At 37.9% G+C, this 72,089-nt stretch overlaps 1 long non-coding RNA gene and 3 pseudogenes across 4 annotated transcripts; all 4 read right to left on the bottom strand.

Moving 5' to 3' along the window:
• Positions 1 to 13,857: 13,857 nt before the first annotated feature.
• LOC148239994 (5S ribosomal RNA) lies at positions 13,858 to 13,976 on the bottom strand (annotated as a pseudogene).
• Positions 13,977 to 14,775: 799 nt separating this feature from the next.
• On the bottom strand, positions 14,776 to 14,894 carry LOC148239993 (5S ribosomal RNA; annotated as a pseudogene).
• A 4,979-nt stretch (positions 14,895 to 19,873) lies between these two features.
• LOC148239992 (5S ribosomal RNA) lies at positions 19,874 to 19,992 on the bottom strand (annotated as a pseudogene).
• A 16,360-nt stretch (positions 19,993 to 36,352) lies between these two features.
• LOC110825376 (uncharacterized) lies at positions 36,353 to 70,337 on the bottom strand. 4 transcript variants are annotated; one of them, XR_015816084.1, is made up of 5 exons: positions 70,201 to 70,337; positions 70,073 to 70,121; positions 44,047 to 44,442; positions 39,364 to 43,981; positions 36,353 to 36,631 (listed from the first exon to the last, which is right to left on the bottom strand). It is a non-coding gene; the product is annotated as an uncharacterized LOC110825376 (long non-coding RNA). The 4 variants fall into 4 exon arrangements; XR_015816082.1 differs by having other exon boundaries at positions 39,364 to 44,442; XR_015816083.1 differs by having other exon boundaries at positions 43,698 to 44,442.
• Between the last annotated feature and the right edge of the window lie 1,752 nt (positions 70,338 to 72,089).

Here is a 72,089-nt window from a genome sequence, read left to right as displayed (position 1 = left end):
TTTTTTCTTTAATAATCAATTCAACTAGCTTATTTTCCATTGGAAGAGAATTTAAAAGTTTCATGCTATTCTTAAATGCAAACTAGGAGTGCATACAGTTTGTTCCAGTGAAGGGTCTCCAACACTTCAGACAAGTGTACTGCATGTTCCTCAAAGCTCTTAGAGTATACTAAGATGTCATCAATAAATACGATGACGTACTAATCTAGTGCATGCCATAAAACTCTGTTCATGAGGTCCATGAAAGTTGCAGGGCATTGGTTAATCCAAATAACATTACCATGAACTCGTATAAATTATACCTACATCTGAAAGCAATCTTTGAAATATCTTCTTATTTAACTCTCATTTGGTAATATCTCGTCCTAAGGTCAATCTTGGAGAAGACCGTAGCTCTTTGCAATTGGTCAAAGAGGTCGTCGATCCGAGGTAATGGGTACTTGCTTTTAACCATTACTCGATTAAGTTCCTGGTAATCCGTGCAGAGTATGAGGAAACCATCCTTCTTTTTCACGAGCAACACTAGAGTGCCCCAAAGAGAATTACTAAGGTGGATAAACTTCTAGGTAATCAGTTCAGAAAGCTGATTTTCTCACTTTGCTAGCTCAGCACAACTCATATGATAGGCGGACTTCGAGATTGGTTGGGTTCTAGGTAGTAGTTCAATTAAAAATTCTTCCTCTCATAGAGGAGGCAAACTAGGAAGTTTGATGGGAAGGACATCTGAAGAGTTTCAAATAATCGGTATAGAACACACAGCAGGATCAGCGCCCATATTCCAAGTTATTCAATTATTAGGAAAAATAATAACAATAGATTTTATTTCTTTTTTGGGAATCGCAAAGTTACAATTTTACTTTCACAATCAATTATTACTCTATATTTTTCTAACCAGTCCATTCCTAATATCACATCAAATCTTAAAAAATCTAACAATATTAGGTTCACAAATACTTATATCCCTTAAGCCTTTATCTTACAATCTTATGTACACTGTGAGCTTCTAATAATCCCCTAGAGGGAGTTTCTATTATTAATATTTTTGTTAAAGGTTCTAGACTAATATCAAGATTACAAGAAAATGCATAAAAAATAAAAGAGTGAGTAGCACCTGTATCGATCAAAGCCTTGACATAAGTATTATGAATAAAAAGCATACCCTGAATAGAACAGGAGTAGGGAGAGCATCAAGTTCATCTAGATGGTACACACGAATCTGTGCTACAAGCTTCACCACGTCCTTCGGTCGCTGGGGGTAGTCCTTTTTAAGATGTTGGGTGCTTCCGCACTGGTAGCAGGCATGATTGATACGTCGACAAGGTAGGTCACCATATGAGTGACCACAATGCAGACAGGGTTGGGTAGGTCGGGCAGGCTGACCCGTAGGTGGAGGGAAGGCAGGGGAAAATGAAACTCTGGTTCGTTTATTAGGTTGGCTACTTACTAGTTCGAATAATCTTCTTCTAGGTTTTTAGGGTTATTGTTGTTCGGTACGAACTTAGCAATGCACTGGTGCCTGGCTGAGATGAGGTATTTGGCCAACTGGACATGTTCTAACACCTTCGCATACGAGCTGGGTCTCAATATTGCAACCCGATCATAGATGTCGGCCTAAAGGCCTTTTAAAAAATTCTTAGCTTTACGACTTTCAAGGGTGACCATTAGAGGGGCAAACCTAAATAATTGGACAAAACGGGCTGCATACTGGGTAACCATCAGATTTCCTTAGTGGAGATCCTGAAACTCCTTCTCCTTCTTTTCTCAGATATAGGTAGGGAAAAGTTTGTCAAAGAATATATCTATGAATACTTTCCAGATGGTGGGAGTTGGTAGGACTTCCTTCTTAAGTTGCTATCAGTGTTCTGCTTCACCATTTAACATAAAGGCTGCTAGCGGAACCTTCTGTTCCTCAGTCAGGTGTAGGACAAAAAAAACCTTCTCTATCTGTAGGATCCAGGCTTCAGCTACTAAGGGGTCAGGCTCACCTTCAAAATGTGGTGGGTTAAGCTTCCTAAATTCTTCTATATCATGAGAAATAGACCTCTCGACTGTTTAGTATTTTAGGGTAGGAGGTGGACAAGGGTTGACTTGATTTTATCCTTCAGCTGCAGTCGATCCTTGGATGGCTCAGAAGAGTTTAGCAAATTCAACCTTAGTTAGATGATCTGGTACTTCAGATCACTCGGTACAATCTACGGATGGTCTTCCTACTGTCATTCCTACAAAAGAAAGGAAGACACGAGTTGGTGGTCTAATTTTTGAAAAAAGGACTTATTTTTCCTAGGTACTCTAAGGTTCTTTCTACCTAAGGCCTCAGTTATAAGGGATTTGATCTGCGTAATCTGCTCTGATACCATCTGTGACATCCCAAATGCATGTGGATGTCAGATACAGAAACAGAATTACGAGTGCATGATAAAAATTATATGCAGTAAAGCAAATTAATACAAATCCCTTACAAATATATGAGTTCCAATTACATATATATAACTGAGGCTAGAAGTGGCTACAAAATACAATGTCAAACTACAAAAAGGCCTACTTCTTTTACTATGCTATTGGACTCATCAAAGTGTGGGAACGATCATGCACTCAAGTTTTACGGATCCACAGGATCCTCATAAACTTCAATGGGTAGATCAGCTGGTGGTTCCTCATTCTCCTCTTCATATGAGGGGCATGGAAAGAGTGAGTTTCATATTTTCATTAAGAAAAATAGTATTTAAATAACATCGTAAGGTTTTAAAGGTGAATCTTTCTAACATAAATACTTACTATTTAGTTACATTGTAGATCTATCTTACCTTATAAAAATAATTTATTTATTAGAGAAAAATATCATGTTAATATAATGAAGACAAACATACAACATACCAGATATTAGAAAAAATTAAATAAATCATAAAATGCTTAGATTTTCACGTCATGCTTTGTAAAGTTGTTATGACTTCCATCTCTAAAGGCAGATATAGATTTTTGACAACCCATGTGAAATGACCAAATCAGATACAAATAACGACAATTTACTCAAGCACATTTCAGACTTACCAAACTACGATACGATCTATGACCACAGTCGTATCCACCATTGTAGTCCTATAAGTTATTCTATGGTCACGATAATACTTAACCAAAGGTGAACCCTAACAGATATTCACGTCACCATTCTCGTCAGATGGTATGTCGTCATCCATAAGGAGCAGTTCTCTTATGTTTTTCTAGACCAGATGGGAGAGGGGAAAAGCAGATACCCCGGATGGGGTTAGGGGAACAGATATCCCTCAGAGATAAAAAGCCTAACGAGACACTTGATGCGTTATGCATGTCAATACAGATACATACTTTGGACCATTCATGCTTCATTCAACTTTTCTTTTCTTTTTTTTATTTTTTTATTTTTTATTTTTTAGATATCCTTACCGGTTTCATATTATAATAATTACATGCAAATCATCAAGTGTCTATTACTCACATAGCATGCTTGAAATCAAGAATAATTCAACTTATCAACCCTACAAACACAAAGCATACAAAACAGGAAAAATTACAAAATTATCAATTTAATCTTTTCTTTTTATCAAAAAATATCCCTTAAGACGTTTAAAGAAATACTAAATTATTTACAGAAACCTTGATAATTTCTTCTATACCATTATTCTTTTCTTCCTCTCCTTCTCTCTCTAGATCACCCTCTTTCTCTCTAATTTTTGAAAGGTGAAAAAATGGAGGTGTGGAGAAAATGGGAAGGAAGGGCCTCCACTGTGCGCACGTCGTGCTGCACGCGCACGGGCGTCCGCGCGAGCAGCCCTTTCTCGTCGGATTTTCCTGCGAAATTTTCTCCCATTTTCTGTTTTTCTTAAATTTGTTTATAAAAAAAAATTAGATTAAAATAAAATTAATTGAAATTCAATAAAATTTAATAAAATCAAAATAAATAAAAATCAGCATAATTTATGAATTACGGTAATAAGCTGTAGAATAAAATAAATGAGTTCAGTATGGCCTTACGGTATGAATAATCAGGGTTTTTCAAATACAAATTAAGCACAGTGATGACCGGGGTGTTACAGGCCCTATAAATGTAATTAGTGCATAATGATAAATTTGAAAAAATAATTATTATTTTTTCATTGAAAAATAAATATTTATTTAAAATTTCTAATATGTGATAAGTTTAATAAGTAGAAAGTAAAGAGATAATTAGCACACAAATCAAATATAAAAGTTAGACTGTTTTATTTACCACATGTATAAATCCTGAAACTCCTTTAAATAGAGGTGATATATAAAACAAATGAGATTGAATGCATTTTAAAACACTAAACATTACAAGGTTGATCTTGATTGGATTTTTAATAACTCCATAAGTGTTTCTTTAAACCTCATGATAAATGTCTAAGGCAATAGTTCAGTTAATAAACTCATACCCCATGTATGTGTTTCATTTATCTAACAAAGTGAAAATTTAATTTTATGTGCTTTATTTATCATGGAACACGATATTATGGGACAAATATATTGTGTTGTTAATGGTATCATGTCATACGATGAGTGGTTTAGAAATATTAACTTTGAAATCTCATGAGGTTATTTTACTTTCTCTAATGAATAATAGTTTCTACATATGGTTTTCTCAATGTTAACCAACATGCATGAATATTTTTTTTTTCTATTTTAGAAATTTAAATATATATTTTTATTAATAAGGGAACCAACAATACTTATTAATATACACTAAAGAGACTAGAGAACTAGGTAAATACATACATATTTTTTATTTATTTGTTTACATATGTGTATATATTCAAATTTTTTCTAAAAAAATGGTAATAAAAATGCTAAATATGTATAGAGATTATCTTTATAATAAATAAAATATAAAGTTATTATTTTAGTTGTGATTAAGATGATAGAAGGGTATTTTTTTAATTATCACTATACGTATAATATTGTACTATTATAAAAATATATAAATACACAAATTATAAGGCTTAGTGGATCTAAATAAAATTATAATTAAATTACAACACTGGTGATTATTAGATAATTGTAGATTTTTATACTTTAAAATGGTTAGGTTTATTGTAGAAATGTAGAACTAGGTTATTAATTTTATTAGTGGGCAAGGGGAATGGATTGAAAGAGGGAAAAGAAAAAAGAGATATAAATGGGACGGAAAAAAATAAAAGTCAATAATTTTTTAGATTGAGACAAAAAGGATAAAATGTAATAAAATATCTTCACCTCTTTATGAAGAATCCATATAAGGTCGCCACCCTCAATTTACATTACCATTTACTACTTGATTCATCTCCAGATATATATTTTTCTCTCTCTCTCTCTCTTTTTTTCTCTGTATGTGTGTAACACATGTTGCATATGAAAATTAAGAGCCCAAAACTCATTGGTTGCGAGATACAGTGATGTACTAATCTAGGTGAAAAAGAAGGTGGGGAAAATCAAAACTCAATTAGTAAAGGAAGATAAATATCCAACATTGTCGATCAAGTACAAGCGATAATTGGAGTAAGTTTCAAAATATACAAATATGCGAAGGATTTGATGGTTTTTTTTCTTTGGAACTTATTAAAATGCTCCATCTTGAAACAAAAAAAGGTAAGGGAATTGAGAGCAAAGGTTCAAGAAGAAGAAAATGAGAAGAAAGCACGTGAAGTAGTAAAGGGGATAGATATTGCATCCGAGGCCGAAGAAGCAGTCCCTATTTTCTATAGAAGACCTTCAAAAGAAATTATCCATCCTTTTGAACACACTAAAGTGGTGTTTCCATAGTCTGCATATATATTTAAATGTATATCAAATTTTTTATCGAGTTTATTAGGTCATAGAGTACTTAATGTGTATAGGGGGATCAGCAGCCACCTAAGAAATAAAACAAGTGTCCAATAGCTAGAAGAGCCACAGTTTTGTTTACCCTTCCCAAGGATCTTCTCCAAATGGTTAATAATATTGAACTAGTTAGTAAATTCTTTATCACGTAAATTTATTAGGTCATATAGGTGTTCTAGAAAACTTTTAAATGGTTAATTTTCTTGGTGATAGTACACTCCTGAAGATATATTTCACTAAAAAATAATCATTATTACACAATTCGACAAAAAACTGAAAGGTAGATGATCAAAAGATGCTAGCGTGCAACTAGAAGATATGAGTTAAAGTGAACAAATTGGTTTCTTAGAGCATGCATCTATAGTTACCCGAAAACCTTGGCAACATTTACTTGATGTGGTACTACGGTATTTTATGCATAAAGAGTCACGAGGATTATTTTGATCAGTGGTGGAAGTTGCTAACTTTATACTTTATGAGATCTACCTAGACAAGCCAACTCCCCAACCAAGGAAGCAAAAAAGTAGAAGAAAAGAGTAGTTCTTAAGTGCCAACTGGAGAAGGGAGAAGTTCTGCAATACCAATAGGAGAAGAGAATACTCCAATGAGGAAGAAGGTAGGCAGGCTACGGAAAACTAAGGTGGATGAAGAATAATGGAGTACCCCAAAACAAATGAAGGTTGGCAGGCCAAGGAAACTAGTGGATGTGGAAAAAAAGATGACTTTTGTATATTTTTTTTGAGTGTATATATATATATTGGAAATGTTAAAGTCATCATTAATTTTCTAATACTAAAATTTTAGAAATGCATATAAAGTTCCTCAATGTGAAAGATTTTGATTAAAATATACTTGGTTAGCCCGTTAATTTACAAATATCAACCAAGGAGGAAAACCAAAAGGGGTTGGCAAGAGAGATGCCTTTTGTCATTTATGAAATAGTTAATTAACATATAAGATTGAAATTGATATTTTTTTCATGCATAGATTAAAAGATACAACTTGGTTTTGTGCCATTGTATAGATAATGAAGCCTACAGAGACAGGATTCACGAATTCCAAACTGAAGAAGATAGCAAATTAAAAGGATTCCTCAAGTAACTCACTTAACCTAATTACATCATATGTAGTTATTAATACGTGCATATAAAAGAAAATCAAATTGACAATAAATATACATTAACTTTATTTTTAGTATTTATAGATGAAAGAGAAAGCAATGAGGAAAGGAAAGAGAAAAAGGGCAAAAGAAGAGTTTAATCCCATTGTAATTGGATTAACTTTTACACGCTATACATTTATAAATTTTATGAGTGAGATAACTTCGTTTCTTATTTTTATATATTACAAATTTTTATTTGGTGGGTATATTTTGATAAATATTTAAGTTGTTATATGATTATGCTACAAATGATATATTTTTTGTGCATAAAGTAAAAAAAAGTTATTCTTTATGAGGCAGAAGAAAATATGGACAAGTGTAACTCAAACAATAAGTTAAGACATGCATTGAAGAGTTATGTTCAAAAAATAAAACAGAAGATTCTAGAGTCTACTGAGAATTCTTTAGAAGAGTTATTTATTCATGAGGATGAGCTTACATTCAAATAAAGGTGTTTCGATTAATGAAAAAGATAACAAGAGAAATAATGATGAGGAGTGAAAGATATATATTGGTGGTCTTTATGAAAGGACCATAAAGGATCTCAAATACTTCTTTCAATCTAAATCTAGAACCATCTGTAAGTCTCTCTTAACTCAACAAATGCGTACTGGTATAATATTTCAATCAAAACCTAAAACAACTAAGACTCATATTTTGGCAATTACGTATTGTGTATATATTGCTTTTATTTTAGCTTAAGATGTTATATATATATATATGAACAACAGTTAAGTGTTTGTTTAGAATGTAATCTTACATTTAGGATGTAATCTCACATTAACTAACTATAATAACCTATAGTAATCATATATTTTCTGACTAGCTACTCTTCTAATATCATAACATTTTGGGTCTAAATCTAATATGATTTTAAAACTAATTAAGTATTATATGACCTATCTTTTGTTAATATTATTTTATCTATACATTATCTCTTCATAATAAACTCTTTATATGATGATCATATTATGTAAGAATCTAACGGTAATATTAATAGCATTGATTCGATTATTGCAGCTGCAACTGATGAAGAGGCAGCTGTTAGAGGGAGAAGTTATGAACACTAATGATCTACGAATAATGCTCTAAATATCTAAAACAATTGAAAAAGTCAAGAAACAAGTCTTAAAGTAATTTTTTCAAATAGGTAGAGAGCACAAAAAAGTGTTGGAATTATAAGGCAAACTATATTTCTTCATGAACCAGAGCATGCCTATAAATAGGCTTACAAAGCTAGAAACTTAAAATAGAAAATCACACTACAATTAAGATCATGCAGCAACCACAATCCAGAAATTTAAGGAATAACAAAAACAAATAAGGCTTAGTCAAATAATAGTAAAACTAAAACAAATCAATTTAAATCAATTTACTCAACACTCACCCTTGATTAAAAATTGCAAACTTTAAGCTAATTCCTGAAGTAGATGTGCTTACTACATGGCAAGGATTTTACATAAATATCAGCTACTTGGTCATTTATGTTGCAATACTATAATTTAATTAACCCATCTGCCTTAAGATCATGGATGAAGTGAACTTGAATATCAACATGCTTTGTTCTCCCATGATAAACTAGATTCTTGGACATAGCAATTGCTACTTTATTGTCACAATAAAGAGTAGTTGCTCTATTTTGCTCTTGACAGATATCTGCCAAAATTCTTCTTAACCATACTACTTGACAAGTTAATGTTGCTGCAGCTACATATTCTTCTTTTGATGAAGATAAAGCTGTTATAGCTTATTTCTTTGAGCTCCATGTGATAACAGTTAATATGAGATTGAATATGTAACTTGAAGTGTTTTTTTTCTATCCTTCAAGAAACTAGCCGAATCACTATCAGTGAACCCAACCAGCCTAAAATTTGATACTTTCTCATACCACAACCGATAATCAAGTGTTCTTGCTACATAACACAATACTCATTTAGTTGCCTCGCCTCGATTCAGGCCCAGATGAACGGACCACCTGCCACACATTTTTTTTTGTTTTTCTACTATTTAAGATGCTGGTAATGGCACTTTTATCATGTGGTTGACTATAAATGAATGCACGAAAAATATTAAGTAAAATGCCCCAGCACCATGACTCATGCCAGCGAATGAACCGGTAGACTGTGGCTCTGATCGCATGTAACATTTAATGCCCCGTTGACAACAAGCCACATGCAACACAAGGACTTCTTAGGAGGCCACCCATAGTACTACTCTCGCCCAAGCACGCTTAGCTGCGAGTTCTGATGGGATCCAGTGCATTATTGCTGGCATGATCGCACCTATCCCATCTCACACTGCAAATGCATATACTCATTCTCCTTCCCTCCCCATCCCGTCATTTGTTTTGCTGTGCGCATGCACCTCACCTCTGCTTCTAGTTTTAATATCAAATGAAATGCCCCGGCAACTCGACTAAAGTCTAGATAAATGGACTGCCCACCGCACCTCTATTTTCGTTGTTCTACTAATTAAGATAATCGTAATAACACTCTTATCACGTGATGGGTTTTAATTGAATGCATGAAAAATATTAAGTAAAATGTCCCAGCACCATGACTCACGTTTACAAATGAACCAATGGATTATCGTTCTAGTCCCGCGTCACGTTTAACACCCCGTCTGTAAAAAGAAGGGTGCCATATGAGGACTTCCAAGGAGATCACCCATCCTAGTTCTACTCTCGATGAAACACATTTAACTGCAGAGATCTGATGGAATCTGGTGAATTAAAGCTTGTATGATCGCACCCAATCTAGTTCGCGCTGCAAATACATATACCCCTTCTCCTTCCCTCCCCCCTCCCTTCATTTGTTTCGCTTTACGCGCACACCTTACCTCTGGTTCTTGTTCTAATATCAAACGAAATGTCCCGACGCCTCGACTCATGCCCATATGAACGGATCACGATGCCGCACCTCTGTTTTCGTTGTTCTACTATATAAGATACTCCTGATAACACTTTTATCACGTAATGGGCTTTAATTGAATGCACGAAAAATATTAAACAAAATGTTGCAATGCCGTGACTTTCGTTTGCGATTGAACCGGTGGACCGTTGCTCCGGTCCCGCATAATGTTTAATGCCTCGTCTGCAAAAAGAAGGGAGCAAGATGAAAACTTCTCAAGAGGTAACTCATCCTATTACTACTCTCAACCAAGGACACTTAACTGCAGAGTTCTTATGGGATTGGGTGCATTAGTGCTAATCTGATCGCACCGGTCCTATTCTGCGCCATAAATGCATGTGCCCCTTCTCCTTCCCTCCCACCTCCCATCATCTGCTTCGCTGTGCACACACACCTCACCTCTTATTCTAGTTCATATATCAAGCCAAATGCCGCGATGCCTCGACCCATGCCCATATGAGCAGATTGCCTGCTGCACCTCTGTTTTCATTGTTCTATTATGTAAGATACTCGTAATAACACTCTTATCACGTGATGGGTTTTAATTGAATGCACGAAAAATATTAAGTAAAATGTCCCGACACCATGACTCACGTTTGCAAGTGAACCAGCGGATTATTGCTCCAATCCCGCGTAACATTTAACACCCTGTCTGTAAAAAGAAGGGTGCAACATGAGAACTTCCAAGGGGATCACCCATCCTAGTACTACTCTCGATGAAACACACTTAACTGCAGAGATCTGATGGAGTCTGGTGAATTAAAGCTTGTATGATCACACTCGATCCAATTCGTGCTGCAAATACATGTACCCCTTCTCCTTCCCTCCCACCTTCCTTAATTTATTTCGTTGTGCGTGCATACCTCACCTCTGGTTCTAGTTCTAATATCAAGTGAAATGCCCCGATGCCTCGACTCATGCCAATATGAATGGATCGCGACGCCGCACCTCTGTTTTCATTGTTCTACTATGTAAGATACTCGTGATAACACTCTTATCATGTAATGGGCTTTAATTGAATGCACGAAAAATATTAAGCAGAATGTCGCAGTGCTGTGACTCTCGTTTGTGATTAAACTGGCAGACCGTCGCTCCGGTCTCGCATAACGTTTAAGGCCCCGTCTGCAAAAAGAATGGTGCAACACAAAAACTTTCAGAAGGTAACTCATCCTTGTACTAATCTGTCCCAAGCACACTTAACTGCGGAGTTCTTATGGGATCCAATGAATTAGTACTAGTTTGATCCCATTTGTTTGAGTTTGTGCCACAAATACATATATCCCTTCTCCTTCCCTCCCCCTCCCGTCATTTGTTTCGCTGTGCGCACACACCTCACCTCTGCTTCTAATTCTAATATCAAGTGAAATGCTTCGGTGCCTCAACTCATGCCCATATGAACGGATCGCCCGCCGCACCTCTGTTTTTGTTGTTATACTATGTAACATACTTGTAATTACACTCCTATCACTTGATTGGCTTTAATTGAATGCACGAAAAATATTAAGCAAATTGTCCTGGTGCCATGACTCACGTTTAAAATGAACCGGTAGACAGTTTCTCCGGTCTCATGTAATGTTTAATGCCTCGTCTGCAAAAAGAAGGGTGTATCACAAGGACTTCCCAAGAGATCACCCATCCTAGTACGACTCTCGCCCAAGCACGTTTAACTATAGAATTCTGATGGAATCCGGTGGATTAGTGCTGCTATGATCACACTCGTTCTTGTTCGCGCCACAAATACATATATCCCTTCTCCTTCCCTCCCCCTCCCGTCATTTGTTTCGTTGTGCGCGTACACCTCACCTCTACTTCTAGTTTTAATATTAAACAAAATTCCCCAGTGCCTCGACTCATGCCCATATGAACGGATCACACCGCCGCACCTCTGTTTTTGTTGTTTTACTATATAAGATACTCGTGATAACACTCTTATCACTTGATGGGCTTTAATTAACTGCACGAAAAATATTTAGCAAAATATCGCGGTGCTGTGACTCTCGTTTGCAATTGAACCAGCAGATCGTTGCTTCGGTCCCACGTAATGTTTAATGCCTCGTCTGCAAAAAAAAGGGTCCACCACGAAGACTTCTTAGGAGGTCACCCATCCTAGTACTACTCTCGCCCAAAAAGGCTTAACTGTGGAGTTCTAATGGGATCCGCTGAGTTAGTGCTAGTATGATCGCATCCATTCCATTTCGCGCTGTAGATACATATACTCCTTCTTCCCTCGTCACTCCCATCATTTTTTTCACTGTGCGTGCACCCCGCACCTATGCTTATAATTCTAATATCGAAGAAAATATCCCCGTGGGTCCACTCATGCCAAGATGAACGGCCCACCGCACCTCATTTTTCATTGTTTTATTATGTAAGATGCTCATATTAACACTCTTATCACGTGGTGTACTATAAATGAATACACAAAAAATATTAAACAAAATACTTTAATGCCGCGACTCACATTTGTTAAGGAACCGACAGACCGTGATTCCTGTCGCGCGTAATGTTTATTGCCTCGTGTGAAAAAAAAATAGGTGCAATATGAGAACTTTTCAAGAGGTCAACCATATTAGTACTACTCTCACCCAAGGACTCTTAACTGCAGAGTTCTTATGGAATTTGGTGCATTATTGATGGTCTGATCGCACCCGTCCCATTCTGTACTACAAATGCATGTGCCCCTTCTTCTTCCCTTCCCCCTCACATCATTAACTCTGCTGTGCGCACACACCTCACCTCTGCTTCTAGTTCTAATATTAAGTAAAATGCCCCGACGCTTCGACTCATGCCTATATGAACGGATCATGCCGCCGCACCTCTGTTTTCATTGTTCTACTATGTAAGATACTCGTAATAACACTCTTATTACTTGATTGGCTTCTATTAAATGTATAAAAAATATTAAGCAAAATGCCCCGGCGCCGTGACTCACGTTTGCGAATGAACCAGCAGACCGTCACCCCAGTCCCGCGTAATGTTTAACGCTCTGTCTGTAAAAATAAGGGTGCAATATGAGGACTTCCCAAAAGGTCACCCATCCTAGTACTACTCTCCCCCAAAAATTCTTAACTGCAGAGTTCTGATGGATCCGGTGAATTAGTGCTGATATGATCACACATGTTCTATTTTGCGCTGCAAATACATTTACCCTTTCTCTTTCGCCCCCCCCCCCCCCCTCCCATCAGTTTTTTCACTATGAGTGCACCCTGCACCTCTGCTTCTAATTCTAATATCAAGCGAAATGCCCCGGCGACTCGACTCACGCCAAGATGAATGGATCGCCCGCCGCACGTCATTTTTTATTGTTCTACTATGTAAGATGCTCGTAATGACACTCTTATCACGTGGTGGAATATAAATGAATGCAAAAAAGATATTGAGTAAAAAGCCCTGACGCTGCAACTCACGTTGTCGAAGGAACCGACGAATCGTGGTTCTAGTTGCACGTAACGTTTATTGCCTCATGTGTAAAAAACCAGGTGCAACATGAGAACTTTCTAAGATGTCAACCATCTTAATACTACTCTCACCCAAGGACAGTTAAATGCAGAGTTCTTATGGGATTCGGTTCATTAGTGCAGGTATGATCGCACCCCTCCCATTCCGTGCTACAGATGCATGTGCCCCTTCTTCTTCCCTCCCCCCTCCCATCATTTACTTTGTTGTGCGCACACCCACCTCTACTTTTAGTTCTAATATTAAGCGAAATGCCTCGGTGCCTCGACTCATGTCCGTATGAATAGATCGTTTGCCACACTTCTATTTTTGTTGTTATAATATTAAGATACTCATAATAACACTCTTATCACTTGATGGGGTTTAATTGAATTCATAAAAAATATTAAGCAAAATGCTCTGGTGCCGTGACTTACGATTGTGAATGAACCGGGGGACCATCGCCCCTGTCCCCGGTAACGTATAATGCCTCGTTTGCAAAAAAAAGTGCAATAAGAGGACTTCCCAAGAGGTCACCCATCCTAGTACAACTCTCACCCAAGCACGCTTTACTACGAAGTTCTGATGGGATCCGGTGAATTAGTGCTAATATGATTGCATCCGTTCAATTTTGCACTGCAAATACATATACCCCTTCTCCTTTCCTCCCCCCTCCTGTTATTTGTTTCGTTGTGCGTGCACACCGCACCTCTGCTTCTAGTTCTAATATCAAGTGAAATGCCTCGGTGTCTCGACTCATGCCCATATGAACAGATCGCCCGCCACACCTCTGCTTTCGTTTTTCTACTATGTAAGATACTCGTAATAACACTCTTATTACTTGATGGGTTTTACTTAAATGCACAAAAAGTATTTAGCAAAATGCTCTGGCATCGTGACTCACGTTTGTAAATGAACCGGCGGACCGTCGCTTTGGTCCTATGTAACGTTTAATGCTCCGTCTGCGAAAAGAAGGGTGCAACATGAGGAATCCCTAGGAGGTAACCCATCCTAGTACTACTCTCGTCCAAGCATACTTAACTGTAGAGTTCTGATGCGATCTGGTGCATTAATGTTGGTACAATCAAACATGTCTCACTTCGCGCTGCAATGCATATGCCCATTCTCCTTCCCTCCTCCTTCCATCATTTGTTTCACTGTATGCTCACACATCACCTCTACTTCTTATTTTAATATTAAGCGAATTACCCCGGTGCCTCGACTCACGTCCAGATGAACGGACTGCCTGCCGCACCTCTATTTTCATTGTTCTAATATGTAAGATACTCGTAATGACACTCTTACCTAGCGATGGAGTATAAATTAATGCACAAAAAGTATTAAATAAAATATCCCAGTGAATGAACCAACGTATCATGTCTCAAGTCACCCATAATCTTTAATGTCCCATCCGAAAAAAGACAGGTGCAACACGAGGACTTCTCAGGAGGTCACCCATCTTAGTACTACTCTCGCCCAAACATGCACAGCTACGAAGTTTTGATGGAATCTGGTGCATTAGTTCTGGTATAATCGCACCCGTATCATTCCACGCTGCGAATGCATGTGCCCCTTCTACTTCCCTCCCTCGTCCTATCATTTGTTTCGTTGTGGACGTGTACCTCACTTCTCTTTCTAGTTCTAATATTGAGCAAAATACCCTAGTGCCTCGATTCAGGCCCAGATGAATGGACCGCCTGTGTCACCTTTGTTTTTGTTTTTATACTATTTAAGATGCTAGTAATAACACTTTTATTATGTGGTTGATTATAAATGAATGCATTAAAAAAATTAAAGAAAATGCCCCAACACCACGACTCATGCCAGCGAATGAATCAGTGGACCGTGCCTCCAATTGCGTGTAACGTTTAATACCCCATTCACAACAAGCTAGATGCAACACAAGGACATCCCAGGAGGTCACCCATAATACTAATATCATGAGAAATATTGTGATAACTCGACTCACGCCCAGATGAACGGACCACCCGCCACACCTCATTTTTTGTTGTTCTATTATGTAAGATACTCGTAATGACACTCTTATCACGTGGTGGACTATAAATAAATGCTCAAAAAAATATTAAGCAAAATGCCCGGGCTCTGTGACTTACATTTACGATTGAATCGACAGAACGTGGTTTCGGTCGCGAATAATGTTTAACGCAACGTCCGCAAAAGGACAGGTGCAATACGAGGTCTTCCCAGGAGGTCACCAGTCCTAGTACTACTCTCACCGAAGCATGCTTGGCTGTAGAGTTCATATGAGATCCGGTGGATTAGTGCTGATGTGATTGCACCCACCCTGTTTTGCGCTGCAACCCGTTCTCCTACCCTCCCCACTCCCATCATTTGTTTTGTTGTGTGCACACACCGCACCTCTACTTGTATTTCTAAAATCACGTGAAATGCCCCGGTGGCTAGACTCACGCCCAGATGAATAGACCGTCTGCTGCATCTCGTTTTTCGTTGTTCTATTATGTAAGATGATCATAATAACACTCTTATCACATAGAGGACTATAAATGAATGCCCAAAAAATATTAAACAAATTGCCCCAGCGCTGCGACTCAGATTTGCGAATGAACAGGGGACCGTGGCTCTGGTCCCGTGTAACGTCAACGCCCTGGTGCCTTGACTCACATCTCAATGAACGGACCACCCGCCACATCTCTGTTTTCGTTGTTCTATTATGTAAGATACTCGTAATGACACTCTTATCATGTGGTGAGATATAATTGAATGCACGAAAAATATTAAGCAAAATGCCCTAGCATCATGACTCACCTTTGCGAATGAATTGGAGGACTGTTGCTCTGGTCCCGCGTAATGTTTAACACCCCACTTGCAAAAAAAACAGTGCAACACAACGACTTATTAGGAGGTCACCCATCTTAGTACTACTCTTGCCCAAGCATGCTTAATTGCAAAATACTGATGGGATTCAGTGAATTGGTGCTTGTATGATCGCACCCGTTCCATTTAGCTCTGTAAATACATATGGCCCATCTCCTTCCCTCCCCCCCTCCGTCTTTTGTTTCGATGTGCGCACAAACCACACCTCTGATTCTAATTCTAATATCAAGAAAAATGCTCCGACAGATCGACTCACGCCCGATGAACGGACCACCCGCCGCACCTTGTTTTTCGTTGTTTTACTATGTAAGATGCTCGTAATGACACTCTTATCACGTGGTGGGCTATAAATGAATGCACAAATAATATTAAGAAAAATGCCCTGGCACCGCGACTAACGTTTATGAATGAACCAGCAGACCGTGGTTCCAGTTGCGCATAACGTTAAATGCCTCGTGTCCAAAAAAATAGGTGCAACATGAGGACTTCTAAGGAGGTCAACCATCTTAATACTACTCTAACTCAAGGACACTTAACTGCAAAGTTCTTATGGGATTCGGTGCATTAGCACTGGTCTCATCTCACCTGTCCCATTCCGCAATACAAATGCATGTGCCCCTTCCCCTTCCCTTCCCCCTCCCACCATTTGTATCACTGTACACGCACACTGAACCTCTGCTTCTAGTTCTAATATTAAGTAAAATGTCAAGGCACCTCTGTTTTCGTCGTTTTACTATATAAGATACTCATAATGACACTCTTATCACATGGTGGCTTATAATTGAATGCAGAATAATATTAAGCAAAATGCCCCAACGCCGTGACTCACGTTTGCAAACGAACCGCTGAACCATGGCTCTGGTAGAGCTTAATGTCTAACACTCCAGCGCCTCGACTCATGTCTCGATGAACGGACCGCCCACCACATCTCTGTTTTCGTTGTTCTACTATGTAAGATACTCGTAATGACACTCTTATCACGTGGTGGGATATAATTGAATGCATGAAAAATATTGAGCAAAATACCCTAGTGCTATGACTCACCTCTGCGAATGAATCGGAGGACCGTCGCTCTGGTCCCGCGTAATGTTTAACGCCCCGTTTACAAAAAGAACGGTGCAACAAGAGTATTTCCCAGGAGGTCACCCATCCTAGTACTACTCTCGTCCAAGCACGCTTAACTACAAAATACTGATCGGATCCAGTGAATTAGTGCTGGTATGGTCTCACCCATTCCATTTAGCGCTGCAAATACATATACTCCTTCTCCTTCCCTCCCCCCTCCCATCATTTGTTTCGTTATGCGCGCACACCACACCTCTACTTCTAATTCTAATATAAAGGGAAATGCTCTGGTAGATTGGCTCACGCCCGATGAATGGATGTCCTTTTGCACCTTATTTTTTCGTTTTTTTACTATGTAAAATACTCGTAATGACACTCTTATCACGTGGTGGACATAAATGAATGCATGAAAAATATTAAGCAAAACGTTCTGGCGTTGTGACTCACGTTTGTGAATGAACGAACGGACTGTGGTTCTTGTCGCGTGTAACGTTTAATGCCTCGTGTTCAAAAAAACAGGTGCAACACGAGGACTTCCCAGGAGGTTAACCATCTTAGTACTACTCTCACTCAAGGACACTTAACTGCAGAGTTCTTATTGGATTCAGTGCATTTGTGCTGGTCTCATCTCACCCGTCCCTTTCCACACTACAAATGCATGTGTCCTTTCTCCTTCCCTTCCCCCTCTAATCATTTGTATCACTGTACACGTACACCTCACCTCTGCTTCTAGTTCTAATATCGAGGAAAATGTCAAGGTGCTTCGACTCACGCCCAGATGAACAGATCACCCGCCGCACCTCTATTTTCGTTGTTTTATTATATAAGATACTCGTAATGACACTCTTATCATGTGGTGGGCTATAATTGAATGCACGAATAATATTAAGCAAAATGCTACAGCGCCGCGACTCACATTTGCGAATGAACCAGTGGATCGTGGCTCCAATCGCCCGTAACATCTAATGCCTCGGTGCCTCAACTCACGCCTCGATGAACGAACCGCCCGCCGCATCACTTTTTTCCTTGTTCTACTATGTAAGATACTCTTAATGACACTCTTATCACTTGATGGGATCTAATTGATACACAAAAAATATTAAGCAAAGTGCCCTGGCGCTATGACACCTTTTCGAATGTATCGGAGGACCTTCGCTCCGGTCCTGCATAACGTTTAATGCCTCATCTGCAAAAAGAATGGTGCAACACGAGGACTTCCTAGGAAGTCACCCATCCTAGTACTACTCTCGCCCAAGCACGTTTAACTGTAAAATACTGATGGGATCCGGTGAATTAATGTTGGTATGATCGCGAACATTCTATTTAGCGCTGCAAATATATATGCCCCTTTTCCTTCCCTCCCCCCTCCCGTCATTTATTTTGTTGTGTGCGTACATCGCACCTCTGCTTCTCATTCTAATATCAAGCGAAATGATTCAGGAGATTGACTGACTCCCGATGAACGGACCACCCGCCGCACGTTATTTTTTGTTGTTTTACTACGTAAGATGGTTATAATGACACTCTTATCACGTGGTGGACTATAAATGAATGGACGAAAATATTAAGCAAAATGTCTTGGCACCACGACTCATGTTTACGAATGAACCAGTGGACCATGATTTCGGTCGCATGTAACGTTTAATGCCTCATTTTTAAAAAAATAGGTGCAACACGAGGACTTCCTAGGAGATCAACCATCTTAGTACAAATACATGTGCCCCTTCTCCTTCCTTTCCACCTCTCATCATTTGTATCATTTTACAATCACACCTTACCTCTGCTTCTAGTTCTAATATCAAACAAAATGTCAAGGCACCTCGACTCACGCCCAGATGAATGGATCGCCTGTCACACCTCATTTTTCGTTGTTTTATTTTGTAAGATACTCGTAATTACACTCTTATCACATGGTGGGTTATAATTGAATGCACAAATAATATTAAGTAAAATGTTTCAACGCCGTGACTGACGTTTACAAATGAACCAGCAGACCGTCACTCCAGTCTTGCGTAACGTTTAATGCCCGTCTGCAAAAAGAAGGGTGCAACACGAGGACTTCCCAAGAGGTGACCCATCCTTGCACTACTATTATCCAAGCACGCTTACATTCGGAGTTCTAATGGGATCCAATGAATTAGTGTTGGTATGATCGTACCCGTTCTAATTCGCGCTACAAATACATATACCCATTCTCCTTCTCTCCCCCCTCCTGTCATTTGTTTCGTTGTGCGCGCACACCACACCTCTGCTTCTAGTTCTAATATGAAGCGAAATGCCCTGGTGCCTCGTCTCATGCCCATATGAATGGATCGCCCGTTGTACCTCTGTTTTTGTTGTTTTACTACGTAAGATACTCATAATAATACTCTTATCACGTAATGGGCTTTAATTGAATGCACAAAAAATATTAAGCAAAATGCCCCGTCGCTGTGACTCATGTTTGCGAATGAACCGACAGACCATCGCTACAATCTTGCATAACGTTTAATGCCCCGTCTGCAAAAAGAAGGGTGCAGCTGTGACTCATGTTTGCGAATGAACCGACAGACCATCGCTACAATCTTGCATAACGTTTAATGCCCCGTCTGTAAAAAGAAGGGTGCAACACGAGGACTTCCAAGAAGGTCACCCATTCAAGTACTACTCTCATCCAAGCACGCTTAACTGTGGAGTTCTAATGGGATCCGGTGAATTAGTGCTAGTATGATCACACCCATTCAATTTTGCACTTCAAATACATATACCCCTTCTCCTTCCCTCCCCCCTCCTGTCATTTATTTCGCTGTGCACACATACCTCACCTCTACTTCTAATTCAAATATCAAGCGAAATGCCCCGACGACTCAACTCATGCCCCGACGCCTCAACTCATGCCCATATGAACAGATCACTCGTCGCACCTCTTTTTTCATTGTTCTACCATATAAGATACTCGTAATAACACTCTTATCACGTGATGGGTTTTAATTGAATACACGAAAAATATTAAGCAAAATGCTCCGGCGCTGTGACTCACATTTGCGAATGAACTGGCGGACCGTCGCTCTAATCCCACATAAAGTTTAATGCCCTATCTGCAAAAAGAAGGATGCAATCGAGGACTTCCAAGGTGGTCACCCATCCTAGTTCTACTCTCACCCAAGAACACTTAACTTCGGAGTTTTGATGGGATTTGTTGAATTAGTGCTGGTATGATTACACCCGTTCTATTTCGCGTTGCAAATACGTATACCCCTTCTTCTTCCCTCTCCCCTCCCATCATTTATTTCACTCTGATCCCGCATAACGTTTAACGCCCTATCTAAAAAAAGAAGGGTGTAACACGAGGACATTCTTGGAGGTCACCCATCCTAGTACTACTTTCGCCTAAGCACGCTCAACTGTGGAGTTCTAATGGGATCCGGTGAATTAATGCTGATATGATCGCACGTGTTCAAGTTCGCAACGCAAATACATATACCCCTTCCCCTTCTCCTTCTCTCCCCCCTCCCATCATTTGTTTCGCTGTGCGCGCACACCTCACCTCTACTTCAAGTTCAAATATCAAGCGAAATGCCCCGGTGCCTCGACTCATGCCCATATGAACATATCACTTGCCGCACCTCTATTTTCATTGTTCTACTATGTAAGATACTCGAAATAACACTCTTATCACGTCATGGGCTTTAATTGGATACACGAACAATATTAAGCAAAATGCTCCAGCGCCGTGACTCACATTTGCGAATGAACCGGCGAACCATCGCTCTGGTCCAACGTAACATTTAACGCCCTTTTCTACAAAAAGAAGGGAGCAACACGAGGACTTTTCAAGAGGTCAACTATCCTAGTATTACACTTGCCCAAGCACGCTCAACTGCGGAGTTCTAATGGGATTCGGTGAATTAGTGCTGGTATGATCGCACATGTTCTAGTTCACACCGCAAATACATATACCCCTTCTTTTTCCCTCCCCCCTCCGGTCATTTGTTTCATTGTGCGTCCACACCTCACCTCTTCTTCTAGTTCTAATATCAAGCGAAATGCCCCAGCGCATCGACTCATGCCCATATGAACGGATCGCGTCGCCGCACCTTTGTCTTCATTATTTTATTATATAAGATACTCATGATAACACTCTTATCACATAATGGGCTTTAATTAAATGCACAAAAAATATTAAGCAAAATGCCATGGCGCTGTGACTCTCGTTTGCGATTGAACCGGTGGACCGTCGCTCCGATCCCGCGTAACGTTTAATGCCTTGTCTGCAAAAAGAATGGTGGAATACGAGGACTTCCCAGGAGGTCACCCATCCTAGTACTACTCTTGTCTAAGAACGTTTAACTGCGGAGTTCTGTGGGATTCGATAAACTAGTGCTGATATGATCGCACCCATTCTAGTTTCCGCTGTAAATACATATACCCCTTATCCTTCCTTCCCCCTTCCCATCATTTGTTTCGCTGTGCGAGCACACCTCACCTCTGCTTCTGTTTCTAATATCAATTGAAATGCCCCAGTGCCTCGGCTCATGCCCATATGAACAGATCGCGCCGCTACACCTTTGTTTTCATTTTTCTACTATGTAAGATACTTGTGATAACACTCTTATCACGTAATGGACTTTAATTGAATGCACGAAAAATATTAAATGCCCCAGTGCTGTGATGGGATCCGGTGAATTAGTACTGGTATGATCGCACCCGTTCAATTTTACGCTGCAAATACGTATACCCCTTCTCCTTCCCTCCCCCTCCTGTCTTTTTTTTTGCTGTGCATGCACCCTGCACCTCTGTTTCTAATTCTAATATCAAGCAAAATGTCCCAGCGGCTTGATTCACGCCAAGTTGAACGGACCGCTCGCCATACCTCATTTTTTTTGTTATACTATGTAAGATGCTCGTAATGACACTCTTATCATGTGGTGGACTATAAATGAATGCACAAAAAATATTAAGCAAAATATCCTAGCACGGCGTCTCACGTTTGTGAATGAATTTGCGGACTGTGGTTTCAGTCACACGTAACGTTTAATACCTCGTGTGCAAAAACACAAGTGCAACACGAGGACTTCTAAAAGGTCACCCATCCTAATATTACTCTCAACTAAGAGCACTTAATTGCGGAATTCATATGGGTTTCGGTGCATTAATGCTGCTATAATTGCACCCCTTTCATTATACCATGCAAAAACATGTGCCCCTTCTCTTTCCCTCTCCCCTCCCATCATTTGCTTCGCTGTGCGTGCACACCTCACCTCTGTTTCTAGTTCTAATATCAAGCAAAATGTGCCGGTGCCTCGACTCAAGCCCAGATGAATGGACAGCTTGCTGTACATCTGTTTTTGTTATTCTACAATTTAAGATGCTAGTAGGGACACTCTTATAGCGGCGAATGAAACGACGGACCGTGGCTCTTGTCGTGCGTAACGTTTAACACCTCGTTCTAAAAAAGATGGATATAACACGAGGATTTCCCAGGAAGTCACCCATCTTAGTACTACTTTCGCCCAAGCACGCTTAGCTGGAGAGTTTTGATGGGATCCGATACATTAGTATTGGTATGATCGTACCCTTCAAATTTTGCGCTCGAATGCATGTACCCCTACTCCTTCCCTCCCCCTTCCCTTCATTTATATCACTATGCATGCACACCGCACTTCTGCTTCTAGTTCTAATATCAAGTGAAATGCCACAGCACCTTGACTCACGCCTAGAGGAACGGACTTCCCTTATACCTCGTTTTTCATTGTTATACTATGTAAGATGCTTGTAATGACACTCTTATAACACGATGTAGTATAAATGAATGCAAAAAAAATATTAAGCAAACTACCCCGGTGTTGTGACTCACGTTTGCGAATGAATTGGTTGACCGTGACTACGATTGCGCGTAACATTTAATGCCCCATCTGCAAAAAGATGAGTGCAACACGAGAACTTCCCAGGAGGTCACCCATCCTAGTAATACTCTCGCCCAAACATGTTTAACTACGGAGTTCTGATGAGATTCGGTGTATTAGTGCTGGTACAATTGAATCTGTCTCACTTCGCACTGCAAATACATGTGCCCTTTCCCCTTCTCTCCCCCTCCCATCATTTTTTTCACTGTGTGCGCATACCTCACCTCTGCTTCTAGTTCAAGCGAATTACCCCGGCACTTCGACTCACACCCAGATGAAGAGACTGCTCGCTGCCCCTCTGTTTTCATTGTTCTATTATATAAGATGCTCATAGTGACACTCTTATATATTAATGGAGTATAAATAAATGCATAAAAAATATTAAACAAAATATCCCGGTGCCTCGACTCATGTCGGCGAATGAACCGGCAGACCGTGTCTTTGGTCGAGCATAATGTTTAACGTCTTCTCTGCAAAAAGACGAGTACAACACGAGAACTTTTCAAGAGGTCAACCATCATAGTACTACTCTCACCCAAACATACTACACAACAGAGTTCTTGTGGGATCCAGTGAATTAGTGCTGATATGATCGCACCATCCCGTTTCACGCTGTAAATGCATGTGCCCCTTCTCCTTCCCTCCCTTCTCCCATCATTTGTTTCACTGTGCGCACACACCTCACCTCTACTTCTAGTTCTAATATAAAGTGAAATGCCCCGACACCTTGATTAATGCCTAGATGAATGGACCACCCACCACACCACTGTTTTCATTATTCTATTATGTAAGATGGTCGTAATGGCACTCTTATCACGTTGTGGACTATAAATTAATGCATGAAAAATATTAAGATAAATGCCCCAACGTCACTACTCACATTGGCGAATGAACCGACATATCGTGTCTCTTGTCGCACGTAATGTTTAACGTCCTATCCGCAAAAAGACAGGTGCAACACGAGAACTTCCTAGGAGGTCACCCATCTTAGTATTACTCTCGCCTAAGTATGCTTAACTGCAGAGTTATGATTGGATCTGGTGTATTAGTGCTGGTATAATGGCATCTGTCCCATTTCGTGCTGCATATAGATATATCCCTTCTCGTTCCCTCCCCCCCCATCATTTGTTTCGTTGTGGGCGCACCCGCACCTCTGCTTCTAGTTCTAATATCAAGAAAAATTTCCCAGTACCTTGACTAACGCCCAGATGAATGGACCGCCCGCCGTACCTCTGTTTTTATTATTCTACTATTTAAGATGCTCATAATAAAACTCTAATCACGTGATGGACTATAAATAATTGCACAAAAAATATTAACCAAAATGCCCTGGCACTGCGACTTACGTCAGCGAATGAACCAACGTATCATGTCTCCGGTCGCACGTAATGTTTAAAGCCCCATTCGGAAAAAGACAAGCGGAACACAAGGACTTTTTAGGAGGTCACCCATCATAGTACTACTCTCTCCCAAGCACGCATAACTATGGATTTTTTATGGGATCCGGTATATTAGTTCTGGTATGATCACACTCGTATAATTCTGCGCTGCGAATGCATGAGCCCCTTATGCTTCCCTCCCCCGTCTTATCATTTGTTTCATTGTGCTCACGCACCTTACCTTTGCTTCTAGTTCTAATACCAAGCGAAATTCCCTAGCACCTCGACTCACACCCAGACGAACGCCGCACCTTTGATTTTGTTTTTCTATTACTTAAGAATCTCATAATGGAACTTTTATCATGTGGTGGACTATAAATGAATGCACAAAAAATATTAAGAAAAATGCCCGAGCACCACGACTCATGCTAACGAATGAACTGGTAGACCGTGGCTTTGATCGTGTGTAACGTTTAATGCCCCGTCCACAACAAGACGGATGCAACACAAGGACTTCCCAGGAGGTCACCCATAGTACTACTCTCGCCCAAGTATGCTTAGTTGTGAGTTCTGATGGGATACAGTGCATTAGTGCTGGTATGATCACACCCATCCCATTTCGCACTGTAAATGCATATACCCATTCTTGTTCCCTCCCCCTCCCATTATTTGTTTCACTGTGTACGCGTACCTCACCTCTACTTCAAAAACATGGGAGGATTGTTTGCCTATGGTAGAATTTATATATAATAGGAGCATTCAGACCTCTATAGGGTTTTCACCTTTTGAGATTGTTTGTGGTTCTAATCCTTTATCTCTATTAAATCTTACACCTTTATCTTTGTAAGAAATTTAGGACACCAATGGTTAGTGGAGAGTTGAACTTATTAAAGCCATACATGAGAAGGCCATTCAACATATTCCTAAGAATAATAAATCTTATTCAGTAAACACCAATAAAGGAAGAAAACGAGTAGTTTTCTAACCTGATGATTGGGTATGGGTTCATATGTGAAAGAAAAGATTTCTCAATCAATGAAAATCTAAGTTGTACCCCTATAGAGATTGACTTTTTCAAATGCTGGAGCATGCTAATGACAACGCCTACAAAATTGATCTCTCAGGTGATATTCGAGAATGAATCCTTTCAAAGAAGGGGGGAAGATGTAAATCTAGACACAAGAGACACAAGGAAAAAAGCTTACCTGTAAGTCCAAGAAGATAGTTAGGGAAAAGTGGGAAGAAAGATTCATGTCCTAGAGGGACCTATTACCCAAGCCCGCACTAAAAGCTTCTAAAAAGCTTTCAATCTTCTTATCCAAAGCTCGATCAACCAAGAAACTAGAAGAACAGGTCTAAGAAAACAAGAAGAACACCAACTATCTCTAGTTCTCACTTGGGAATAGCAAGACTGAAAGGGTGGAGGTACAGACCCGCTCATCCATGCAGGAACTACGCAAAATTAAGAAACTTGAGTTGTGTTTTTCTCTTTAGGGAGGTTTGAGTTCTCTCAATTATATTCAGAATACCTATAAAATAAAGACAAAATAGATCGAAAAATTGATCCTAACAACCAACAAAGAAATCAAGATAAAGAAGTAAAGAATAGAGAGATTCCTACTGTGGGAACACATTAAACCCAAAAAGGATTCTCCTTGCTGAAAGAACCCTCAAGTTTTTTGTTCTAATTCAACTATGCACTAAAAAAAGAATTATAAGTAAGAGAGGACTGTAGAGAAAAATAAATAAAAAGAATAAAAAAAATAAAAGTCTATCTAATCTTCGTTACTTAGTTCAAACATGATTCTACAGGAAAAGAATTTGTCACAGTCGTTCCTTGCACAGTAAAAAAGAAATAAAGATAAGAACAAAGTCCAAACCAAAAAGAAATCAAAATGGAGGAGTTCAATTGGGATTCTTAGCCACATAAGGAGAAAACCACTATTTTAATTAAGAGTTTGTGTTTTATTTCTAATTAAATTTTGGTTTTTAATTCAAATTAGGATCAAGGGTTTTATTAGGATTCTTGTTTTCTTATTTAAGTCAAATAAGGATGGCCAACTCTATAAATAGAGGCCACCAAGGCTTCTTAAAAACAAAGTTAAGATTAATTAATAAAATTGAGGTATTTTTGCTTTAAATTTTTAAGCTTTCAAGAGTGAGTGAGTGAGTGGGTCTTCAACTTGCTTGTTACGCTAGGAATTGGAATCACTTATCGAGGTAAGTCTCATAGCCTTTTTTCAATTTTAGTTATTTGTCTCTTTTCCTATAACCTTGGTTTTCACTATCTTGTTGAGTAGAGGTCAAATAGGGAGATTTTACTTAAAATTTTGAGTTTCTGGTTGATGATGTATATGTGGGATTTTGGATTGCGTTGTTGATCCCGGGTTCTGCATCACATGATCAGAGCAATAAAGCATGAGTCCCTCTATAGCATTCCATGCAGAAAAGACCATAACACTCTATCATATGTCTTATTGATGTCCAATTTTAAAGTAAAGAGACACCTCTAGTTTCTAGTTTTAAATAAATGATTGAAACTCTCTAAAGCCATAAGCACTTTATTAATAATGAGCATACTAAAAATGAGTGGCGGTTGTTAGACATGTATAATATGATATAGTAAATTTATTTAGCTTGCGACTTGCTTTATGACCAATTTAACTACTATGTAATATGAACTTATGATACAATAATTAGATGGAGACTTAGGTGGTGATATTTTTAAGATAATAGGTTAAAAATTATTATTGATATCAGCAGGAGAGAGGCATGATGTGACATCCAAAGTGCTAATTAAGGAAAATAAATGTCAGATACAGATACAAAATAATGAGTGCATGATAAAATTTATGCGACGAAATAAAATTATTACAAATCCCTTACAAATACATATAAGTTCCAATACATAAATATACTGAGACCAAAAGTGGCTGTAAAATATAAAACAAAACATAAGAGTCACTCCTTTCACTATGCTATTGGACTAATAAGAGTGCTACAACAGTCATGCACTCAGACTTATGGATCCAAGGGATCCTCATAGACTTCCAAGGGTAGGTCAGTCTACCATTCATCACTTTCTTCCTCATCTAGGGGGCATGGAAAAAGTGAATTTCATATGCTTAGTAAGAAAAATAGTATTAAATTAACATCATAAAGTTTCAAAAGTTAATTATTTTGACTTAAGAGCTTACTATTTAATCTCCTTGTTTACCTATCTCACATTATAAAAACCATTTATTTGTTAAGAAAATAGTACGTTAATATAGACAACCAAACATACATCATGCCAGATAATAGAAAAAATCAAATAAATCATGAAATGCTCATATTTTCATGTTATGCTTCGTGAAGTCGTTACAACTTTCATCTCTGAGGGCAGATGCAAATTTCCAACTATTTAATTCGAATAACCAGATTAGATACAGATAGGGTAATTTACTCAGGCCCATTTCTAGCTTGCCAAACCATGATACGATCTATGACCACAGTCGTACTAGCTATAGTGGCCCTAACAGATATAGAGGAGATTCTTGCCATGTAGGAATTCGAGGATGTCTTTTTAGAGGATATTCCTGATGGCCTTCCACCTATATGAGGGATCAAACACCAAATTGATTTTGTCCCCAAAAAATAATTCATAACCGTCTCGTTTATCGAAGCAATTCAGAAGAAACAAAGGAGCTTTAGTAGTAAGTGAAATAATTGTTAGAAAAGGGACATGTCAGGGAAAACTTGACCCCCCGTGCTATTCCTGTCTTATTAGTACCCAAAAAGGATGGTTCTTGGAGGATGTGTGTTGACTACAGAGCCATTAATAAAATTATGGTAAACTATAGGCACCCTATTTCTAAGCTAGATGACATACTTGATGAATTTAGTGGAGCAACCATCTTCACCAAAATAGATCTTAAAAGTGGGTATCACTAAATTAGGATAAACCCCAGAGATGAATGGAAAATGACCTTCAAGACAAAGTACAACCTGTATGAGTTGTTAGTAATGCCCTTTAGTCTTTCTAATGCCTCTAGCACCTTTGTGAGACTTATGAACCATGTCTTACAACCTTTCTTGGAGAAGTTTAAGTTAGTATACTTTAATGATATCCTAATCTATAGTAGAAACTTAGAAAACCACCTCCAGCATATCTGTTATGTCCTCGAGGTTCTTATGAAGGAACGGTTATATGTTAGTGCCAAGAAGTGCACTTTTTACAGTGACAAGTTAATCTTTCTAGGATTTATGGTGAGTGCTCAAGGCATTGAGGTAGATAAGGAAAAGGTAAAATCCATTAGAGAATGGCCTAAACCGACAATTGCCAGTGAGGTAAAAAGGTTCAATGGGTTGGCTAGCTTCTACCACTAGGTTGTTAAAGATTTCAATTCCATCGCAGCATCCTTACATGAGTTGGTAAAAAAAGATGTTAAGTTTGGATGGACTGAAAAACAGGAAGCTGCTTTTACCTTATTAAAGGAAAAGTTATGTTATGAACCTATTCTAACTTTACCTTATTTTAACAAAACTTTTGAGCTTAAACATGATGCTTCAAAGGTCAGCACAGGAATAATCCACAAGCAAGAAGAACATCTAGTGGCCTATTTTAACAAAAAGCTTAACGGTGCACCAATAAATTACCCAACCTACAATAAAGAGTTGTACACCTTGATAAGGTCATTGGAATCGTGGTAACACTACCTGTGACATCCCAAGTGCTAATCAAGGCAAATGGGAATCAGATACAGAAATAGAAGAACGAATGCATGATAAAAGTTTATGCAACGAAATAAATTAATACAAATCTCTTACAAATATATGAGTTTCAATTACATACATATAATTGAGGCCAGAAGTGGCTACAATTGCAAAATCAAAAGACAAAAGAAGGCCACTTCTTTCACTATGCTATTGAACTCATCAGAGTATGGGAACAGTCATGCACTGAAATTTTGTGGATCCATGGGATCCTCATAGACTTCCAGGGGTAGGTCAGCTTGCGGTTCCTCATTTTCTTCCTCATCTGGGTGGGGGGCATGGAAAGAGAGACTTCCATTTACTCAATAAGGAAAAAAATATTTAAATAAATCATAAAGTTATAAAGTGAATTATTTTAACAAAAATACATACCATTTAGCTACTTTGTAGATCTATCTTACATTATGAAAAAAATTATTTATTAAGAAAATAGTATGTTAACATAATCAAAACAGACACACATCAAACCAGATAATATAGAAAATAAAATAAATCCTGAAATGCTCAGATTTTCGTGTCATGCTTCACGAAATCGTTACAACTTCTATCTCTGAAGGCATATATAGATTTCCAACTACCCATGTAAAATGACCAAATCATGTACAGATAATAGCAATATGCTCAGGCACAATTTTGCTTGGCTACCATCACAACCGAACCAACCATAGTAGTCTTATCATATATCTATTGTCACGACAGTACTTTACCAAAGGTGACTGCTAACAGATATTCGCATCACCATTCTCGTCAGAGGGTACGCCGTCATCCATAAGGAGTGGTCCTCTTATGTCTTTCCAGACCAGATGTGGGAGGGGGACATAGATACCCAGATGGGGCTAGAATAGATACCATTCAGAGATAAAAAGCCTAATGAGACACTTGATGCATTATGCATGTCAGTACAGATATATACTTTAAACCATTCAAGCTTCATTCCACTTTTTTTTTTCTTTTATCTTTCCAGATACCAATACCGAGTTCATATTAATTTTATTACACGCAAAACATCAAGTGTCTATAAATCAGATATCATGCTTGAAAACAAGAACAATTAAGCTTATAAGACTTACAAACACACAAGCATGCAAAACAGGCAAAGTCATAATTATCATAATTTAATAATTTTTCTTTGTCTAAAAATACTCCTTAAGACGTCGAAAGAAATACTAATTCCTTACCAAAACCTTGATATTTCCTCCTTCACTATTCTTCTTTTTTTTCCCTTATTCTCTCTCTAAGTCTTTAAAAATTGAAGTGTGGGGAAGAGTGGGAAGGGAAGACCTATTTATAAAAATTTAGAATCGTTGGTTTTACTCCAAGTTGCAAAATCCGGTAAAGAGAGAGAGGAAAAAGATTTTTGGCACTAAAAGTAAGGGACAAAGGCCTCCTCCGCCGATGGTGGTGCATTGCCTGAGGTGACAGTGGCCTACCCGATGCGCTGAAGGCTAACCTGCAGGAGCATAGGCCACCCGCTGCGCGTGTAGGGGCCTATCCGCGCAAGTCTATTGTGCAGACTGCAAGCGCACAGTGTGCGACGCTTGTCCACGCGCGAGGTAACTTGTAGAGGTCCCGCGTCTATTATGCGCACGTGCGTGCTGCACAGTGCGCTGGCATCCCGTGTGGGCAACTTTCTCTCCCTGTGAGATTTTTTCCCCGTTTTGCCATTTTTTCCAAATTTTCCAATTTTTTACTAAAATAATACAAATAATATAAATGCAATTAAATTAAAATTAATAAAAATAATAAAAATAAAATAATATTAAATAAAATCAAAATAATAAAAAATTAGCAAGATTCACGTTTTATGATAAATCGTAGGCAGAGTAAATTAAATGAGTTCAATGTAGCCTAAAGGCCGGAATAAATAGAGTTTTTCAAATTAAGCACAACGATGGGCAGGGTGTTACACTACCTGCTTGTGACATCCCAATATTCGATGGAGTAAAGGTGTCCAATAGCATATATGAGTGCATAAAAGAATTATATAGTGGAAGAAAAGTCATCCCTTAAAAAAATTTGATGTTCAAATACACCTGAGACAAAAAAAATGGCTAACAAAATATATACAACACTTGTTCTAGCCACTTCTTTCATTACAAATTAATAATTCATCAAAATGCAATCATCTATATGCACTCAAATATCCACTATAGATCTGCAAACGGATCCAAACAAACTTCAAAGGGAAGCTTGGGGAATGATTTTTTACTTTTCACATCGTCTAGGGGGAAATAGATTGGGGTGAGTTTTGTAAAATTTAATAAGGAAAATAGTATTTAAACTACACTACTAAAGTTTCAAAATTTATTCATTTTTCAAATCATGTCGTTATCTTTGAAATTAGTGAACTTACCATTAGGGATCGTCGCAGAATAGGTTCATTTATAATACCTTCAAAAATATTATACTTTCAATTAATAGAAATACATTTTAAAATACTAGTCTCAGACATAAGCAAAAAAAATGGAACAGTGAGAAACATATTCAATCCAATAAACAATCTAAGCATGGTTAATAAATTAACAATCCTACCTAAACAATCAAATGATATGATTCATTTACAAATTTTATAGATCGTCACACAAAACCATTTTAACTTATATCAGTAGAGGGCAAAGGGGATGCCTAACTACCACTATGAATGGAAAATTGTTCAGTTTGATATATGGTAAAGCAGTTGGAAATTATGACAATGGTGTTACTTCACCATTGTGGTCCCTACAATCAGTTGCAAACCATTCTTGTTAGAGGGAACAGTTGGAAATTATGACAATGGTGTTACTTCACCATTGTGGTCCCTACAATCAGTTGCAAACCATTCTTGTTAGAGGGAACGGTTCATCAATAGTTGATTTCAATCATATTCAATTACCCCTCAGTGATAACGGTCAAACAGATTTTAATCTTTTTACTTTTCTTAATAATTCCAAAGTCACAGTCAAATTCACAATTCAAAACATCCAATTTAACCCATTGGATCTGTCATTTGTCTTGATACCTATCCGTTTCCCAATCATGCTGACCTATTAAATCCTCTCATTGAACCAGGACAAAATCGAGGCCCATTAAACAACTCAGACCGATAAGGGCCTATTAACCAAAACCCGACTCGGAAGGGGTCCATTAACTTACTCGAAACGATAGGTGCCCAACACACTTAAACCAAACCCAATGGGATTCACTAACCAAACCTAGCCTATTGGGGCCTACCAACCTGACCCAGACCTGATGGGGATCTATTGAATCAAATTGAATCGAACTAGACCATGTGTCCACTAAAACTAACCTGGACCTAGTGGGTGTCCCTACCTAAACCCAACCCAACAAAGGCCCATATACTTGGTTTAGCCATCGAGTTACCTTCTTGAGGTAAGGCCCAATAGGGTAACCCTCTTGGCCATCACCCAAAGGCGAGGCAGAGGGACCAACCTGCACACATGGCATACCATGTGAGCACCCTCATTACATAGCCGTAATCTGTAACTCGTTCGACACCTTTTTGCTTGAACCCATTTCTGAATACATTTTTATGTTCAAAACAATTCTTTCCATATCCATAACTCAATCTAAACATGTAAATTCATATCCACATATGGTACAATGGCAAAACATACAAATTTCATCAAACACTTGATAAAATATAATCTTTAAAACAATACTCATTGCATGTATGAAACCAAACCAAACAATCATGAATTTTATTAACTTTAAACATTTTTATAGTCTAAAAAATGCAATAGGAGAGTATGTGAAAATACCAAGGCCTTTACCTAAACTTCTAAGCTTTTGGGTTTCCAAAATGAAGTTGCTTTTGATTTGAAGGAGAAGGAAGGTTGTTCGGTAACCTGTGGATTTTTGGAAGGATTTTTGGTAATTTAAGGAAAGGAAAAGCTTAAGGGTGAGGTCTTAGAAGTCTTAATGAAGAAAGAAAATCAATATGAAAAAGAAGAAATCTTCGCGGGTCTCCTTGGTTCCCTCTCTCTCTCAAGCTTCTCTCTCTCTAATCTCTCCCTAGACTAAGTGAAGAAGAATAAAGAAATTGAAGAAATTAAAGAGAGGAGAGGAAAAATGGGCTTTAAATAGCCAAGTGGGGTGTATGTGATCCGTTGAATCACATGCAATGATCGATGGTCGTTGATCAGCTTAGTGGCTGATCGACCATCACCTCATGGCATGTATCAATGCCATGTGGCAGATGAGTAGTGGGGAAACAGTAGACAGGAGAGCCTGTTCATGAGGTGGCGTACACGGTAGGAAAATGTGACATCATGTTCATGATGGGACAGCATCCATGTAGGGTGTGCAGCAGGTAAGGCGTGCAGCAGGCAAATGTCAGCGTTCAGCAGCAGACATGACCCGTCCATAATGGGACATGCGTTGTAGGTGCACAAACTATTTTGCATGCACAGGCTCACAGGCTGGGGGATGTGTGGGCTCGCATCTCTGCGCCCATGGCCACAGGTATTTTTTGTGAGGCTTGCCTGCGAGTCCTTTGTTCGTTTCACTTTAATTTTTTTTTCTTTTTGATTTTAAAAATTTCTTATATTCTTTTTGGCAAAAAAACTATTTAAAATATTTCTAAAATATTTTAAACACCAAATTAAAAATAAAATAAAATTAAAAATAAAATAAATTACAACATTAAATATTAAAAAGTTCAAGGGAGTCACATCCTCCCCTCACAAAAAATTAGTCATCCAAATATGAATTAAAATAGATTGGTATACTTATCCCACATTTCATCTTCAAGTTCCTACGTAGCCTCTTCAAGAGAATGGTACCATCACATCACCTTGACCATAGGAATTCTCCTGTTTGTTAGGACCTTTTTCTATTTATCAAAGATCTCAACAGGATACTCCGCATAGGACATATCTGAACGTATTGGAAGTTGTTGATGCAGAATGATGCGAAAAGGATCATGGTTATACTTCCTAAGCATTGAGACATGAAAGACATCGTGTAGACCCATGAACTCACGTGACAAAGCAATATGGTAAGACACGGAGCAAACATGCTCCAATACCTCGAAAGGTCCTATAAAATGAGGACTTAGTTTTCCTCTTTTCCCATATATATAATTCCCTTGTACAAAAAGATCTTGAGGAAAACATGATCGCTTACAACAAATTCCAAATCCTTCCTCCGATTGTCTGCGTAGTCTTTTATTGACTCTGAGTGGTGATGAGATTCTTGCAGATGATGGAAATCTTGTCTATCGTCTCTTAAATGAGATTTGTTCTAGGAAGACATTCGTTTCTAACTTTATCCCGACAAGTAGTGGATCAACATGACCTACCATATAGGGTTTTATATGGAACCATACCAATACTGGAGTTATAGTTATTGTTGTAAGCAAATTCTAGTAAGGGTAAATGCTGGTCCCAACTACTGCTGAAATACAGTATAAAGGCTCGTAGCATGTTCTCCAGCGTATGAGTGGTTCTTCCAGATTATGACACAATACTTGCTACAACACACCTAAACTAGAGGAGTGTAAGAAGTGAGCATTGATGAGCTTTTGGAAATGAGAGAAAGCAATTATGAGGTAATGATACTCTAAGTTACTCTATTCATGACCAAATATCAAACAATGAGGCAAATCCATCAGACACAGTTCCCAGCCTAGGAAGAAACGACACCAGAAGGTGCCAAAAGTTTGAAAGATAACAGGTCTTACTGCTAAGAAATGACTCGACCCAAAAATCCCAACCCAAGACGAAAGCCCAAATGTAGTATGGGTTTGGGTATCCGTGGGGTACGCATGCATCGTAATGCACGTACAAGATATTTGGCCCGCACATCCACTGGTATATCCCAGTCTTATGGTAAGGAAGTCAGGGCGACCTTATATTCTGCAAGAAAATCAAAGACAGGTAACCTTTTAGAAGTAGAGATTTGGAGGCCCACACGCAAGTAAGGAAGCCCACATGTGCCTCAGACATGTGGCCCAGCTCGCACGGCCCCTAAACATGCACTGACCGCATGCATGAGTGCCTGGAGGCACCCACGCACATGGCCCTCTAGGCCCACGCAGAACCAACTGCATGCACGTAAGCCCAAGGGCCAAATGTGTGCATCTCGCGTGGACAAACTCGCAGACGGCTCAACAAAATGGCCCATCCGGGTAGCCTAAACTAGCTAGGCCCTCTTTTTTACCATTTTAAATTATTTAAATTATTTATTTTTATTTTAAAAATTTTTTAATACCCATGTATTAAAAGTAATTTTCACATGTTTTTTTAATGAATATCACATGGGATAAATATGAATTTAAATGTAAGTCTATCTCTCAGGATTATTTAATTAATTTATTTGAGATAGAATAATTATTTTATTATGTAATTATCCTATATTAAGATAGAAATTTATCTAGGTTATTATTTTATTAATTATCTCAAGATTTTTGTACTCATCTAGATTGCCCATAAAAGGCTATAAAACCTTTGCCCCTAGAATGTAAGTATACATTTGAGAATAAATTTAAGAGAATTCTTGAGAGCTTTGGCTTTTCTTTCTTTTAGCATTTTTTCTAAAATTAGCTTCTTCAAGTTCTTTAGAAAGCAAGAGTCTTCAAAAGTCTTGTTGAGTCAAATAGTGGGATTAATTTATCGATAAGTCCGTGCCATTTTTCTTTTCCTTGTTTTATTTTCCTAGTCTTTGTTTTTACTTTCCTTTTCGGATTGTAGATTCAATTAGAGGGAGGGATTTTATTCTTGGTGGTTATTGTTTTGGTATTGCGTACATTGATTGGGTTTCAAGAGTAGATTCAATCCTCCCTATGCCCTCCTGCGTTAGACTAACTATCCGTTTGTGGATGGTATGTAGTATTGAAGTAAAGACTAGAGCCAAGATGATGTGAGCATGGACATGGACCATAAAGAGAAGGCCCAATCCAAAGAAAGATGAGGGAATAGGCTAAAAAGGAGATCGTATGGCCGGCCCTAAATTTTCATTTGTCTCCTCATTAATTTGATTACAATCTCTTTTAATTAAAATGGAAGACTAAATTTGTGACATCCCAAGTGTTACTTAAGGCAAATGGGTGTCAGATACAGATACACAGTAATGAGTACATGATAAAATTTAATTAGCGGAACAATTAATACAAATCTCTTACAAATATATATATGAGTTCCAAATTACATACATATAACTAAAGTCTGAAGTAGCTATAAAATATAAAAGACAAAACACAAAAGAAAGCCACTTCTTTCACTAGGCTGTTGGACTCATCAGAGTGCGGAAACAATTATGTACTCAAATTTTATGGATCCATTGGATCCTCATAGACTTCCAAGGGTAGGTCCACCTACGGTTCCTCATTTTCTTCTTCATCTGGGCGAGGAGTATAGAAAGAGTGAGTTCCACATGTTAAGTAAGGAAAATAATATTAAATTAACATCATAAATTTTTAAAGGTGAATTATTTTAACTTAAAAGCTTACCATTTGGCCATCTCATAGACCTATCTTATATTATGAAAATAATTTATTTATTAAGAAAACTGTACATTAATATGGACAATCAAACATACATCATGCCAGATAATAGAGAAAATCAAATAAATCATGAAATGCTCATATTTTTGTGTCATACTTTGTGAAGTCGTTACAGCTTCCATCTTTGAAGGCAGATACAGATTTCCAACTACCCAAGTAGAATGACCAGATCAGATACAAAGACAATAATTACTCAGGCTCATTTTCGGCTGGCCAAACCATGGTATGATCTACAACCATGGTTATACCAACCATAGTGGCCCTATCAGATATCTACAGTCATGACAGTACTTAGCAAAGCGTGACCCCTCACAGATATTCACATTACCACTCTCGTCAGAGGGTACACCATCATCCACTGGGAGAGGTCTTCTTATGTCTTTACAGACCAGATGGGGGAGGAGAGGAGAAAACAGATACCCTGAAAGGCTAGGGGAATAGATACCCTCAGAGATAAAAATCCTAACGAGACACTTGGTGCAATATCCATGTTAATATAGATATACTTTTGACCGTTTATGCTTCATTCCACATTTCTCTTTTCTTTTTTTTGTATTCCTTATTTTTACCAGGCAATAATATCTACTACATATTCTTTTTATTACATGTAATTCATGAAGTGTCTATAATTCACATATCATACTTGAAAATAAGAACAACTTGACTTATTCGAACTATAAACACAAAGGCATACAAGCAGGTAAAATCACAATCATCATATTTAATAATATTAATTTATCTAAAAATACTCCTTAAGATGTCGAAAGAAATACTAAATTCCTTACCGAAATTTGATGTTTTCTCCTTCACCGTTCCTCTTTTCTTTTCCTCCTTCTCTCACTAGATTACTCTCTCTCTCCTTTTCTCTCTCTAAGTCTTGAAAAATAGAAGAATGGAAGTGTGGAGCAAAATGGGATGGGAAGACCTATTTATAAAAATTTGAAACTATCATATTCATGCCAAGTGGCAAAATTCGGTGAAGAAAGAGGAGAAAAAGATGTTTCGCATGAAAAACGAGGAAGAAAGGCCACCTCCATCAGCAGCAGTGGTGTGCCACTCAAGCAGGCGGTGGTACATTGTTCGAGGTAGCCGTTCCCCGGTCGATGCACTGTAGGCTAACATGCAGGTGCACAGGTCTCCTACCATGCGTGTAGAGGCTAGCCTACGCACGTGAAGAGCCTATTTTCATAGGCCTGCTGTGTGAATGGCGCTCACATAGTGTGCAGCGCTTGTCCGCGCACAAGGTGATGCATGGATAGCCTGCTTGCACAAGACAAGACGAGCACATAACTTGTCCCCGCACCCCGCACGTGGACGGGACGTTTGCACTGTGCGCACGTCCCGCATCTGCTATGTGCATGTGTGTACTTTGTGCACGTCCCGCGTCTGCTATGCGCAACATCTCGCGTGGTGGCTATGCTTCCCCATGAGATTTTCCCACGGGATTTCTTCCCATTTCGTTGTTTTGCTGAATTTTCCAAATTTCTTAAATTAAATTAAATAAAAGCAAAATAATTAATAATCAACCAAATTCATGAATTACGATAAATAATACGCGGAGTAATTTAAATGAGTTTAATGCGGCCAAAGACTGGAATAAATAAGGTTTTTCCAAATCAATTAAGCATAGGGATGGACAGGGTGTTACAAAATCTATCTTAGTTAGGAAATTAGCCTTTATTTTTAATTTATTTTCATATGTCTCTCCCCTTAATTTGGCCACGATATGTTTTAATTAAAGGGGAATACTAAATCTATCTTAGTTAGGAAATATCTTAGTTAGAAAATTAGTCTTTAATTTGTAATTTTTAATTTATTTCCTATGTAATTGGAAATTAAATTAAGAGATTTTATTTTCTTTTTATTTACTTGGGTTAGCCTATAAATAGGCTACCAAGTCTTCATTGTAAGACATTCATAAATTATCTCAATAATATTAAGAGTGTTTCTTTTTAAGAGATATTCTTCTACCATCTTGTTGAGCAAGGAGTGGATCTACTTATCAAGGTATGACTTTGTGGTATTTTTCTATTCTATTTCTTTCATTTCTAGTGACCTTAATCCCTATCATATTTGATAGTGGGTTAAGTATGAAGGGTTTCTATAGGATCAATTTTTTTGATGCCTTTAGATGAAATTTTGTGAGTTCCTAATCACACTTGTTGATCTTGGGTTCTACATAATTTTGTGTTAAAGCTTTGACTCCATCTAAACTTACTATATTTTACTTTTGCACTTTAAATTCTTGCACCATTTAAATTTAAATTTTTTATTTCTGTTGTTCATATATTCAAAAGAGAAGAATTATTTCATACATCGATCCAAGCAAGACATATCATCAATTGACGCTTTCCTGATTTGATAAAATCATTGTTGAGTATCGATTTTTTTAAATCTACTTTTCTTGCAATTTTGTTTCTTATAGAAAAAAAAAGAAAAGAAAGAAAAGAAAAGAAAAGAAAAAAAAAAGCAAAAAAAAAAGAAAAAAAGAAAAGAAATGAAGAGAGAAAAGAGAGGAAGGAAAGGAAAGAAATCTCGATCAAGTAATATACTCATCAGAAGTACTTACCTTTTTGGTACTCAACTATCCTTCTTTGAAACGGTGCAAGAACCAACTCTTCATAAGACAAAAGACCCTTTTATTCTACAATTCGTTTTTATAACCATATGCATTCACACTTACACAGTTCATTAAAGGCTATTTTTTTTTATCAAACGCAACGTACATCGGGAATAGATATTTCTCCTTGGGGTAATACCGAATCCCTACATCTTCCATAAATTGTCAATTTTTTTTCCACTCTCAGTTTCTTCCATTGTTTTATGCTTTAGTTCTCTAATACATCTAAGCATCTAAATTACATCTTAGAGCTTAATGTAATTGATAATACACTACTTCTTCCTCTGTGTGTTCACTCTTACTTCTAGTATTGGTGCAGTATTTGTTCTATAGGACTCCTTGCAGTGTTTTAAAATAATACTTGAGAATACTTTGATTCAAGAGGATATATCTGACACACAACTTGAGGGTGGGAGATAGAAAGGTAAAAGGAAAGATTGTGTGAGAATATCAAAGGGTAAAAGCCAAGTGAGTAAAACATGAGAGAACTAGTGAGGAATCTTTGTTTGTTATTACTAACCTCTTGTGTAGGGAACTCTTTCCTAAAGATGTCAAGTGAGCACTAAAGTCCCGCCAACATAAAACTCTTTCTGGAGCTATGTAAGTGGAATTGACACGACTCAGTGAAAAAGTAGATAATGTAAGTAGTGGTCGAAGTGAGGTAAGGCACAAGACTCGAAACACCAGATGGCCTAGGACCCAACACCATGACAGTGAGGCTGGGTCCTGTAATGATGAGGAGGAAGATAGGGTGGAGAGAAGTAAAGAAAGGAGGGATAGTAATATCAGCTCCATCAGGATGAGAATACCACCTTTCAAGGATAGGAATGATGCTGAAGCATACTTGGAGTGAGAGAGGAAGGTAGAACTAGTTTGTGATTGCCATAACTATCACAAATAAAAGAAAATCAAACTAGCAGTGGTAGAGTTCATTGACTACACCTTAGTATGGTGGGACCAACTACTCCTCCCTAGATGACCTAATAGAGAGTGATCAATATCTGCCTAGAGAGAGATGAAAGCAATCATGCGAAAAAGTTTCATACCTTCTTACTACTATAGAGAAAAGCATCAAAAGTTACAGCTGCTTAATGTAGGGGTCTATGTCCACTGAGGACTACCATAAGGAAATGGAGATGGCCATGATTAGGGCCAATATAGAAAAAGATCCTGAAGCAACCATGGTGAGATTCCTCAGAGGTCTTAATAGAGACATCACCAATATGGTGGAATTACAACACTATATGAAGGTGGAAGACATGGTGCGCATGGCCATGAAAATTGAGAGACAACTCAAGTACAAAAGGAGGGGCACATCATATGTCATCCCTACCTATAGCTCAAAAAGACCCAAGGAAGAAGAAAATAAGGGAGCAGACGATAAGAAGGAAAAGTCTACACCACTTGACACAAAAAGTATGACACCTAACTCCTCTCAAAAGCATAGTACAATTAAATGGTTTAGGTGTCTCAGAACTTGACATCTCGTCTCTTAATGCTCAAATAGGAAGATCATGCTATTGAGAAATGATGGTGGAATTGATAGTGCTAGTGATTGCGAGAACAAAGATAATGATAGCATCCCACTATTGGAAGATGTTGAGGAAAGTGTTGAATATCAAGCTCAAGAGAAAGATTTGGTTATTAGAAGAGTCCTAAATATCAAAGTTAATCCAAAAAAAATAACAAAGGTAGAATATCTTCCACACTCGTTGCCTTATAAATGGGAAGGTATGTAGTCTCATTATAAATGGCGGTAGCTGCACCAATGTTGCTAATACAATCCTAGTTGATAAACTTGGGTTGACATCCACTAACCATCCTCAACCTTACAAGTTGCAATGATTGACTTATTGTGGAGAGATAAAAATGAGTAAACAAGTGTTAGTTTCTTTCTCTATTGGATGATACATTAATAAAATACATTATCATGTTGTGCCTATGCATGCTAATCACATCCTACTTGGAAGGCCTTGGCAGTATGATAAGCGTGCAACTTATGATGGCTATAGGAATCATTATTCCTTTAGCATTAGTAGTTAGAATTTTACACTTACATCATTATCACCTGAGGAGGTATTCAAAGATCAACGGTAGCTCAAAAACTCCATAAAGTCCAGAGAAAATAAAGGATTGGGCAACATGAAAAGAGAATGTTACTATATAGAACAGGAGCTAAGGAGTGCATCTTTCAAGAAAGAATTATTAACTCACCTCAAACCTTCTTTGTTTAATAGTGTTGTTTTGCATAACATTTTTTTAAAGAAACAAGATTGGTAAAACCCTTGCATAAGAAGTGTCTAATTCAAGTAGGAATCATTTTTAAAGGGGGAGGGGATAATGTGAGCATGGACATGGACCATAAAGAGAAGGTCCAATCCAAAGAAAGAGTGGGGAATAGGCCAAAAAGGAGATCTTATGGCCAGCCCTAAATTTCTATATATCTCCCCATTAATTTGACCACAATCTCTTTTAATTAAAGGAAAAGAGTAAATCTATCTTAGATAGGAAATTAGCATTTAATTTTTACTTTATTTCCATATGTCTCCCCCTTTAATTTGGCCACAATATTTTTTAATTAAAAGGGAAAGACTAAATTTATCTTAGTTAGGAAATTAGTTTTTACTTTTTAATTTTTAATTTATTTCCTATGTAATTGCAAATTAAATTAAGAGATTTTATTTCCTTTTTATTTACTTGACTTAGCCTATAAATAGGCTAATAAGTCTTCATTGTAAGGCATTCAGAAATTATCTCAATAACATTAAGAGTGTTTCTTTTCAAAAGAGGTTCTTCTACCATCTTGTTGAGTAAAGAGTAGACCTACTTATAAAGGTACAACCTTGTGGTATTTTTTCATTCTATTTCTTTCATTTCTAATGACCTTAGTTCCTATCATTCTTGATAGTAGATTAAGTAGAAAGGATTTCTATAGGATCAATTCTTTTTAATTCCTTTAAATAAAATTGTATGAGTTTCTGATCATGTTGATTGATCTTGGGTTCATCATGAGAGCTTCTTGGAAGCTTCCCTTCAAATTAAGAAGTAAAATGAGGATCCCTGTCGGACACCATAGAAGTTAGAATGCCATGGAGCCTAACAATCTCCTCAACATGTAACCTAGCAAACTTGCTATTTGAATTAATAGTCTTGACTGCAAGGAAGTGAGCTGATTTGGTCAATCTATCAACAATGACCTATATAACATTGTGATATCAACTAGTCCTTGGTAATCCTATGACAAAGTCTACAGTCGCATGCTCCTATTTTCACTCTAGGATGGGCAGACACTACAAGAGACCACTAGGTCTCTGACGTTCTGCATTGACTTGTTAGCAAGTGAGACATCTAGGGATAAAGTCGATTATATCCTTCTTCATACTTGGTGAAAAAAATTGCGCTTCAAATCTTGATACATCTTCGTGCTTCTTAGATGGATAGCAAACTTACATGGATTAGCTTCGTTCAGAACATCCAACCTAAGCTCGAGGTCATTAGGTACCCATAATCGATCTCAGAATCTGAAGGTTCCATCATCAGACATTCTGAAGTCATGAGATTCCTTTAATGCAAACTTGTCTGCCTACTTCAAAATCTTGGGATCTGTAGACTGGGCTTCCTAGATTCTCTGCATAAGGGTGGGTTGGATTCGAATTTGGTTAAGGTACAAGCCCTAACCACAATGGTTCAATCAGAGACCTTGAATCATTGCAGTCGTTCTCTAGCTAGAAAGCATCATCTGTGCCAATAAGGTTGAGTTTTTTCTACTAACAGCGTCCCAACTACATTACCCTTATATAGGGTGGTATAAGATCTTGCAGTCGTACTCCTTTAGAAGGTCCATCTAACACTTCTGCCTCATATTGAGTTCCTTTTAGGAGAATAAGTACTTCAAACTTTTATGATCAGTGCAAATGTCAAAAGTTTGACCATACAAATAGTGATGCCATATCTTGAGAGTGAAGACTATGATAGTAAGCTCAAGGTCGTGCGTGGGCTAGATTTGTTCATGTGACTTTAGCTATTTGGAACCATAACCTATTACCCAACCATATTGCATGAGTATGCATCACAGTAAACCTGAAACTGATTGATATTATGAGGAAGAATCAACACCGAGGCAATGGTTAGTCAATGTTTATGTTCGATAAAATTTATTCATAATTGGGGTCCCAATAGAAAACAACATTCTTCCTAGTGAGGCATGTCAAAGGAGCAACGATGCAGAAAAAGCCTTCAATGAAGTGACAATAATATTTTATCAAGTCCAAAAAGCTACAAACCTCAGTGATATTGGTTGGCTGACTTTAATTAATTACTGCCTTGACCCTCGAGGGATCCACAGAAACACCATCACCAGAAACAACATGACTGAGGAAATAGATCTGATCTAACCAGAAGGAGAAGTTACTGAACTTGGCATATAGCTTATGTCGTCTAAGAGTCTTTAGAACTTGAGTCAGGTGGACAACATGCTCTTGGTCGCCCTTGTAATGCGCTAGGATGTCATCGATGGAAATAATAACGTATTGATCCAGTGTAGGCTTAAAACTTTGGTTCATAAGATCTGTGAATACCATAGGAGCATTGGTTAATGTCAAAGGCATGACCCTGAATTCAAAGTGGTCATACCTACAGTAAAATGTTGTCATGGGAATGTCTTCGGCTCTAACCCTCAACTGGTGATAGCACGACCTGAGATCAATCTTGGAGAAGACTAATGCACCCTGTAACTGGTCAAATAGATCGTCAATACAAGGCAATGGATAGTTATTCTTGATTGTCACCTGGTTGAGCTCCCTATTATCAATACACAACCAAAGAGTTCCATCATTTTTCATGGCAAGCAAGACTAGAGCACTTCATGGAGAATTACTTGGTCTGATAAACTATTTTCCTCCCAGTGCTGTAATCTAACAACCTAACTCCCGAAGTTCTGCTTGACCCATCTGATAAGTGGCTTTGGAGATGTGCATTTCCCTTGAATTAGGTCGACGGAGAACTCGATCTCTAGCTTGGGTGGCAAACCTGAAAGATCGTACAAAAAAACACCCAGAAAGTCACAAAGGATTGGTATTGTGTGATATCACAAATACTAATTAAAGCATAAGGGTGCCATATAAAGAAACAGATACAAGTTTATTTAAAATAATTATATGCAGCGAAATAAAATATATTACCATCCCTTATAAAATAAGTTGGAGTTCTAAATCTTATAATACTAAGGGAACAAAATAAATACAAGCCTCTCCAAAAGTGGACTCATTAGAATGCAAAACATAATATGCACTCGTAACGGTTTACGGATCCATGGGATTCTCAAAGGCTTCAATGGGCAAGTTAACGAGTGGTTCCTCACTACCGTCCTCATCATGAGGGAGGGACATGAGAAGGGGTGAGTTCCATATACTTAGTAAGGAAAATAGTATTTAATCAACATTATAAAGATTTTAAAAGTAATAAGACTTAGAAAATTATACCTTATTCGCTTACCGTTGAATATAGTGCATGTGGGTCCATTTCAATAATAAAGAAAATATTTTATTTTATTTAAAAAAACATCAAAATCAAGTTAATCATATCGAACATATAATAATGTCATGTATAAAATAGAGAAAGTGAAACAAATCATATCATGTCATGCTTTCCTCTCATGTTTTATTTATTCTTTGCGCAAAGCTATTATAGCCTCTATCTAGTGAGGGCAATATAGATTCCCGACTACCACTATGGAACTACCATCTTATTTCACATCATTTTCAACATGGAACTACCATCTTATTTCACATCATTTTCAACATATTTATGGCTTACTAAACCACAACACATTTATGGCTTGCCAAACCTGACACGTTCTATGACCACAGTCGTGCCATTAACAACATATTTATGGCACAGTGCGCACATCCCCTCTACGCACATGGCGCGGGGTCAGGACCTACGTGCGCATCCGGTCACACACTAAGGGCTGTCCACATGTCACTTCGCGCATAGACTTGCGCTGCACACTATGCGAGCACCGTCCTCATAACAGGCCTACGCAGATAGGCCCCGTGCACCTGGGGCCTACATGCATAAGGCCTGCGCTTGTTGGTCGGGCATTACCACCTTGGGTAGTGCGCCACCACTATCTTTGGCAGTGTGCTGCTATCACTGGCAGAGGAAATTTTTCTCCTTTGTTTTTTGTGCCAAGAATCTTTTTCTTCTCTCTCTTCACCAGATTTTTTCACTTGGCACGAATCCAATGGTTCTAAGATTCTATAAATTACTTCTCCCCTTCCCTTACTCTCCACACTTCTATTTCTTCTATTTTTCAAAGGTTTAGAGAGAGAGAGAGAGTAAATTAGTGAGAGAAGAAGAGAAAAAAAGGAAAACAGTGAAAAAGAAAACATCAAGGTTTTGATAAGGAATCTAGTATTACTTTCGACGTCTTAAGGAGTATTTTTAGATAAGTAAATTTAATATGATTCTTATTTTACCTATTTGCATTCCTTTTCGTTCAAATGAGTCAATTTTTTTTGATTTTCAAGTATGTTGTGTGAATTACTGACACTTGATGAATTTGTATTTAATATATGTGATATGTAATCCGTCATAATAAAAGTAAAAGAATATAAAAGAAAAAAAGTGGAATGAAGCTTGTATGGTCTAAAGTGTATCTATATTGACATGCATATTGAATCAAGTATCTCATTAAGCTTTTTATCTTTGAGGAATATCTATTCCCCTTGACATTTGTGATATCTGTTTCTCCCTCCCCTATCTGGTCTGGAAAGATGAAAGAGGACCACTCCCAGTGGATGATGGTGTGCCTTGTAACGAGAGTGGTATCACACTATCTGTAGGGGTCACCCGTGGCTAAGTCATGTCATGACTATAGATATCTATTAGGAGCACTAATTTTGGTATGACCATGGTCATAGATAGTACCATGGTTTGACCAGCCGAAAATGGGCCTGAGGAAATTGTCCTATCTGTATCTAATCTAGTCATTCTACTTGGGTAGTTGGAAATCTATATCTGCCCTCAGAGATGGAAGTTTGTAAAGACTTTGCGAAGCATGACATTAAAAATCTGTACATTTCATGATTTATTAGATTTTCTCTATTATTGGGTATGATACATATTTGATTTTCTGTGCTAATGTACCATTTTTCATATTTAAATGAATGATTTTTATAATGATGAGTTACGTAAGCAAGGAAGCTAAATGGTAAGGTAAAATAATAAACTTTTGAAATCTTACGATGTTAATTTAATACTGTTTTCCTTACTAAGCATATGGAACTAACTCTTTCTATTCTCCCCCAGATGATGAAGAAAATGAGGAACCCAGGCTGACGTACTCTTAGAAGTTTATGAAGATCCCGTGGATCCACAAGTCTGAGTGCATTTCTGTTTCTGCACTCTAATGAATTCCAGTAGCAGAGTGAAAAAAGTGGCCCTTATGTTTTGTATTTTGTAGCCACTACTAACCTCATTTTATGTTTGTATCTAGAACATTATATATGTATATAAGAGATTTGTTAAGGTTTGATTCCACTGCATAAATTTTATCATGCACTTGTTATTCTGAATCTGATGTGATACCCATTTGGCTTAATTAGCACCTGGGATGTCACAGGTGGTATCGGAGCAAAATTTCTCCGAACAAATCCCTTACTCTAAGGCCTAAGGTAGATAAACCTTTTAGAGTACGTAGGAAAGATAAATGTCCTCTTTTCAAAGATTAAACCTCCAATTCGTGTCTTCCTTTCTTTTGTAGAGCGTACTGAACGACCTGAAGCCTCTTATCATCCGATCATGTCTGAATTTGCATAACTTTTCTGAGCCATTCAAGTATTAACTGTAGATGTAGGACAAAACTCAAAAAACTCTTGTCCACCCTTTGCCCCTAAATTTTGAAACACATATCGGTCTATCTCCCACAATATAGTAGAGTGTAGAAAACTTAACCCCCCCGACTTTGAAGGTGACTCCGATCCTTTAGTAGCCGAAGCCTGGATCATACAAATAGAAAAGCTCTTCTTTATACTAGACCTGACCAAAGAACAACAAGTTCCTTTGTAGCTTTCATGTTAAATGGTGAAGTCGAACACTGGTGGCAACTTAAGAAAGAAGTCCTGGCTACCCCTACTACCTGAGAAGTTGTCATGAATGCTTTCTTTGATAACTTCTTCCCTGCTTATGTTGGGGAAAAGAAAGAGGAGGAATTCTAGGACCTCTGCTAAGGAAGCTTGTCAGTAGCCGAATATTAAGCCCGATTTGTTCAACTGTCTAGGTTTGCCCCTTTGATGGTCACCCCCAAAAGCTAAAAAGCTAGGAAATTTCTCAAAGGCCTTCGTGTCAACATTTATGACCAGATCACGATGTTGAGGTGTTTGAACATGTCAACTTGGCTGAAGATTTTATCTCGGCTAAGCACCAACACTTTGCCCCAGTTCGTGCCCAACAACAACTCCAACAATTTAGAAAAGATTGCCTAACCCAGTAAGTAACCCCCAGACAAATGAACCAGAATTGCCCTTCCTCCTGCCTTGCCCCGACCTATAACTCCATCTATTTAAGCTAACCAACCTTTTCAATATTGTGGTTGCTCGCATGGTGACCTACCCTGTCGGCGTATCAATAACGCCTACTATCAGTGTAGAAGCACCCAACACCTTATAAAAGACTTTCCTCAATGACTGAAGGATGTAACCCAACCCATAGCACAAGGTCGAGTATACCACTTAGATGAATATGAAGTCTTTTCTGCTCCTATTCTCATCCAGGGTATGCTTTCTATTCATAATACTCCTGCCAAGGCTTTGATCGATACTAGTGCAACTCACTCCTTTATTTCCTATGCATTTGCTTGTAACTTAGAAATTAGACTAGAAGCTTTAAGAAAAACTCTAGTGGTTGAAACTCCCTCTAAAGGACTATTAGAGGCTCATTGCATATAAAAGGATTGTAAGATAAAAACTTCAGGGATAGAAGTATGTATAAACCTGATACTATTAGATTTTGTAGGATTTGATGTAATATTAGAAATGAATTGGTTTGAAAAGTATAGAGCTATAATAGACTTTGAAAGTAAAATTGTAATCTTATGATTCTCGAAAAAAAAATAAAAGTTGTTGTTATCATTTTCTTATCAATTGAATGAACAGGAATATGGACATTGATCCTGTTGTGTGTTCCATATCTATTGTTTGCAATTTTCCTGATGTCTTTCCCATCGAACTCCCTAGTCAACCTCCCCCACATGAGGTAGAGTTCTTCAATGAATTATTGCCGGGAACCCAACCGATCTTGAAGCTCGTGTATCGCATGAGTTGCACTCAGCTAAGAGAGCTGGAACATCAGCTTTCTAATCTTATCACCTAAAAATTCATTTGCCCCAGCAATTCTCCTCAAGGCTCTCCGGTGTTTTTTATAAAGAAAAAGGATGATACCCTCCGACTTTACATGGACTATAGGGAACTCAACTGAGTGACCATTAAAAATAAGTACCTCTTATTCCATATCGACGATCTTTTTAATCAGCTGCAAGGAGTCACGTTCTTTTTTAAAATCAATCTTAGAATTGGGTACCACCAGTTGAGAGTTAAAGAAGAAGATATTCTAAAAACTGCCTTTTGGTGTAGATATGCATTGTACGAGTTTAGGGTGATGCCATTTGGATTGACCAATGCCCCAACAGCTTTCATGAACCTAATGAACTGAGTTTTCTAACACGCACTGAATTAGTACATCATCGTCTTTTTTGATGACATTCTGGTGTATTCCAAAAGCCATGGGGAACATATTGTGCATTTGGCTAAAGTGTTAGAGACTCTCTGCGAAAACCAACTGTATGCAAAACTAAGCAAGTGCTCCTTTTGGTTGGATCAAGTTTATTTTCTCGGTCATGTAATCTAAAGTGAAGGAGTTTCTATATACTTGTCTAAGGTAGAATAAGTGACTAGCTGGAGTCTGCCCACCTATGTGGTCGAGTACGTAGTTTTCTTGTCTTGGTAGGCTACTACCGATGATACATTGATGGATTCACCAAGATTACTACCCCTATGACTCGACTCACCAAAAAGGGAGTACGCTTTGTTTGGAATTATAAGTGTAGTGAAAGCTTCATAGAACTAAAGTCCTGTCTCACCTCTGCCCTTGTGTTGATCCTCCCAGACAATGAGGGGAGATTCCAAGTTTATTGTGATGCATCTCATATTGGTTTGGGCTGTGTCTTGATGCAGCATGGCAGAGTAGTCACCTTTGGATCCCGACAGCTCAAAGTTCATGAGCAGAACTACCCTACCCACGACCTGGAGCTGGCAGCCATTATCTTTGCCCTGAAGATATGGTGGAATTACCTATATTCTCAGACTTTTGAAATCTACATTGACCATAAGAGTCTCAAATACATCTTTTCGCAACGAGAGTTAAACATGAGGCAAAGATGCCGGATGGATCTTCTGAAGGATTATGATTGTCAGATCATTTTTCACTTTAGGAGAGGGAATATAGTCACCGATACTCTAAGTTGACGGGAGCCTACTGTACTGGCTCAAACCATGGCCTCCAGTTGGAAGATGATGGACATTGTACAATCACTCCACCTTAGCTATTATGGCAAAGGGATATACCTTACCCAAATTTGAGCCCTACTAGATCTCTTTATGAAGATTTAGAAAGCACAAGTCACGGACCCAGAAGTCATCAAGAACCTGGGTAAGTTCACTTTAGAAGAATCTCCTGATTTTAGGATCTCTAATGATGGATTGTTCAAATTTCATAACCGAATTTGGGCCCCCAATGCAGTAAGCACTAATGTACTTAAGACCGCCCATGCTTCTAAGTTACCCATTTATTCCGGATGTACCAAGATGTACCGAGACTTGAAATATCAATATTGGTGGCCATAAAATAAGAAGAATATAGTTGACTATGTCTTTCGATACCTTACTTATCAACGGATAAAGGCAGAACATCAGAGACCCAGTGGCTTACTACAGAGTCTTCCAATTCTTGAATGGAAGTGAGAGCATGTGACTATGAATTTTATCACCAGTTTGCCCAGATCCTATTCTGGTCGAAATGCCATTTGGGTCATTGTGGATAGGCTGACCAAGATTGCTCATTTCCTGCCTATTCGAACCACGGACTCCACCAGTAAGTTAGCCCGCTTATATGTTGATGAGATTATTTGACTTCATGGAGTTCCTTCATCCATTGCATCTGACTGCGACCCCCAGTTCACTTCTCACTTTTGGGATAGCTTCCAATAAGCTTTAGGGTCTGGATTATACTTCAGCACTGCTTATTATCCCCAGACGGATGGTCAGTCTGAGCATATGATCAAGACATTGGAAGATTTGTTACGTGCTTACATTCTCGACTTTGGTGAAAACTGGTATGAGTATCTTCCTTTTTGTGAATTCATTTATAATAACAGTTACCATTCTAGCATCGGTATAGCCTCATGTGAAGCTTTATATGGAAGGCCTTGTCATTCCCCTAGAACCAGCGCCACTTAAGACAAGACTTCATTCAGGAGACCATAGGGAAGGTCGTAATAATTCGTAAGAATTTGGTAACTACCTAGAGCTGCCAAAAGAGCTATGCCAATAATCGTAGGCGACGCTTTGAGTTTGCTGTGGGAGATCAAGTTTTCTTAAAAGTCTACCCCTACAAAGGCAAGATGCGGTTTTGAAAGAGAGGAAAGTTAAGCCCTCGTTAAGTGAGACCTTTTCCGATCATCGAACGCATGAGACCCGTGGCTTACCGCCTCGCTCTATCCCGAGAGTTTGCGGGTTTGCATGATGTCTTACATTCCTCATGATGAGGTAAAGGTAAAGGTCGATATGACCTATGAGGAGGTTCTTGTGGAAATTCTCGGGTGGACTGATAACGTTTTACATAACAAGACAATTTCCAAGGTGAAGGTATGTTGGCAGTAACACACCCGGAAGAAGCGATGTGGGAGTTGGAGGACAAAATGAGGAAAAAGTATCAAGACTTACTTGATACAAATTTTGAACAAAATTTTTTTAAGAGGGAGGGATGTAACGCCTCGCCTATCACTGTGCTAAAATGATTTAGAAACTTTATTTATTCGGGCCTTTGGCCGCCTTAAACTTAAATTAATTCATGCTGTTAAATATTTTTCGAGATTCGTGATTTTGATCTATTTTTATTTTATTTTATTTTAAATTAGTTTAAATTATTTTAATTTATTTTAAAAGGAAAATTTAGAAAAAAATAAGAAAATGGCAAAGCAGGAGAAAACTTGCTCGCGGGAAAAATCCTACGAGAAAGTTAATTGCCTGCACTGTGCGGGTGTTGGGCACTGTGTGTGCGCTCATTCGCGCACACTAGCCATGGGGCGTGCCCACAGCGTTCACGTCCCCTCCGCATGCACACAATGGACGTGCGAACAGCACACACATCTCCTTCGCACGAAGTCGGGTCAGGACTTGCGAACACGTCCTGTCGCGCACAGGCAGCCTCCACGCATCATTAGCGTTGCACACTTTATGCGTGTCATCCACGCATCACTGGCCCCGTACACTTTGCGCGTGCCGTTTATGCAGTAGGCCTGCATGGACAAGCCCTATGCGCCTGGGGCCTGCGCGCGCGGTGCCAAGTTCGCCGAGGCCCTGCGTGCACGAAGGCTAGCCCCTGCACGCGTGGTAGAAGGCCTATGTGCCTACAGGCAAGCCTGTTGCATGCCTCTCAGGCACTGCTACCTCGGGCAGTGCACTGCTGCTACCTTGGGCGACGCACCACCTCTATGAGTGGACGAAATTTTTTTATTATTTTTCATGCTAAGAATCTTTTTCTCCTCTCTCTTCACCGAATTTTGCACTTGGCTCAAATCCAACAATTCCAAAATTCTATAAATTGCCCTTCCCATCCCCTTCCTCTCCACACTTTCCTTTCTTCCATTTTTCAAAGGTTTAGAGAGAGAGATAGTAAATTAGTGAGAGAAAAAGAGAAAGAAAGGAAAATGATGAAGAAGAAAACATCGAGGTTTCGGTAAGGAATCTAGTATTACTTTTGACATCTTAAGGAATATTTTTAGATAAAAAAATTTAATATTATTGTTGTTTTGCCTATTTTGGATGCCTCTATGTTTAAATAAGTCAAATTGCTATGATTTTCAAGCATGTTGTGTGAATTACTAACACTTGATGAATTTGCATGTAATATATGTAATATGTAATCCATCATAATAAAAAAAAAAGAAATAAAAAGAAAAAGTGGAATGAAGGTTGTATGATCCGAAGTGTATCTGTATTGACATGCATATTGCATCAAGTGTCTCATTAGGCTTTTTATCTCTGAAGGGTATCTGTTCCCCTTACCCTTTGGAGTAACGGTTTCTCCCTCCTCTATCTAGTCTGGAAAGAAGTAAGAAGATCACTCCTAGTGGATGGCGGTGTGCCCTCTAACGAGAGTGGTATCGCACTATATGTAGGAGTCAGCCATAGCTAAGTAATGAAGTGACTATAGATATCTGTTATAACTATTATGGTTGGTAGAATCGTGGTCATAGATCGTACCATGGTTTGGCAAGCCAGAAGTTAGGTTGAGCAAATTGTCGTATCTGTATCTGATCTGCTCATTCAACTTGGGTAGTTGAAAATCTATATCTTCCCTCATAGATGGAAGTTTGTAACAACTTCGTGAATCATGACATTAAAAATCTATGCATTTTATGATTTATTTGATTTTCTCTATTATTGGGCATGATATATATTTGATTTTCTATGCTAACGTACCATTTTCATATTTAAATAAATGGTTTTTATAATGATGAGTTAGTAAGTAAGGAAGCTAATCAGTAAGGTAAAATAATAAACTTTTGAAATCTTACGATGTTAATTTAATATTATTTTCTTTACTGAGCATATGGAACTCACTCTTTCCATGGCCCTTCAGATGAGGAAGAAAACGAAGAACCGCAGGCAAATCTACCATTCGAAGTCTATAAGGATCTCGTGGATCCACAAGTCTGAGTGCATGCCTGTTCCCGCGCTCTGATGAATTCCAGTAGCATAGTGAAAGAAGTGGCCTTTATATTTTATATTTTATAGCCACTTCTAGCTTTAGTTTATGTATGCATTTGGAACATTATATATATTTGTAAGGGATTTGTTAAGGATTGATTCCGCTGCATAAATTTTATCATGCACTCGTTATTCTGAATCTGTATATGATATACTTTTTCCTTAATTGGCACTTGGGATGTCTTAGTACACTAGGATATCATCTATGAATACAATGATGTACTGATCTAGTGCATGTTAAAAAATTCTATTCATGAGATCTATGAAGGCAGCTGGGGTATTAGTTAACCTGAATGACATCACCTTGAACTCGTACAGATCGTATCTACACTGAAAGGTGGTCTTTAGAATATCTTCTTCTTTAACTCTCAGTTGGTAGTTCCCGATCTGAGGTCAATCTTAAAAAAGACTGTGGCTCCTTGCAATTGGTCGAAAAGGTCATCAATTCAAGGTAGGGGATACTTACTCTTTATTATTACTCGATTGAGTTTTTGATAGTCTATGCATAGTCTGAGGGAGCCATCCTACTTTTTCACAAATAATACCGGAGCACCCCAATGGGAGTTACTAGGGTGAATAAACTTCTGGCCAATAAGCTTGGAAAGCTAGTTCCCAGTTCTATGACCTCAACATGACTCATGCGATAGGCAAGTTTCAAAATTGGTTAGGTTCTAGGAATCAGTTCAATAGAAAATTCTGCCTCTCACGAGAGAGGTAGGTTAGGTAATTCGATAGGAAAAACTTCTAGAAAGTTACAAACAATAGGAACGGACTACACAGTAAGATCAACATCTATATTCCTATTTATTCAATTGTTAGATAGAAAAATAGATTTTTATTTTTTTTTCAGAGTTCAGAAGGTTACAACTTTACTTTCACAATTAATAATTGCCCTATATTTTTCTAACCAATCCATTCCTAAAATGATGTCAAATCCTGAGAAATCTAAGAGTATTAAGTCTATAAATATATCTATTTCTGAAGCTTTTATCTTACAATCTTTATACACACAGTGAGCTTCTAATAATCCCCTAGAGGGAGTCTTTACAGTCAATATTTCCTTTAAAGGTTCAGGCATAATATCAAATTTACAAGCAAATGCACAAGAGATAAAAAAATGGGTAGCACTTTTATCGGTCAAAGCCTTGGCAAAAGTATCATGAATAGAAAGCATACCCTATATGAGGATAGGAGTGGGAGGGCACCGGGTTCATCAAGGTGGTATACATGACCCTGAGCTACAGGTCTGGCCACATCATTCAGCTGCTAAGGGAAGTCCTTTATAAGATGATGAGTGCTTCTGCATCGATAGCAACTGTGATTGATAGGCCATCTACTCTACTACTTCTTTAGTTACAATAGGATGACTAATCCTAATTCAGCTTCCTTCCTTAAAAGAGCAACTGAACCTTCACTACGTTCCAGCTAGTCGAACTACCTTAGTGAACCAGAGAAAGCATTTCTATTCAAAGCAATCCACCCAAGCCAAAGAAGGCTAACTAGTCTCTAGGGGCTGAATCTCTAGAAATTATATAACTCTTTTATATGATAATTAAAGTTCTTTGCCTGCTTCATCTGTAGAGCTAACTCCAAAATTACTGCTTTCACTTGGTGATTTAGACTACTATGACTCTCTTTGTTCTATGATCTACTGGGACTCCCTTTCACTTTTGGTGGCAGCTAGTTCAATGGTTGCTAAGCTGGACGCCTGGCATTCTCTCCTAACGAATTTCCCTTTTGCTACTCCCTTTCGCTACCTGGAATCAAGTCTTTCCTTATTATAGATAATGTACGTAGAGGTAATCTAATTAATGGACTACCTGAACTAAAAAGGCTTGATTTCCCTGTAGGAGAAGTTGAATCTTTCTAGATCTTATTCGATCGAGCAAAAAGAAAAGCTATTCTTCTTAGTAGTTTTTCAGGAGCAAGAACAGCTACCTATTCCACTGTTGACCACGGACTGACTCAAGCACCAAGACCAACTGTACAACTCTTCCGACAACCGATAAAATGACTACTTCTTCTCTGCCTCCCCTCAAGAAGTCAAGTGGAAAATAGCCTTTATCTTCTCTTTGATGGTTGCTATCTTTCTAAACAGGATAGAAAGATAGCCCTAAACTAAGTTACATTTCTTATTCACAGCTTAACAACACTAAATCAGTCTAATGGGATCTAGGGGCGATCTATATAGAGATCGATGAAGTGAGCCCTTTAGGGATCACCTGTGCTATCAATAATAAGGAATACCAGGGTGCCGTTAAGGTAGATCACCTGGCTTTTTAATAGAAATCCCTGCAGTGAAGTCACCTTAGGGGAATTATATCCACCCTTCTTTCAGCTCAGCTCTTGTGATTGTAAAATGGTCTCTATGGTTCGCTTGCCCTTGTGACTATGCTTTCTGTGGTGAACTTTTCCTGACTTTTCACTCTGTTCATACTTAGCTAGAAGGTTAAGGTAAGGACGTTGAATTTTCTTTTGTAGTCTCGAATTATAAAGAAGAGCTAGTCAAGGTTTTTCTCTTAGGTTTCGGAGTGATCTATCTCTCTAACTAAAAAAATCATAAGAGAAGGAAGATTCAGTCAAGTTTATTTGCCTCGCTTTATAGCCGGGCTATAGATAGATAGATTCGGGTGAAAGATAATAGGAATACCCTGATGGTTCACGAAGTAACAGCTAGTGAATCTACCCGTCAGTTCTTACTTGACTGACTTCAGACTGGACTGGAATGAATCATCCAATGAATCTATCCTTCAAGGCTTTCCGCCTAAGGGCTAACCTGCTTGATCCCAGGATTCTCTTATACTTATATAAGAGAAGCATTTGCCTGAAAGAGCTTAAAAGTACACCACACATTATGGTACCCTATAGAGTCAAAAAAAAGAAAAGAAAGTCACTCCAACCTTCCCATTGATCCCTACTTATCCATTCCCTCCCTATTTCTACCTCTTTAGTTAGAACGACTGCCTACCCTTAGCTGGTGAAAGCCATGCATTGATTCCCTATTCTCGTATCGAGCCAAAAACGAAAGATCAACCATAACTGAAGGATCCTCTAGTTCGACATTTTATCTCTTTGGGTGCTCTTACAATATAGGACATTTATTTTCATTCCCCTAGTGGGTGGATTGTTTGGGTGGATTGTTTGGGCCTCTCTTTATCCGGACCAGGGGAGGGAAAGAGAATGGATCATGTTCTCCATGGGTCCGGTAGAACGAACATTGATGGTTGGATCCCTCTAGTTGTATTCCTTTGTTGAGAGTCTTATTTCTAGTATTCATGGTCAAATTTAGATTGACTATATACTCTCGTTTGCTAGACTTCACTCCTCAGAAAGTGTCCACACCTTACTTTATAATAATAAGAAGAAGGGGTGTTTTCCTCGTCTCTTGCCATGAGTCCTCCGTCTGAGAAAAAGGTGGAGGTTTTCAAGGTAGTAGGTAGGTTATAGGGGCGGCTCCATACAGCAGAATCGGGGGAGTCTTAAGGGTCAGGGACAGAACAGGAGATGATGGTTTCCTACTCTGTTGATGAATCTTTTCTAGACTTAAAAAGCCTATTATATTCATATTTTTCTGTTGTGGCTTAAGGGATGCTTTCTTTTATGGATTGAGAGAATCCGCAAGTAGGAATAAGAGCATTAGGGAGGGCCCTATCTACAGTTGTCGACTATGAACGAATGGTTTTATGTGAAGAAGAGGTGGTAACTTTTATAAAGAAGAAGATCCCGTTACAGTTAGGAAAATAAGTGGTCGAAGAGCTTATTTTTGTGCTGGAACTTCTTTTTCTCTTACTCCTACTTCGCTTCTAGTAACTCTTGTTTTGTTGCTTAAAAAGAGGCCTTATCACGTAAGACACTAAGCTATTTTTGTTGTTAAAGAGTTCCACATCTCTTTAACCTATGAGTGAAACTAAATCATGATAGAAGGTAAAGATGCTACCCATTCTTCTAAGTAGACTATTACGGGTGCTAGTTAGACAGTTTATTACAGCTCCTTATTAATATATGAATTTTTGCGCAATGAAGAAAGCGTTAAAAACCTTATCCTGCTACGAACCTTGGCTTTGTCCTTTGCTTTCTTCATCTCATCTATAGTTCGATAGTATAACATTCCTTGATAGATAGTAGATAGCAAGAAAGCAAGGAAGTCTTATGTCGCTCCTATCTAGCCCCCAGAAGTTACTTTGATATGCTTCCTTTTTCCTTTGCTCCTTCTTCTAATTGGTATAGCTATCACTAATTCTGTTTATTGCTCCTTAAGGTGATAAAGACTCTGTTTAGTGTAAGAGTAAAGTGGTAAAGGGGCAAAGCGGTTAAGCAGGTAAGAAAGTCATAAAGGTACGAAGGGAATATCTCCATACTAGCAATCAGGCAATCCGGTAATCAGTATTTGGCATGCCCTACCTCTCTCCACCAATGGCTTACCTATCTCTGCCTTCCTCATCTCTCCTTTTTTTTAGCAAGATAGGAGTACTCTCTTTCCCACTTGCAAGAGCAAAGGCATGAAGGAGCTTACCGTACTAAGACATTCATTCAAAGGATTTTGGCTTCATCTGGCATCCATCAGAGAGCGGTAAGAGTACTTAACATTTCCCTTTGGAAAGTATTCATTTAGGAAGGAATCCCCTGTAATTTCCCAATTCTTTAGAAGTTCAATTGCCTAAAACCCGGAAATCCCCACTCGCTTCATTCTATGCTTGAAAGGATCAGGAACAGAGGGACAAACAGAAGTCAATACAAGTAGAATGACTAACCAAAGTACGTTCAATTTCATCATCCGAGCCGTACTGACAGCGGAAGCCTAGCACTAAGTTCAATCTCTAGTGATAACGGTCCCAAATGCATGAACAATGAATTGCCCACCAACTATGGACGGTATAGAAGATTCACTTCGCGCATACACCGAGAACATGACATAGCCACACCTCTTATAAATAACCAGGCCATTGCTTGAATGCTTTCTTAAGTGAATTGGGGTGAATAGCAGCTGTGAAGCAAGAAGAAAGAGAGAGGCCTGTACACAAGCTTGATGTTCAAAAGCCCAGGATCAGAGTGCTTCGACCTAGAATAAAACATTTCACTCTATTTTCATTAGTCGCTCCTTGATTAGAGAATGGCAATTCGATTAAGATTTGGTAATCAATTAAGAAGGGTCTCCCCGAGGGGGATAAAGAGACATCTTTTAGTCTCTCCCCTAGGTTCTGAGAAAAGCTGGTGCCCCAAACTCCTCTCTTTGGCTTATATCCATAGTTTGACCCGACCTTCTCGGAGACACTTTGAATGATTAAAATAAGCTTTTTACTCAAAAAAGAAGGAGAGTTTTTCTTCTCGCATGCATCCTCTACTATGAAAGCTTACCTGGAATATGGAATAAAATCCTAATCATCCACTTTAGCATAATTTTGTTTAAAGCATTTTTGAACTCGTTTAAGGAATTGATTGATTGAGTCCAATTAATGGGGTCTCTAGTAAGCCCCTTCGGGCCCTTTCACTTTATTTTTTGAATCAAAGCAGGAACCTATTCCAATTTCAAAGAATATCCATAGCTTAGTGCCTCTAAACACATCCATCGATTTTAATATTCCCCTGCACAATTTTAAAGTTCAATCTCATAAGTACCAGAGTTATATATCCCTTAATCCAGTATTAGGTCATATACCAGTGAGGAGAGTCCGAAGGAGACTGAAAGAGACTCTCTTGAAAGAAGTAGGATCAGAAAGGCTCCTTCTTACCAAAATAAAGTCAAGTTCGATCTCTTTTCTTTCTTTTTTCTATTACCAAACCTAGCTTAGCCTTCATCAATCTAACTAGAAGGAGACTCCCAACTATGGCAAGGCCCCCTTCAGGCTTAGGTTAGTCAATCCGGCCTTAGACACCTTCGTTGATAAAATTGCCGTAGGAATGGAGATCTTTCTTAGAGGGCTAGAGCACTAAAGTTGAGCTGGAGAATATTCAATGCTTATTTTGAAATTATCCTAGAAATGACTCTCTTGATGTAGAAGAGAAAAGGCTAGCTGTGAAGTATAGAGAACTCAGTATAGCTGAAGAAGCTTTTTTCAAGCAAAAGTTAAGAATTTCTTGGATAGATTTTGGAGATCAGAAGGCTAGCGCCTACTAAAATAGTAAGATCCAAAAGATAAAAAAAAGACTATTAGGAACAATTTATAGCATAGATCTGATGGCAGAATGAGGAGTTCAAATTCAAAATGAGGCTATGGCTTTCTATCAGAACAAAACCTGCTAGGGAAGTCTAATTAAGATCTTTTGGGCAGATAAATTTATTATTTCAAAAGCCTATTACAGATAGAGATTTTTTCATATTATGGACGTATGCTGCTAGAGGAAGTTACTCAGAATGAGATCAGGCAAACCATTTTTTCCCTCAATGGGAACAAGGCTCTTGGGCTTGATGGTTATACAGCTGACTTTTGAAAGCCATACTGTAGTAATCTTGGTGGTGTGGTAACTAGACCTATTTCTTACTTTTTCATGAATCGCAAGCTCCTTTATGATATGAATGCCACTACTATTTGTTTGCTTAGTCCCAAAGTGAACCCTGAAGGAATGAGCGACTATAAGGCTCTTTCCTCTTATCAAACTCTCTACAAATGCATTTCCAAAATCTTAGCTAATAAAATGAAGTTTGAAATTCCTCACATCATCAGTCCTAACCAATGTGCTTTCATTGAGGGGAGGAAGATTGTGGATAATCTCCTCTTAGCTCAAGAAATTTCTTTTAAGCACTCTCATAGGTCTGGGCTAACCTCTAGATGCACTTTGAAAATGGATCTTATTCAGGCTTTTGACTCAATGAACTGGTGCTTCCTTTTAAATATTCTACTTGTTTTGGGCTTTTTTGGGAAGTTTGTAAACTTGGTGAAGTCTTGTATCACTACAACAAGGCTTTCTCTTGGAGATAGAGGGTTTTCTGTGCTATTTTCCTGGCAAAAAGGCTTTGAGGCAAGTTGATCCTATGTATCCATACTTTTAATAGCTATGGAATTGCTTTCTTTCTTCACTTCTAAACAAGGCAGATATGGAGGGAACTTGACCTTTGAATCCTAAATTCAAAGAGGTTAGATTCACTCATTTATGCTTTACCGATGACCTTATGATCTTTTTTAATGGTAACTGTCAAGCTATTCAAGCAGTCACAGGAATGAATCTTGAAGGCTTTCTTCTAAAAAAATCTCAGGCCTAAAGTTTAATGCTTTCAAAAGTGAGATTTTCTTCTCTGGTGTGGATAAGAATCATATTATGCAAAGACAGCAACTTACTCCTTTTAAGATAGGGAAGCTTAATGATAATGATTGCAAGTCCTTAATTGAAAGAATGACTTATAAAAGAAATAGTTGGACTTCTAAGCATCTCTCATTTGCTGGTAGACTGAAACTTCTTAATTCTTTAATTGTCAGCATTCAAAATGATTGGTGCTTTTTATATTGCCTAGCTTTGTCATAAAAAAAAAAAGTTATTGAGAGAAAGTGTAATGCTTTTCTGTAGAACGGAAAATTCTTTGGAGAAAGTCACCTATCCTAAGAAAGAAGGTGGTCTAGGAATCAATCAAATTGTGGATTGGAAGAAGGCCTGTGTGCTGTGTGCTTAGAGGTATTTGGTCTCCTTTCACCAAATCTGGCTCACTATAGATGGAATGCGTGATTAAAGATACGAAAGAGCAGAAGTTTAGGGTCTTAATCTTCTGCTCTTGGGAGTGGAGAAAGCTTTAGAAGCTAAGGGAAAAATCCAGAAGAATGATTTTTCATATCATTGGGAAGGTAACATTCTTTTGGTGGGATTCTTGGCATCCTCATGGGGCTTTGCTGCAGAGCTACCGCAGGAGAATTGTTTATGATTCTGCCTACAATCTTCATTGATATTGAGACAATAGTAGCAGCAGTTAATCAAGACAATGATTAGAAATGGCCTCCAGCTAGATCTAAGGACCTAGTCCAAATTCAAAGTCTAATTTGTGGAGTTCTCTTTCCTAAGCAATAAGAGGTAGACATGGTGAACTCCTTCTCAGAATGGAGAGTTTGAAATTAGCAGCTCTTGGAAAAGTATGAGAAAGAAAAATGTGAAAGTGGACTGCTTCATGTGTGGGGTTCTCATTGAATCCTAAGATCGAGTTTCATTTGCTGGCTTGCTATACTCAACAGACTATCAACAAAGGAAAGGCAAGCTAAGTGGGGTCGGCAAGTTTACATGCAATCTTTACTGTGTCAGCAACATATAGAGACCAGAGATCACTTATTCTTTTCTTGCCCTTTGAAAAGGAACAATATCTATAAATATGTGGTGGGATAGAATGATGAATTGAATTGGGCTAAGAAATATCTCTCCAAGACGAGTGTGCTGGCTGTCTTGCTTAGATTAGCTTAGTGTGCTTCCATCTATTATATCTGGGGAAAGAGGAAGATAAGATTGCATCACGGCAACTGTCTTTTAGTTTCAAGACTTATCAACTTTCTTCTTGCAGATCTTAGCTTAAAAATGCAGTCTTGGAAGGAGTTAAAGATCAAAGTTGAAGTCACTCAACTCCAAGAACTATTATGTGCAACTGGAATATGATATTTCCTTACTAATTGGAGCTCTTTAATTCCTTGCCATTAGTTTCTTCATTTGTATCTCTCAGACTTTTTTTTAGAGAACAGGCTTTTTTTTTGCAGTCTGCAGCTTTGGAGGAGTTTGGCCTTCTGTTCATCTATTGGGTCTTTGCTCTAGATTTAATTTTCTTTATTTTTTTTAACTTTGCTTTCTTTCTATCTTCTGTGATGGGATTGATAGTAATCCTTTGCTTTTGCTTCTGCTATGTCAGTAGCTTTTCTTTAAAAGTTTTCTTGTGTGGCCTTGTAGCACTACGATAAAAGACTTTTCTGCCTAGTAGACTAAAAGGCCATTTCATTCCCTCCCCTAGGTGAGGGCTTTTCGAGACCAATCTGACCAACTAAACTGAATCAAGGGAATAGGAGTCAGCCACGGAAGACTTTACCGAATCTCCAGGTATATTATCTACAATCGGGCAAGGTGCGTAGCGTAGAAGGAAGCTTCTTTCCATCTCTATCGAAAGAGAGAGCGGTCGTCACATCTACGCTAGGTAGCTTTAAAGCTTACCGTCAGCATTGATCCACTACTTTTTATATATATATATACAATTGCACTGGGAATCAAAGAAAGCAGCAAAACCAACCTGCCTAAGCAGATTTGGCTAAACAAGAGAAAAAGGCCTTCTTCTTCCTCTCCGAGGGTGACTCCCTTCCTTAACCCATGCCCTTACTAAACGACTAAGAGCTAGCTACAAGAGCTATACCAAAATGAAACTACCTTACCCAGGTCAACTACCTTTAGAGCGACTACCCTTAGAGAGATGTTCGCACGAAGATAAGGAGATTGGCCGAGTGATTGGAATTTAAAGATAACTCTTTTTATTAGAAGTCAGAAATGGGCTTTTAGCCAGCTACGGAACTCAAAAATAATTTCTTGATCTAGGTCTGGGTCTGGCATCAATTTCTTCTACCCTTCTTCCAACAGCTCTTAAAGAGAAAAGACTGTCTTAGTCTATGTCCCACAATGGACCGACAATAGTTGAATCATCAACTTTCTCGATCTCAGCGGGTCGCTTCCATGGAGGTAGAGTCAGCTAACCATTAACGATCAAGATGTCAAAGATGGCGTCTACTTTACTTTCATCGAAATCCCTGACTTGAGAGAGTCGTTCTTTGAGAGAAGAGATCTTTTCTTTCTCATGCACCTCCTTCTCGCCATCTCATAAAAGAAGCGTAGTATAGGTAGACCCACTAACTCTCGCTTTGTCAATCTGGCGTATCCCCTTTAAGTTCTCCTCGAACTCTCCTGGCACTATAGGCAGACCCACTAACTCTCGCTTTGTCAATCTGGCGTATCCCCTTTTAGTTCTCCTCGAACTCTCCTGGCACTATCTTCCTTCTATAGAGGGCAGGTTCTCCTTTCTTTCCCATAAGGATTAGGATTTTCATTGCATATATATTTGAAGATTGTAAACTTCTGCTGTGTGCATCACACCACTGGCATTGCATAGCAGCTGTGAGTGCATGCTTGGTCCTTCCCTATCTATTTTTTGACACCCGTCAGAATCTTCCTAGTGCATAATCATAGGCAGTCTTTGATTCTTCCTTTCTTCCTGATATCCGGAAACAAAGATTGAATCTTTGGAGAGAAAGAATGGAAATGTCTTACTTGTCTCACCGCCTCTAACAAGACAATAACTCAGATCTACTTTCTTCTCCTTCTTTTAGACATGAGATCCTTTTGCAAAAGACAAGATTTTATCTGAGACTGGCAGAAAAAAGAAAGACAAAAAGCTTTTTCATAAGTAAATAAAAAGAGAGAAGGCTACTTCCGCTGGCTTGCTAATTCAAACTTAACTCACCAACTCTTCCCACGAAAAATGAGCCGGGAAGGGATCTTAATCGGCCCTTCCCTTATTAAGAATGCTCTTTCCCTCTAAACTTCTTCTTTCTCAAATCTATCTCTCCGTTTCTTCTATCCGAGAAAAAGAAGAATTGAGATGGACAGTGAATTAAGAGAATAGGTTGAATGCCAACCAACACCGATGAAAGTCAAAGCAACTCCATCAATTCTTTGGGAACCCTCTTCCTCTCAACCCCTCTCCCCTTTCTCAAGCTATCTAGCCTCTCTAGCTGCTACTCTAGTAGCTTTCAAAGTACTTGTTCCTTTTATTATGCTCTTTATGCTCCTCGCCTGGTGGAGCTTTGAATCTCTCTTTCTAATTCACAAGTAGTATGCTTATCCCATAGTGGATGCTTCCATAGTATATCCCCTTTTTTTATTCCCATATGCACCTTCGTGCTCACTGGCCTTCTTGGTCCATAGCTTACCAATAGTTTAAGAGTTGTCCCATTCCTTCCTTTTTTAGTTATTCTTGCTTTTCAATTTTTCTTTCCTCTGCTCTCTTTTTTTACTACGATTGATGAGCCCTCCAACGCTTCGCTTCCTGGGAATATGGGTTGAATGAATCTATTCTTTTTGGTCTCGCGTCAATCGGACATTGGTACATAAGTAAGAGACACTGGTCATTCCCCCGTCGCCAGGACTGCAGGTACGAGCCTCCGGGGTTGAGTAGGAGATTAACTTGTCTATGATCCAATCAGACTGGATCGATTCGATAAAAAAGAAGGGTAAAGAAGTGAAGTACTAGCCTTCGCTGATTCACGAGAAAATGGAGGATAAGTAAAGAAAGCCTGCCCCCTTAAACCTCTTTTATAATAGGTTTACCTTGGTCAACCCATTCAAAATGGGGATTATGTGGATCTAGATTTGACTTCGGCGCCACATTAGTAGGAAGCCAGCAAGTGCCTGTAGTTGCTGATGTTTTTTCGTAAAGGGAGAAATTGAGAGCATCGATCCCCCAAAAGTGAGGGGAATTCTCCGCGGAGCAGCAAGCAGCATTCTTAGATCGAGCCATGACTCACTTTAACCACAAGGGGAAACTAAGAAAATAATTGCAATCTATTTACCCCGTAGATCCATGGGAAAAGTCAAGGAGTATCCGAGAGTGGATATTTGTCAGAAGGATAACGAAATGGACCTCGAGAAAGTCAACTAGAGACTTTGAGTTATGGAAAAAAAAAAGGTTGCCTTTTTTTTATCAACAAACTTTAAGGCCGAATACGACATTGGCTTTTTTAACATAGTTGTATGTGCTAAAAATCGGGTACATTCCCTTGAGTTCTAATTCTTGTAGGTAACCGAAGAATTGGAGGAGGGCAAAGGGTCCCACTTAATGCCAAATCAACAAGCGGAGCCCTTTAGCTTTTATATGATGCAAGGAAGAATTGTATCATAAATTTAAGTCGTAGGAGTAGGGCCCACACTGAATGTCCTGAGATTTTTTTAACATCTTTTCGTCTTTCTTCCTTTTTGCAGTCTTTATATGCCAATGCATTGCTTTTTTTACTTCATCTACTTGTAGTGTAGCATAATAAAACGGGTTGTTGAGTATTTTACTATTCCCAATCTTCCTGAGTACATCAAAAATGCATCTTTTGTATTCACCATAACATAATCAGTCTCAATATAGCTTGCCTTTTTATATCTTTCGGGGGCCCAAGGCGTTTACGTATTTTTTGTATTCGTTCTCCCCGACCTGCTTTCCCCCCGTACTACAAAGTTGTTTTGAGAATGGTCTACATATATCTCTTTTCTTTTAGGTAGAGGTTTACGGAATTTTCGTCTACCTATTCTTCCATTATGATAGGCCAGGCTAGGGAGTCTGTTTTCTTTGGGTGTCTACTTCTCCTGAGGGTTAATAATCTTGCTCGTTCCAGGCCTTCTTGTTTTTTCTTCATCGCCACTCAAAGATGTCGATTTCATGCTTTTCATACTCTTCTTCTTTTTCTTGAAGCGAAGTGAGTGACTCTTGGGTGAGAGGGCCGCTAACGCTTAAGAAGAGTCGGCTTTTTCTTTTCTTTCTCATTTAGATGTTTTTCAGTCTTTTTTTCCTCTTTCTTTTTCTTGCTTGCTCTTTCATTTTCTCGGAGATCGTCTTCTCTTTCTCTTTAAAATCTATAATCATCATCTCCTTGTCTAGTCTATTACCTTTTTGTTATCAAATAGATAAAGATGTTCTCCTCCTTCTCTCTTGTAAGATCGTATTGTCTAGGAGTGTCTTCTCTGACTTTCTAACTTAATCTAGGTGGACTACTTTCATCGGGATTTTTACCCACTTCGTACCTTGTCCAGCTATTCTTTACCAAGCATGACCTCTTAAGAAGCCAAATGTCTTTAGAAGATAGAAGTAAATAAAGGCAGAAAGCTTATATAACATAAAGGAAAGATAGTTACATAAATCTCATCAAATCCTTGCTAATTTCCTATATTGGTGACCATGGAATCCCCTAATTTGAGATTGAATCTCATGAAAGGATCCCTTTTCTGCCTTCTTGGTTATTAGATGTTTAGCTTCTTTCAAAGGAAAGAAAGTGCTTTGTCTTAGGGGTTACCTTCATTCCATTTTTTCAATATAAAAATAGTTTTCATGGGATCTCTTGCAGTCAAAGCATTGTTCCTATAACCTCTTTTCGCTCATCTGCACCCCTCACTACTGAAAGTTTGTCTTTTCGTTCTTCTAATCTACTTCCACTCCTGGCTTCCAAGGTCTAGCCTGGACCTTTGCCATAACATTCTCAATCAAAGAAAGAATCTACTTCTGACTTTTGGGACTTATTTTCTTTCCCTTCTTCCTTAGCTGGCACAGTAAAAATAGTAGCTTACTGACATTAGCATAGTAAATACTATCCTTTGCTTTCCTCTTAGCCGTTGATTCCCAACTCTCCTTCCCTTTCATTCGTTTCCTCCCTTAAAGCTTCATCTCTCTCTTTCATCGGAGAACAAAAAAGCACGGTGGGATGCATTAACATGACTCCACCTATTGAATAGAGAGAGGGCTTATTACTAAGTAGCAATTCTGGCGTTACGTCTCCATGTTGATTTTTATCTATCAAAATCCTACAGAATCAACGTGCTTTTTACATTCTTCTTTGAATTGCTAGAGATAGAAGAAGGATAAACTAAACATAGGCAGAAGACAACTTACATACAAATGATCCAAGAAGGACAACTAGTGACCTCTTTGAAGGAAGAATGCCAAGTTAGGAAAAAAAAGATCTTGAAGGGAAAATCCATAGTGAATCCATTAGGTATGTGAAAAGAAGGCTTTTGTTACGACGAAAAAAGGCATAGCTTTCTCTTATGCGCTATTAACACTATTTACTCTACTGAGAAGAATAAGAGTTAGCACAAGATTGGAAGGAAAGACAGATATGCAATGAAAGGATCTCATTTGATTAAGAAAGCTGTCTAATTGAATAAGGGACATAGATAAGGAAAAGCAATGATACAACTCATCCAAGATGCATAGAAAGAACTGAAAGTGGGGGAAGGGGATGAGACTGGTCTTTCATTCCATTCCTTTCTAAAGGAAAGGGCAAGCAAGGTGCGTAGCGTAGGTCTGTGATGAATAGGTAAGCCTGTGCTGCTAGTGTTAAGCTAGTGAGAAGGCCTCAGTAGGCCAGTCATCCTTCTTTCTAGTGTTAAGCCTGTGCTACCACACGTATAAAATTTAATAAATAATGCATCAATATGCTAAAATCTAAAACTCAACCATACATCCCTTGCACAAAGTTACAATTCATGAGGCTCACAAAGTCTTTAATAACGTTTCTACTGTAACTATTTAGATCTATTTTACAAAACAATTTTCCAATTTCACAAAAGGATTCTTCTGTGTCTTTCTTGACCACAAACTTGCTCTTAGTCTTCCTGCTCTAGAATTAATAAAAAGGAGTGAGCCACCACTTAGTCATTAAGAATAATTTAAAACTCCAATCAGAAGATCATAGATAATATATTGATTCGAACCATTACCTTTACCTCAAGCTTATCAGGCCCTTCATCACCATTTGATTTCCACTACTATATCGATCTTATTAGTCACATGTTTTCACTTTCATATACCTCATTTCATTTAAAGGATGTCCATAATTTACATAACTACATTCTCATAAATTACTTTTGGTTTATTCACAATTTCATAAACACAATATCATGTTTATATTAATTACACATGCTCACACATATAATGCCCTTCTATAAATTCTTATCCACACAAAGAATACCATTCTTTAAACACATATCACACATATAATACCTTTTCTTGAACACATATTCACACATATAATATTCTTCCTTAAACGCATAGAATACCATATCATATATACATATTCACATAACAACGTATTCTCATCATTCACCAACACAACCAATCACATATGCACATAGACTCATTATCATATCACATAGTATCATTCAACCAATATCACGGAAGGAGATGATAATTCACACTATCAACATGGACCAAATCGTAGCTCCCACAAGTCATAATTACAGCCATAGTTATGATTCATACCGTGCCCCAGGGACATACTCATAGCTACAATCATAATTACGATTTACATCTTCTCCAGGGGCACGGTCATAGTTACAGCCATAGTTACAATTCACATTGTCCCTCAGGAATACAGTCATAGTTACAGTCAATACATGGTCCATGAGATAGAGTTCATAATCATTCCATACCGATCCTGAACTGCACATATGAATACTTTTCAATGATAAGGAAAATCTTTACTGCTAATCCCAAGTATTCTCTATCATAATTTGCTCTATCATAATTTGCTTAATATAATACATTGACATTTCTACTTAATTCATCCTTATTCTATTCTTGGGACGAGTCCTAATTTCATACTTATTCATGCGTAAATTACTCCCAAGTTCTAGAAGTCATCAACTTCTAAAAATCTTAATTTATCTAAAATATTAAAAGATGGATCACAACATTTAAACTCCAAATTATTCACATCATAAATTATTTAAATTCTACAATGAGAAAAAAATTTCTCTGTTTTTCTCATTGTACACATTGCTATCAAAATTTGATCAATCGCGACTTCTCTATAATTTCTTAAATAGCTTATTCTCTCCATTTATTATTGAACCAAATCACATATCTAATATTTTTTTAAGGCATTATATTCATTAATAATGTCTCATTTTATATAATTTATCTTTTTAAAGTCGTAATGAATTTCCTCAACCCATATTCTAGATCTCAAGCCCATCATAATCATTCTTGTTTTCTAAGCTATAGTAATTCACTGCCTGGAATATAGTTGACCCTATTTGTTGGGCTGTATACTAGGAGCCCATATAATACTTCATTCAAATTAGTTTATTTGCTTTTGCGCTAGAAGCCCAATGAAACAACCCATTTGTTAATTTCTCAATATTATTAATTCTTTCCTATCTCTGTGTTTTGAATTAATGTAACCCATCAAACTGAATTTTATCCTTCTGTCTTAACCCATTCCTAAGGGCTGGGCTCATTGAAATTTTAATTACTCTTATCCCTTTCCTATAGGCTAGGCCGACGAAATTTAATCTCCTTTTTTTTTTTGCTTAATTTCTTCAGGTTTGGCCCAATTCATCACTGGAATTCCTTTATTCTTCTATGTGCACAACCCATTCAAGTTGGGATTTCCTTTCCCTATTTATTTATTTATTTATTTATTTTTCCTTTCATTAGATTTAATCCACTAAAATTTTGGACCCCTCACTAGGCCCATTTTACTTATGGACTTCATATACCCGACTTCCTTTATAGGCTACTCATTTATTATATATTTATATATTTTTTTACCCTTTCATTTTAATTTTTTTTTCCTCTTCCAACTTAATTACTAAGCCCGTTCTATAAATCCTTATGGGTAAACCCATTAGGTTAAACCAAGCCTGGCCCTCGTGGGTACAATCAACCCGACCCACATGAAGCCCCCTTTCATCTTCTTCAACCTTTAAAAACCCTAATTGCACTTCACATTCAATTCCAACCGCCATCTTCATCACATAACACAACCAATTCAAGTTTTGCTAGTCATCACATATTCCTTCAACAGTATCCACAACAATCAATCCTTATTACGATCCTATAACAAATAATGATCTAAATCAAATATATTAGCTTAAATCTAGGGATTTAGAGTATAAACTACTCTTACCCTCAACGAGGTGATTCACAATGGTATCAACTACTCTTCTTTACCCAACCTGCAAAATCCATCACTGATTTGTCTTTATTTACAAAAGAAGATATTGAACGAGAAGAAAGGGTGCAACTGCAGCTTACCAGCTGAAGGCTAGCCTTGTCGCGACCTACCTTAGCCTTTTGAGGGACAACACGCTGAAAAATCTTCTCTCTTCCCTTTCACTTTCACGTATCTCCCCTCTACTTCTCCTTTCTGTCACCGCTCATTTGCTCTTAGGGTTTCTTATTATTATTTTTTTATGAACAAGAACTTTTATATAGTAAACAAGATCAAATTGTAGTTGTCTATTGCGAGATGAGATCTAAACCGTTGATTTTATTTTTTAAAAAATCAAAATGGTGTCATTTTGAAGTAGATAAGTTGATTTCTGAAAATTCCATAATGACCACAAATCTTGTAATTTTAATCATTTGGGCTTCTATTTAATTACATAGTAGACTAAACTCCCAAATTTGTTTTTAATTTGGTCATTTTCCCAATTTTATTATTTATTATTATTATTTTTTTAGATTACACTTTATATTTTTATATTTTTAGAATCCCTTTTTGTTTACTTCCAAAAATTCCCCTAATGCTTAAATAAACTATATGCAGCATGAATTTGCATTCAAATTCTAACTTACGCAAGCTGGGTCATTACATTTACACAATTTGTATTTTAAAAAATAATTAGTTGATTTTAATTGTGGCCTTGGTGTTTATCGAATGGCACTGAAATGTGAGGAATTCATCAAAACATTTGATGAAAATAGTAAGGAAGGATAAGCTTTCATATATAATTAATGTCATAAATCAATTAGCATATCTCTTTATTGTGTTTTTTTCTAATTTTTTTAATTTATTTTTTTAAAAAAAGGTTCGTAGCAGCATTGGATGCAATAAAAAATGAATTCATATTGATGAAGGAAAAATAAAAATTCTTCTTAAGGTAATATTTTATTTTATACATTTTGTAAAATTTTATTTTCATATATATCTTTTTCTCTTATGGATTTTGTAAAAATTTTAACTAAATTTAAATTTATAGAATTATACAGTATGAGTTTTACTTAATAGAAAATCTGTTTTGCCAACTATATAATTATAGCTATTAATAATTATAATGAATTATAACAAAATGGTAGTAGTTAAAACTTTTGTGTTTTATTTAAGATTTACGACTTTTAGTTTCACCGAAGATGTAAGGTTTGCTTTTTTAAAAAAATTAAAACTATTATTTTAAAATATTAAACACGGTAGATTTTGATTTTAAAATTTTCATTATTATTATTATTATTATCATTATTCACTAAATGCGGTATGTTAATTGATGTAGTTGGAAATAAGCACCACCCCTCGCAAGCACAAGTGCACTCCTTTAAATTAACACAAAGTTGGGAAACTCATGGGTCCTTGTGTAGTGCTTTAGGATTGCCGACGTAGTTTGGGATAAACAATGCTAAGGTTCAAGGGTAGTTGAGGATAAGGAAACTTTTGGCTTCTAGAGTTATTCTGAGATACCTATGAGGTACAAGATAGCTTTGCCAAAAGGTTGTGTAAGGTTTTAAAATCGTTCTCACGTTCTAGACCTATCTTAATACAACTATGAGGTTTCAAGCATGTATTATATCTTAATCAAGCTCTAAAGCTGCGGTGTTACATCTAAATGTTAAGGTTTTAGTCTTTTTTTTTTTAATGTTACGTCGCACTAAGAGACAAATTTTTTGTCTTAAAATTTAATTTAGTATAGATTTTGTTTTACTTAGTTATATTACAAATTTTGTACCAAGTTCAAATTTTATACTTGATGAGTATTTCTCTAAGTTTAGGTTATTACTTGAGGATGTTTAAGCTTTCATTCCGCATTTTTTTTTTGCTTTTTTGTTAGTTGGATTCATAATTATTATAAGAATAATACATAGTTGAGCTAGAGATGAGTAAGGACTTCTGAAAGATAGATAATTGTTCATGAACCTCCTAAGTTTTTACT

The sequence above is a fragment of the Carica papaya genome, chromosome 9 (genome assembly GCF_054855325.1).
Source record: "Carica papaya isolate Zhongbai chromosome 9, ASM5485532v1, whole genome shotgun sequence".
NCBI lineage: Eukaryota > Viridiplantae > Streptophyta > Magnoliopsida > Brassicales > Caricaceae > Carica > Carica papaya.
This window is presented reverse-complemented; position numbering and strand designations above follow the sequence as displayed.